We start from the raw sequence: 72,089 nt of genomic DNA on the forward strand, positions 1-72,089 counted from the left end.
AATGAGACCTAGAGAGAAGTAATTTACTTAGAATCACACAACAAATCAAGGGCTATAATCATTTCCCACCTTCAATCTCCTCTCTCCTCATCTAAGGTCACATTTACTTGTTAAACTGCATCCTGAGTCTCTCTCCCACTTTTGACAATCATGTCATAGAAAAGCCTAGCCATTTAATTTTTTCTTGTTGTTCTGAACTTAAAAAATACCTAAAATAAAATGGGCATTTTCATATACATAATAAAATAGGAAAAGGGGGGGATTGTAAATGAAACTGAATCTCTACTATATGCAGCTTTCTTGTCTTTCTTTTTAACTATATAACAAATTCAGTTAAATATATGACAAAAGGTCCCAGGTCAAAACTTTCAAAACCATCCTGCTTGTCAGAGATTCCTTGTAGCTTTTTTTCTGTTCTCTTTGGACTAAGCATTGTTCTTGATTGGTTCTTTCTCTCTGGCCACACCTATCCCCTTTGGGAGTACAGCACTTTTTCCTGGATTGTCCAACCCCTTACCCTAGTATAACCTCTGAAAGTCCACAACTCTTAGTTGTAGATTTCAGATTCCCTACACACACTCACTTAATAGTATTTTTAAATTAATAAATATAGTTTTAAACATTCATTTTTTGGTAAAATTTGGTTTCATTTTTTTTCTTCTTTCCTCACATATCTCTCCCCTCCCTAAGACAGGAGGCAAGCTGATATTGGTTATAGATATACATTCACATTAAACGTATTTCCAAATTATCTGTGTTTATGAAAGAAAAACCAAAGCACGAGGGGAAAACCATAGAAAAAAATGAAAATAATGTTTTGATCCACATTCAGTAGCCATAGATGTTTCTCTAGGTGTGGATGGCATTTCCATTACAAGTCTATTGGAATTGTCTTGGATTGATGCATTGTTGAGAAGATTCTATCATAGTTGATCACACAATCTTGCTGTTACTGTATGCAGTGTTCTCCAGTTCTCACTTCACTCAGCATCAATTCATGTAAGTCTTTTCAGGCTTTTCTGAATTAGCCTGCTCATCATTTCTTATAAAACAATAGCATTCCATTACATTTATATGCCATCCCTTATTCAGTCATTCCCCAACTGATGGGCATCCAATTTCCAATTCCTTACTACCACAAAAAAGAACTGCTACAAACATTTTCGCACATGTGGGTCCTTTCCCTCTTTTATATCTTTGGGATACAACTCCAGTAGTGGTATTGCTGGATCAAAAGATATGCACCATTTTGTAATCCTTTGGGCATAGTTACAAATTGCACTCCAGAATGGTTGGATTATTTCATAACTCTACCAACAATGCATTAGTATCCCAGTTTTCCCACATCCCCTTTTGAATAATTTCTTTAAGAAAGTCAGGAAATTCTCAACATGACAAGCTTCAAGGAATGTTTCCCCCCCCCAAAAAAAAAAAGATAAACAGATAGATCATAGATAGATAGAAAGAAGGAAAAATGGAACAAAAAAAATTAGATGGATAGATATCCAATCCAAAAAATATTTATTAAGTGTCTACTATGGGCCTAAAACTGTGTATCTGTATGTATATAGATATATGTATGTATATATGTGTGCATGTGTCCTTACATGCATATACATATGTGTGTAAATATATATGTGTACATATATATCATTACACACCCTAAACCCATTGACATCATCATTATTACATACATTAAATTTATTGTCATCAGTCCTTTGGATTCATGGTAATTGTACTGATCATAACTCTTACAGATTTCTAAATCGTTTGTTTTCACATAGCTTATTCAAGCAGGGGTCCTCAAACTATGGCCCGCGGATCAGATGCAGCAGCTGAGGACGATTATCCCCCTCACCCAGGGCTATGAAGTTTCTTTATTTAAAGACCCACAAAACAAAGGTTTTGTTTTTACTATAGTCAGGCCCTCCAACAGCCTGAGGGACAGTGAACTCCTATTTAAAAAGTTTGAGGACCCCTAGGCCTTAGGGAATCATTTTGAAATCAATTTTTATATGACTGATTTCTCAAAAATTAAAATCAATACTAAACTGTAAGATAGAATACAAATGAGAAAAGGACACTGTGTACTCTTATTTAGATTTATTCAAATAAACTGGTAGCATCCAAACAAGGTAAACAGATAAAAAAAGAGGCATCACCATAGATTATCACCCTTTTCAAAGGAGTTATAACTTTTGTAAAGCAACCATCAGAATGAGGAGACCAAAAGGGCCAAGAAATTCTATACTCAATAGTAAAGTCAGTTTCCTTGCCAAGTGGAAAAAAATATGCCAAGTATACCACCAAAGCCAAGATATCAAGATCAATTTAAAACATAAATCATTAAAATGTGATAAAAAATGTTATGGAAGATAGTGGAGGATTTAGAACAATATTACTTTGTAAAATGAGAAATAGTGGAGGGAAAAATAGGTTTACATAAAGTGTGATGATAAAACCAATTAAGCATTCCTTTCAAGACCATTTTAAAGATGTAACTAAGAGAAAAAGATATAGCCAAAACAACGGAAAAAGATCTGTCAAGAGTAATATAACTATTCTTTCAGATAATGAAAGAGGAATCATCAGTTTTAGCTCCAACATCAGAATATCTTATATATTACATGAGTAAAAAAAATGGCAGTAAAGAAGAGAAATACAATAGAGCATCAATTCCATATCAAAGTATATTAGATAAGGGGCATGATGGAGGTAACAAGATTTTATAAGACTGACTATGAACTATGACTTTCCCTTAGCAAGAGAGGTGATGGACTAGAAGTACAGAATTAGATATGTTTTCAGGTATTCCCAATGGATTCATTTGTTCTGTACAGTTAAATGCAAAAAAAGATTCTATTGGGGAAAGTGGGAATGAGCAGTAACAATATATGAAACAATGTATAAACTGAAACAATATGTAAAATACAATGTATAAAATAAATATATAAAAGTGATAATGATGTGGAAAAAAGAAAAGAACATCAATAAATATTTAATCATATGATAAATGATAATGAAGTTGTTAATGATGTTCCTTATTATGGTGATTATTCTTGTTTGTTTTTGCAAAGCAATTGGCTTTAAGTGACTAGCCCACAGCTAGCGTTGTGCTGAGACCAGATTTGAACTTAGGTCCTCCTAACTCTATGTCTGGTGTTCTATCCACAGTCTAGCTGACCCTATAATGATTATTCTTTTAAGGTAAATGGATATATTAATTGTGATGAGTATAATATTAAAATAGTGGTGATGATGATGCTGTTACTTACTATTATTGATGAGAGTATTTTCAGAAGATTTGGATAAAGCATCCCTGACTCTAATACCAGTGCTCTGTCCACTAGGCCACCTAGCCACCTCTAAAACTAGAAATAGCCTTATAGAGGATCTAGTCTAACACTCTAATTTCACAAATGAAGAAACTGAGGCTCAGACAGGTCAAAGTTATAGTGCTGATGAGTGAAAAAATCAAGACAAGAGAAAATTATCTGAAATTATACAGCAAACATCAGACTCAGATCTTCTAACTACAGGATAAGGGCTCTCTCAAAGACTCCATCCTACCTAGATAACCCAAATGAGACAAATTAACATCAAGTAAAATCAACATACAAGTAGTACAAACAAGTCCATAAGAAATCACCCCATACTAATTCATCAATTTAGCCCCAACCATTAAAAAATAATAATAATAACCATAAGTAATATTTATATAGAGCTTACTCTGTGCTAAGCATTGTGTTCAGAGCTTTACAATTATTATCTTATTTGAATCCTCTTAACAACCCTAGGAAGTTCTACCACTATTCTCATTTTACAGTTTAAAATAAAATGGAACAGAGTTAAATGACTTTTCAAGAGTCACATAGCTTATAAGTGTCTGAGGCTTGATTTGAACTCCAATCTTCCTTATTATAGACCTAGCACTCTATCCTTCTGTTAACTACCCATTCACCTATTTATTTTGTCTCTCTGAATACTAGTCTGTCTAGCATATTATCTAAGGAAATTCTAAAATTCTAATTCCTAATTAGAAACATTCCTCCTGACTCTCCAAATCCATGGGCCTTTCTCCAGAGTGATATGAAATTAAGCAGTACAGTAGGCAATAGGAAAGTACAAGCAAGTAAAGACTTAGACCTCAGATCAGTCAATGGCTCATCATCAGGTGACCTTGAAATCATTTCCCTTCCTTGAACCTCAGTTTCTTAATCTGTCAAATGTATAACCCCTGTCTGAACCTTCTTTTGGGGATGAGAGAAGATCAAACAGATATTATAACATACTATGTTCTGTGATGATGATGGTGGTGATGGTGGTGGTGGTGGTGGTGATGGGTACTCCTCAAAACTGGATTGTTGCTTTCCAGTCTACAAAGTGCTCTCCTTGCAGCCATCTTGGTCAATGGCCATCAGGGATAGAAACTCTAAGATAGTATTTACAAGCACTATTATCACCATATTATAGAGGAGAGAACTAAAGCTCAAAAAAGTGAAATCATTTACCTAGTTTCCTCAAATAGGTATAATTTATTAAGAGCTATAACTATTATCTCCCCCTTTTGTTCCTTGAAAATGTCTCCTGTCCATATCCTCTTTGAAGAAGATCTATCAAAATTGATTCACCAGAGGGATCTTAAATCTCCAAGGTGTTATCCAGATCTTAAATTCTACCATTCTTTTTAAATGCACCAAGGTGGCACCATCTGGTAGGTATTACTCTGTTCTCTTACATAAAAGTGAGCATATAGACTGCCAAAGTGAGAATCAACCCAGATTCCATCGCAATACAAATCACTGGGATTCCTGGAGCTTCTGATGGCCTCTGATAAGAACAAGCTTGGGTTTGGAGTTACTTCCTCCAGACTTCTGCTTAAGACGACTTTCCTGAAGATTAGCTTGGATAAAGGCGCCAGCCTATTCCAAGGACAGGCTCAATCAAGCCATTTAGGCTGCTGGAGATAGCAATCTGCAATCTCCAGCTTAGGTGACCTAGAATCAGAACAGCGCCTTTGTCCAAGCAATTCTTGCCAAATCAAATCTGGTTTTCAGCCTTTGAGAACCATGGAGGCTGCCTTACAACAGAAGTGACTGCAGAGTTCCCGCATGAATCCTCACATCTCTTCAGCATCATTTTTGCCTCTGGAGAAAATTTTAGGCTATCATTGTCTTCATCAGCATCATTGGGTGATATGGTATCGGGAAGAGAGAACCAGATTTAGTGTCAGGGAAAGTAACTTTAAGTCCAAACTCCACCATTGACTCCTTGTATAATCCTGGGCAAGTGAAAAAGTGACACAGGATTCTGGGAGAGACTTTAGAAGCTACTGAGCCCAACAGATGAAGAAGCTGAAGCCAGGAGAGTTTAAGTGACTTGGCTAAAGTCACACAGCCTAGGAAGAGTCAGAAACAAAATTTTCTATTTAAACTATCTGTAGCTTTTTTTTATATGTTTATTTACATGTTGCCCCTCTCTTAGACTGTAAGCTCCTTGAGGGCAAAGACTGTTTTTTGCTTCCTTTTGTAACCCCAGTGCTTAGGCCAGTGGCTGGCATATAGTAAGAACTTAATAAATGTTTATTGATTGATTGATGCTTGGAATTTCCTAGCTCCAAGCAGAGCACTCTACCCATCCTAATAGCACTCTACCCATCCTAACTGCTTCTGTGCCCAGTTTCTTCCTCTATAAAATGAGAGGATTGCATTAGGTTTCTAAAGTCTAAAGCTTAAAAATCATCATGATTATGGTGGAATTCAGGAAAGGAAAACTAGTTTGTGAGGAAAATCTCTGAAATCTAGAACCTTAGAATCAGAAAACATAACAAATATAAAAGATGGTTGTTGATGCATATATTTTTTTCATAGTAGATCTGACATAATGTGGATCTGTCATCCAAAGTACGTGCAATAGAGATTAAACCTTTCACATGTAATCCTCATTTTCTGTTCTATTTTGTGTGTGTCTCTCTTACTTTCTCATTTTCTTTCTCTCTCTCCTTTGTCCCTCTTATCTATAACAATGTTTGTGATCTATTTAATATTAAATATTACATAATGTGTGTAATGTTTAATTCTTTAGATTTAATATTGCACTCCTTATATTTACCAGATATTTATTTATTCATGCAAAATGTAATATGTGAACAAAAAGCTTCCTTCAAGTATCTTCACTTTAACAAACTGGTCTTGGAGTTTGCAAGATGTAGTACAAGTCTTCCCCTAGTACCAGCAAATGACTGTTAGTCTCTGGATTTTGATGTTCTCATCTTTAAAATGAAGACAATTCTGTCTAGAATCTGCTTCATGGCATTATCATGAGTCTTAAAGGAAATTGTGTAAAGCTCTTGGCAGTTCTTTAAATGGTAGATCAGTGCCAGCCCTTTATTAGAAATGCAAGTTTGTTACTCTCAGTCACGTGATCATTCCTGCTGCTAAAACCATCTTCTGATTTCTCCTCTTGGACGGTGTAAAGGAGATCCCCAAGATGGTAACAGTAAAACATAACCTTTAGCAGACCCCTCCAATCTGGAAAGGATCTGAGTATAGTTCTACTGGCCCACACCTTCAATTACATTCAGGGAGACTCATCACTACTGGCACTTTGGATGCACAATGATGATTTTATTTTGTGAGGGTTTTTGCTTTTTGTTTTGTTTTGTCTTGTCTTATTTTTTGACACAGCTTCTCATAAAGATCATCTACTAGGACATGGAAGATTTGTATCAACAGGAAACTGTGTCTATACTGATGAAATTATACTTTAAATAGTGAAAGACTGAAGTATGACTACCCAAGAGCTCTCAGTTACATTACAAGAGACCTCTAGTCTCCATGGTGAATACTTCTCTTTAAGAAAAGTAAGGCTATTGCCTTGTCCCCCAACACATACACACACGCAAGCACATACATACACACACACACACACACATACACACACACACCTGTCCAAAGTAAATATGAACGACTTGACAGAGATACTGGAGTGATTTGTCATTTCCTTTTCCATCTCATTTCCTCACATGAGGAAACTGAGGTAAACAGAATTAAGTGACTAGCCCAGTATATGAAGATAGATTTGAACTCAGGGAGATGAGTCTTCCTAATTCCAAGCCCAGTGCTCTATCTACTGTACCACCTAGCTGCCCCAAGCTAATGTTACTTTCCACCAAGAAATGACCATATCATCTGAGGCCTGGATATTTTCATCTCACGCTCCAAATCCGGTTGCTGGTTTACCAGGAAGGGAAGAAAAGAACCAAGAGAAATGGGTATGACTAGAGAGAAAAAATTAGCCAGAGAATGCAGAAATAGTAGAATCCTTTATTGAAATAAGAGCATTTACAGGGGTAAACCCTGAATACTCTCCCAGTTGTACCCCATGTCCTAAAAGATTTTCCTGGGGAAGAACTCATGTGAGTTGTCCTGGGCACCATTGTCAAGGGGTCACAGAAAACCACAAAAGGGCCAGCCCAGTATCCATGGGTTGATTTTTTTTATCTACCCTAAGACCCACAAGGGAATCAGAATAAGAGGAAACCAGAAAGGCTCGAGGGTTTTGCCCATATCTTCAGAAAGTAGCCCTGGGAATTCTTCCATCCCCTCAGCCTCGTGAAACCACAGTCAGCAAGACAGCATTCTGAAAGAACCAATTAAATATAGATCCATTAAATTTCCCTGACCTCCTCCTAGATACATTTCCATCAAACCCTCAACAAGACTATAACCTCAATGATAATAGGCACTATGATTTAGTCATTTCCAGGACCACTACTCTGTGCCCAATATTCCATCTTACCAAAAAGACACTCGGGAAATGTTTGTTAAGTGATCCTAGTAACTTAGTTCAGTAATATTTATTGATTCCCTTTTTGCTTTGTCTTTCTTAGGTCCCCTCACTGTCCATAGCACAGGACCAGAAGCATAGGAGGTGCTCAGAGGAGATGGGTCTTTCTGAGAGACTTGCGTTTAGGTCCCAACTCGGTTACTTAGCAGCTACATAACCCGAATATTGCAATTATTGTTGTATATTGTTTGTTGATTATCATCATTATTATTTAGAGCTGGGGAAAAGGTTTAAAGAGAATCTAATTCAACTTCCTCATTTATAAGTCAGGATATTAAGTAAATTGCCTGAAGTCATAAGATTATAGAAATATCAGAGCCAAGATTCTAAACCAAAGCCTCTGATGTCAAGCCAACTTTCTTTCCTATGCAAAAACTACAACAGTAATGAACAAAAAATGTTCCAGTGCTGTAATTTTTTTTTAAGATTTATGAAGTGCTTTCCCTTTCCTATTCCCATCTATAAATTGAGGACAATAATCCTTGCTTGTTCTGCCCACTTCAGAGCACCAATGCTTATGAAGATCAAACTAGAAAATGAAAGTAACTACTTTGTGTTCAAAAGAAATAGCTAATAAAAAAAGCTAGAATCTATATTGTGTAAGGTTTACAAAGTACTTTATATATGTGAACTGATTTGATCCTCCCAACAACCATAGAATAAGTATAATTATTCCCATTTTTCAAATGTGGAAACTGAGGCAGAGAGGTTAAGTAACTTGACTACGATGTCACATCTAGTAAGGGTCTGTTCTGATTCCAAGTCCTTTGATCTAAACTGCCTCAGGGAGTAAATTATGAGATACTGCCCTCTACTATAACATGAAAAGCCCATCCAAATAAAATCGATTCTCAAGGCCTTACTTACTTCAATGATCTCCAGAGCAGCATTTTTATAGTTCACATTGAGGATCTTAGGCAGAGGGATGCCTACTTCCAATTCCACTGTTATTAAGAATTAGGAAATGTGACATTAGCTGAGATGTGAGGCAAGTTAACTGCTAAATCTAATTGTCAGAGGCATGAACTAAAAGACAAATCCTTCTCCCAGCTCTCCACTGATTCTTTGAATGACTTCAAGCCAATAGATTTCCATCTATAGACCCTCAGTTTTCTTTCCTGTAAAATGGGGAGAAATCATACCACCCACCTTATTTCACAAGGAGGATAGTTGGGGTGATTGTTTGTTGATCAATCAATCTGAGTTGAAACTCAGAGCCACAGAACAATATAAGTAAGAGTTGTCATTAACATGATTCTGTGCCTGACTAGTCCAGTGGGTTAGAACTCTGTACAAAGATCATGTGTTTGGTCCCTATGGTGATAACCACTTAGCTTTGCTCTATCCAAAAGACACAATGTAGATGACTGTCTGTGACCTTGCACTGATATGCAATGAGAGTGGCTAACTCAACACTCATCCCTCTGTTGAAGATATCACTCAGAGATCATGCCATCCTAATGAGTCAGTGCCATTTTAAGGGGAATCTCTATTTTCTGTAGGAAATACACTTTAGTAAATCAGCCACTCAGTAAAGGGAGCTGTGTGAAACCTGGGGTCAACTTAAGACTCTGATAATATTGGAGCTGATTATGAGCACATAGACTCAAAAAGGAATATGTACCACCCCCCCAAAAAAAAAAAAAAAACTGGGATCAGCTACCAATAATTATCAAACCAGGCTATATATTTATGGTATAAATAAATGTATAGGCAATGTTTAAAACAAAATATCCAAAGTTCCCCTTTTCAGGTGACTCTGAAGCCAGACACATAGGACAGAATTGGTAGAAAGACCAAAATTATGCTGTTTAAGAATAGGAAGCAGGAACCGAGGCCCTGATCCAAGACTCAAATTTGTGATCAAAGCCCACAGTAATATTCAATCTGTTTTTCAATCATTCTTTTATGTGCAACTCTTCATGACCTCATATAGGACTTTCTTGGTAGATACTGGAATGGTTTTCAATTTTCTTCTCCAGTAGATTAAAGCAAACAGAAGTTAAGTTACTTAATATAGCTAGTGGATATTTGAGGCCAAATTCGAACTCAAGTTTTCCTCATTTTGAAATTAGCACTCAATCCATTGACCCACCCTTATTTCCCTTACATGTGATTTCTATGCTTTCCACTGGGTCTTGTTTATGGAATTGAAAAGATAGCCGTTCTATCTTACTCATTAACCTCATACACAAAGCTCTAATTCCTAACTTTATGTTTTACACTGAATGTCCAGTATTCCTACAATGTACCAGCTTTTCATATCTGCCTCAGCAATCCCTTGTTGCCTTAAGACTCAACTCAAGTTCCTTTCTACATGATGACTTTCCTGAACCTACTTCCCTCTCTCCACAAACTATCTTGCATTCATCATGCATATTTTCATATATAATGATACAGGTATAATTTTTTTAACTTCACTTTCACCTTTGTACCTTTTACATCTATCACAATTCCTGGCAGACAACACTTAATAAATGTGTGTTGATTGACCATTTGCCAGAAAGTAAATCCTGCCTGTGTGAGAAGACAGAGTTGGGACTCTCAGGAGAGATCCCACTGGTTTTATTCATCAATGGGTTGTAGGCCAAGTATTGAATTGGTTGCAGTTACTTAAGAAACTGCCTATAGAGATCAACCCCAGACAGTCATTAATGCATATAAAAGGTATCTGCTATAGGACCAGTGGTGGAGGAACCATGGATAGAACCTTAACTAGGAGCACCCAGCTAAAGGAAGGGATGGGAATACAGAGATGGAAATAAAAATGACAATGTCAAATGTTCCATACCATTGAGTTTTGGCAAGTAGGCTGCCCGCACGACATCACTGAGCCACTCCTCTATAGGTGAAACCTGAAATGGAATACACAAAGGGGTTGGCAAGTATGGCTAAAGTCCAGTTGTCTCCTTTCCTCCATTAATGTGTGACCTATAGTGTCCATTAGAAGCCCAGTACACTTGCCTCTAGTCCTGCCAGGAGCTGTTTCAGGGAGAGAAAGATCCTCGCTGCCTTCAGACAGCCATATGAGCTATCTGAAGAGAGCTTCGAACAGTACATATATAGCATGTTTGACCTTGTGTGAGTACCTGGATTCCAGTCTCAGCTCTGAGACTTCCTAGAAAAACACCATCTATCAGTGTGCCACCATGTGCACATGATTCCCCCTCTTTAAATCTTGGGTTCCTCTTCTATAAAATGAGAGCAACTGAAACTGAAACTACCAAACCCATGGGGTTATGGGGGGAGGGAGGGGAGGCTTTAGCAACCTTTCATATGACCTACAAACTATTCATGCTTCAAGGTCACCTCTTCATTATTCAACTCACTTTCATGTCCAGTCCTACCTGGAACACTTTTATATTTCTTTTTCCTTAAAACCTTCTCCTTTTCTCAACTTTCCTTATATTGAAGAACCATCATTCTTCCAGTCACCCATTATTTCAGTGTCATCCTCAAATCTTCCCTTTTATCCCACAATATCCAATCAGTTGCCAAATCTTGTTTCTTTCTCTTCATCACCTGCCTCCTCCCTAATTTTTCAATCTTCTTTCACATTACTTCCCTTCACAAATTCGACAGTTTAGTTATACTGACCCACTTGCTAGTTTTCAATACCCATTGGTTCTTTTCCTGCCTTTATACCAGGTGTTCCCCATGACTAATACATGATCCCTCCTCTCCTCCACTTCTTTTAGGATTCATTGATTTCTTGAAGCCTCAATTAAAATGATACTTTTTTGCAGAAGGCCTTTGTTGGTTATTCTCCCTACCCTAACTGTTTGGGCTTTCTCCTTTAAAATTACATTGTATCTACTTTCTACATAGCTTCTATTTATCTTCATAGATACATCTTATCTCACTGATTAGAATGTAAAGTCCTTGAGAACAGATAATGTTTTTGCTTTTTCTTTATATCTCCAGTGCTTATCACATAGCAAGCATTTAATGTTTGTCAAACGAATGAAACAGTCTCAAAAGGTAATATTTGTCCTCCATAACTATTGGTTCTAAGGGCACAAGTGTCTTCACAAACCTGACCATTCCTTTAAAAGTCACCAGAGATTGGGGCAGCTAGGGGGCACAGTGGATAGAGCACCAGCCTTGGTTCTAAAACTTCCTCTTTCAGGTTTCCAAGGATCACCTAATTCTGGCACTCAAGAATCCCAGTTAATCTCTACACCAAATAGTTGTGTTCTGTCCAGAGCATCAGCCTGATATTGTAGAAAAGACAAGTAATTAAGAGTTGTTAATTCTAGGTTTGAGTTGCTCAATCTCTATACCTCCCTGCAGCTTCTTTAAAAATGGATGTTAGTAGACATGCCTTATTGTGAGGGTCATCTGAGAGAATGGATGGGATTGTGGTGAGTTATCCATTGGCCCGCACTGGGCCACCAAAATTATCCTAGGAACTTCAAGTCACAGTATGCATCAGCAGTAAATTAGAAAGGGAAAAAGATACTCACCAAAGGGAGAAGATAGAGAGGGGATAGGAGCAGAAGAAAGTTTATCATGCATATCTTTGAGACACAGCATCAGTGGGCTGCAGCTGCCTCCTTGAATCTGCTGGATATCTGACTGCCTTCCCTATAGCATCTCAGACCCTCCAAGTGATTGTACTCTGATTCTTTGAACCCCAGGGACATGTTCTTTCTGGGATTGAGGTTAATGAAAACAGTGGGGATTGTGTAGCTAAGCCCATTCTTTTCACATAAGCAATCTATGGTGTTCTGGATGATCCAGGAGTAACCCACTCCCTTTTAACCCCAAGACCTTCCCCAAAAACTTACATCAAAGTTAGAAGAATAGGAAGAAACCAATTTGGTAGTGAGTCTGCAGAGATAAAGAGAAATATTGACAGGTTATATATTGTGTGTGTAGGTCTCCCAAAGAGAAAATAGAAGAGAGCTTACAAAACTTGAATGTAAGCCCCAGAGCTTCCTCCAAACTCATACATTTCTCTAAAACTTTATTCCTATTAGGAATAATTAGAGATCATGTGGTCCAAACCTTTCATTTTGTAGCTAAAAAAAACTCTGGTCCAGAGAAGAAAGAAAAGAAATAGTGCCTACAATGTTCCAGGCACCATGCTAGTTAGTCTCTCTACAAATATCACTTCATCTGATGCTCACAACAGCTCTGGGATGTGGGTTCCCTCATTTTCTCCATCTTACAGATGGTAAAACTGCGGCAGACAGAGATAAAATGACTTGCCTATCCAGGGTTACACAACTAACTAGTAAATGTTTGAAACCAGATTTGAACTCAGGATAGGGACTGTCTTTCTTTTTATTAATTGGATTTATTAACTGGATTCCCAACATTTAGCATAGTCCCTAGCTAAATTAAGTGCCACAGTAGGTACTTAATAAATGTTCATTGGACTGAGCTAGGTCTTCCTGACTCCAGGCCCAACAGACAGTAATCTACCTGATGTCACATGGCTAGGAAATGACAGAGCAAGAATTGAAGCCAAGTTTCCTGATTCCAAATCCACCATTATTTCCATTATACTAAGCTGACCTCCACAGCCCAAAGAAACAAGGAAGAGCCAGAAGAATGAAAAGAGAGGGGAGGGCAGCCTTAGACCACTAATCACAATGGCTAGTTTGGATTGCTGTGCTTTTGTTGGGGCCCAGAGAGAGACAAATCCTTTTGGTTCTGAGAACAAAGAGAGGAAAAAAAAAAGGAATGGGGAAAGGGAATTGTGGATAGTTCTGATATATATGGAGAGGCTGTGGTTTGAGGAGAGTTCTTTTAGAATATCTCCTATGTCCTTATCCCTGGAAGAGATTGTTCTGCCTTTAATTCACTGTGGCCTCTGAGCCACTGGCTTCTCCCCTGTTAAATGAAGAGAATAATACACTATGAGAGTTCTTAACTCTGTGTCTGTGTGTGTCTGTGTGTGTGTGTGTGTGTGCGCGCGCACGCGCGCGCTCGCATATATACATATATATATATGCAGTCCGGCCAAGCCTATAGAGTCTTTCACATAATAATGCTTTTAAATGCAAACAATTAAAATATATAGACTATAAAAGAAACCAATTATATTGAAATACAGTTATCAAAAAATATTTAAACAGATGCCCAAGTTCAAGGACCCCAGATTAAGAACTTCCAGACTAGATATTTTCTGAAGTCCTTGACTGAAAATAAATCTCTTACTTACTAAGGGTTAAGGTATTAAATGCCTTGGAAGGGAATAGCTGATTATCTGAGAACACATTGGATTAGCTTATCACTTAAACCATAACCTTGAGGCACAGGAGATTTGGGAAAGAGGCTGTGTCAACCAACAATTATAATTTTTTAACAGACAAGGAATTTAAAGAGAGGAAGCCTAACATCCATACACCATTGATTAGAGTTAAGATGTAAACAAAACTCTAAATCAAGAATAAGCCAATTGTTCTTTTCTGAAGCTTAACATTAATCTGTCTCTTTGCACTGCCTAGTCAGACAACCTGCTCAGCCACTGAAAAAGTCAAATGTGCCTGGGTGAGCCTGTCTCAGGCCAATCTAAGAAAAGAAATATGGCAAGGGGGATTTGAAAGTTAGCTGGTGAGAACAAAAGTTGGAGATGAGAGAGAGGGACCCTTAGCATTCAAAGGTCATTGTGTGGGCTCTGAGGAAAAAAGGAAGGAAAGAAGGAAGGAAGGAAGGAAGGAAGGAAGGAAGGAAGGAAGGAAGGAAGGAAGAAGGGAGGAAGGAAGAAGGGAGGAAGGAAGAAGGGAGGAAGGAAGGAAGGAAGGAAGGAAAGAAGGAAGGAAGGAAGAAAGGAAATCAGCATTTATTAAACACCTACTGATTGCTACAGTAATTACGAATGTCATCTTTTTTGATCCTCATAACAACCCTGGGAAATAGATGCTTTTATTATCTTCATTCCACAAAACAGGAAACTGAAGCAAACAGAAATTAAGTGGATTGACCAGAGTCACACAACCAGAAAGTATGTAAGACTAGATTTTAAATTTAATTCTAGGCCCAGCATGCCATCCACTGTCCCCATTTAGCTGCATCAAGGCTGGCTATCTAGTCAAGGTCCTAAAATGAAAAGTGTGAGGGGGTGCTCTCATCTAGTCAGATCCAGTCACAGCCAACTACTTCCTTTTATGAGACGACTTTAGCTTAAAAAGGCCAAGGTTTCTTCCTGCATGTCATGACATCACCTCCCTGATATCTTAATCATCTTTGAAAATGAAGGATAAACAATAACATATATGCATATATAATGTACATATTACTCTATATAAAGAGGGGACTAAACTTTCAGACTCAGATATAGGAAAATAGATAGCCCAGTGGACAGTACACTATACCTGGGGTCAGGAAGACATGAGTTCAAAAATCTGATCTCATAAACTTTTTAGCTGTTTGACCCTGGGTAAATCTGTATGCCTCAATTTCCACATCTGTAAAATGCTGATAATAATCACACTTATAGCCCAAGGATAAAAATAAGTAACATTTAGAGGGGGAGGGAAGAAGGCATAACCAACAATTATACTAACTTTGTTCAATTTGATCTACTGTCTTAGCAATCAACCTGCCACCAATTGAGAGATATTTAATAGACTATAGAAAAACCAATATTTTTACCCTGGTAAAAGGATAAAAAAAAATGTAAGCAATGACTGTGTAAAAGAGAAAATATACTCTCAATACCAACAGCAATAGAATGTAGATTGGTGGAATAAAAGGGGCAAATGATTTAAGGTCAAAAGACATGACTTCAAGTACTAACATTTCCCAGATGTAAGCATGAGCAAGTCACTTCCTTTCTTTGGGTATTAGTTTTCCAATCTGTAAAATAGGGATGATATTACCTACTTAAATAGAGAAGTTATTAATAATAACAAGTAAAAATGAACAAAGTATTATACAATAATAGACTCAGAAATGTATTTCTTTATGATTATCTCTGAAAAGTTTAATTCGGTTACAATAAGTTAACACCAGTTAAGTCTAGTATGAGGAAGTAGAATGAGCACTGGTGTCTCTAGCTCTGAAGAACTCCCCTTCAAGGATCCTCTCTTTGACCCACCCTCTTTCAGGTCTTTTGACCTGGTTTTCAATCCTGGCTCCATCACTTTCACTTCTGTGACTTTGGACAAGAGACTTAACCTCCCAGACTTTCAGTTTCTTCATCTGTAAAATAAAAGGATTAGACTAGATGATCTCTAAATTCCTTTTCGCTTCTATTCAAAAGGCACTGTGAAGTGGATAATGCAAGTCCTTCTATATTTAAAAGCACAAAAAAGAGGAAATAAAATCTTACCGTTCCAGGGAGAGTGATATGTGTAGTTTAGTTGCTGAGGTAGCTAGCTGAGCACTCATTGCCAGTACCTTGATGAAAAAAATAAACATATAAGCAACATTAATCTGATTTTCTGTCAGTTTTCAGGGCATTGAAATTGAATGAAAAAAATAAAATTGGCATGCCTCACTTTATGGAATATAAACATAAAAGTTGAATTTTATGCCAACTGTTTCTCTTTGAACAATGTTTTTATTCCTTATTTTTGTTGATAATTTTTGTTTACATCCAAGATTCATTTCTAAATATGTCTCTCTTATTTCCTTATCTATCATCCTTAATTTTTAAATTAATCATAATTTTTAAAGAGAAAGATGGTTGTTCAACAAAATCAATTAACACCACCGACTTTATGTAATAGTATGTGTCATATCCACACCCCTAGGCAGATCTTCACTTCTGCAAAGAAAGGTGGGAAAATGTACTTTATCTCTTGGACCAAATTTCATTTATTCAGCCTTTCTTTCTTCCTTCTTCTGTTCTTTCTTTTTTTTTCCTCTCCATTTACTCATTGTTGTCATCTAATAATTGTATTCCTGGTTCTACTTATCTTCCTCTGCGTCAATTCTTTGAACAATCTTAATTAAGTAAATCTTTCCATTATCTCAACAACCCCACCCCTCATGCCCCCTATGGAATCAGAGATAATTTCCCAGATGAAAAACAAAAAAATGTTTGCACATGAAAAAAAAAAATAGTACAGAAATTTAAATACTGAAGAGACTATAAATTCCAGGATTGTGAGTGGAAGAAGCACTGAGCTACAATAAGGAGACTTTATCCCTGATACTTACTGGAAAGTTATTGTTGTTGATTGCCTTTCATTCTTGAAGAGAATCATGACATTAGGCAGGCAATGCCATGACATGCAAGTGAATTGAATTTAAGTGAGGGAGAGCTGTACAAGGTCACCTGCCTCACTTTCCTCTCCAGAGCCTTCTAAGTCCAGTGGCCAGATATAGATCAAGACAAATGGAGATGATCCTGGATGCAGTGGGAGACCTTGGCCTTTTAAAGATAAGGTCTTCAACAGATCTCAGGGAGTTATTTGATTTCCTAGTAAGAAAGGCAGCCAAATGGCTCAGTGAATAGAACCTCAAGTTTGGACTGGATTCAAATATGACCTTAGACACTTCCTAGTGGTGAGACCTTGGGCAATAATTTAATCTCTGTCTTCCTCAGTTTCCTCATCTATAAAAGGGTAATAATAATAGCAATTATCTCTCAAAGTTGTTGTAAGAATTAAATGAGAATATTTGTAAAGTGCTTGGCAAACCTTAAAGTACCATACACATGGTAGCTGTTATGCCTTTTTGGATTATATATTCTCTAAGTTTACTTTCAGTTCTAACTTTGTACTAAGGTCTCTTTTAGTTCTGACATTATTTATTCTATTTTTCTATAGCCCTTTCCTGACCCTCTATTCATCTCTCTGCTCCTTCATTGTGCATTTCACCAGAAGGAGCTATCATCCAGTATGTATTCCTGCTCCAACAATCCTTAAATGTAAGGGGTTAGGCATTTCATCACAGAGCCCTGATTTTCCTGGGCATCTGTAGGTTGGCACCTGAAGGCCAAGAAGTTGTAAGAAGAAATCTAGACTCCTGAGGTAAATATAGTGTTTGACCTCTCAAGTGTAATATGCTGCTGTTATGTCTATCATTGTTGGTATTGTCATCATTATTATCAAGAATAACACATATTATATAGTATAATACATATATAGAGAAATTGAAGCTTTACAATAAATTTTATCACAAAAACCTAAGACAGAGGTAGTGCAATGAATATTGTCCTCTTGAGGAAATTGAGGCTCAAAGAAGTGAAATTATTTTCTCAAGTTCATGTAAACAATAAATGGTAATGATGAAGCTCAAACTGGAGTCCTCTGACTTCCAATCCAATGGTGGCAGTGGCAGTGGTAGTCGTAACCATACTAAGTAGGATAGTCAGGATTTGAATTCAAATCCTCACATTATGAATTCTATGACATTTCCACACTTTTCATTGTCACCTCAACTTAGATGTTTTCTGATCTGTGATCCCAGAAAAGCAGAAAGGCTAGATGCTCACCGAATTCAGTGAAAATAGGGATTGAGATGTCCCATGGGGGTGGTAAACAAACACTTCCATAGATGCAGTGAGGGACAAAGAGGCTTTCCCACTCTTGAGCACAAACGTTGGTACTTCCTTCACTCTCAATGAGATCAACAAAAATTGGTCTGGGGGTAGAGCTCCCAGGGCCTATGGGAGAAATGAGAGTCAGTTTCCACAGTAAAGGGTAAGGAACAAAACAGTCAAAAAACAACATAAATTTAAAATTAGAAAGTTTTAGAGCTCAAAAGAACAGTAGATTCTGAAGATTAAATAAGAGGAGCAAGGGAGAGAATCCCAGCCTCCTAGTGCTAGAAAAACAGCTGTCATTAGGATAAAACAATCAGGGATTTTCCCAAGGGCATCAAAATTGGGAACTGTGATAACAGTACTTGTATTCCTTTAGCAATTGATGCAGAAACAATCAAGCTTAACTCCTAGTTAGCAAAAATAATTAATTAATATAGAAAACCATTAGAGTTCCAACCCCTGCCCTCTGCTCCCCTCTTCCTCACCCATCAGGGGCCCTAAGGTAATTCAAGTATACTTGGGGTTTCTGTCTCCCTTACACCTCAGTGTCCCAGGGCCTTTATCACATCCAAGGGTCTTTTCTCAATATCCAAAATTCCCTCAAAAATCCCTGAATTTGTCTTTAAAAGTTGTTTGAGGCTATCTTTAGATTTCCTTGTCCCAGGTGACAAAATTGCTAGTCATAGCTCTTGGTGGTAGGGAATTTCAGAAATTCCTCTGGTTGGCACAGATCTGCACTGATGCTCTTTAGGAAAGGGAGATGCCTGTGCAAACTTTCAGGAACTTTCTAGTCTAACCCAAGCCCTACATCGCTATCTCCTGGCTGACTTCATACCAGATCACAGAGTACTTAACAACTTAACCCCTTTTCCATCTCTTGCTCTGGAAACCCTAATCAAAGCAGCACAATATCCAATAGTTCTGCATCCCCTCATAGTCTTTCCCTGTCCAAAATACTTTCTTCCTGATCACTATATTTAATATCTTCCTCTATTAAATTCATTGAGGAAAGGGACTAGCTTTTTATTTTTGTATCCACAGCTATTATCACAGTACCAGGAACAGAAAGTGATAAATGAATGCTTTTTCTTTCATTCATTATTCAAGTCCTAAATTTCCAAAACTTCACTTGGACATCCGAATCTATGTCACCTATCTTTTCTTCTAATCAGAAAGTTCTATCTACTATCTAACCAAAATTCCTTTAACACCCACTTTGTCTGCTCAGATGAACAAAAACATCCTTTCACTCACATACATAACACTAGTGTATGACACATAAGATTATTTTGCCCATCTCTCCCTCTATTACTGGAGGAAAAAATACGTGTTTTTTTAAATATCACACTTGATTAATCTAAATTTAGATTTATTTACCTTCAGATACTTTATATTCCAGCCAAACTGCACTATTCTGCCTATTTCTTTTTTTTTTCTTCTACCTCTCTACCTTTGCTCAAACATCCTCCCTGTTGGAAATGAACTTCTTCCTTTCTCTCAAAGGAGAAGTGACTACCTTTCTTCATGAAACTTTCCTTGTTCTCCACTGTTCCCAATCCATTTCCCAATCCAGCTAATTCTGTCCCCACAGCACCTCTTGCATCCATCCTCTTCTTTCCACTCCCATAGCAACCACACTAGTTAAAGACTTCACGTTTCATCTAGACTCCGCTACTCAAAAACTTCCATTGGCTCCCTATTTCTCCTAGAATCAAATACAAAAGCTTTACCCTGACAGTTCAGAGACCTGCATGTAACACCTTTCCAGACTTATAATAGTTTCCATTAATTGTAAACCTTTGAGGGTAAGGACCATAGTATCTTCAAGTGTTTGATAAATATGGTATCCTTGTTGACTTGACATAGTAAGTACCTACTAAATGCTTGATGACTGAATTAGATGACACTCCATCTCCAACTTATTTTGGCAGTCTTGTTTCACATTACTTACCCCCATATACACTATATTGCAGTCAAATTGGCAGTCTGTTGTTACCTAAATACAAATTTCCATGTCACCCCTCTATACAGACCATCCTTCATGTCTAGAATATAATATCTCCACAGTTCCACCTTTCAAGAATACTTATTTCATTCCAAGGTTTAACTCAGGGGCTAGGAAGCTGATCCCTCCAACTGAAACAGATCTCTGTCTCCTCAGGTTTTCTTATATCATTTTGTCAAATCTCCCCTTTTCAAGGTCCACTATCCAGGCAAACTGCTTTTTTGCTATTCACCTCACATAATATCCCATTTTTCTCTGTGTGTACTTTGGTACTAGCTGTACTGTATGTCTGACTTACCCTCTGTTCTTAAATTCAGCTTCTCAAAAACTCTAGTTTTCTTGAAAATTTAATTCAAACACTTCCTTCTATGTGAACCATTTCCTGATTCAACTACTAATGCTCTCCCTCCTAAATATATTTATTTTTTTTGTATTCTGTATAGATAGATAGACAGACAGACAGTCAGACAGACTAAAAGGTCCTTGAGAGCAAGCATCTTTTTATTATTTATCTTCAATTGCTAGCATATAGTTAGGGCAAGTAGAAAACTCAATGGATACTGTCAGGAAGTTGTTGTTCAGTCATTTTCAGTCCAACTCTTCATATCCCCATTTAGAGTTTTCTTGGCAGAAATACTACAATTGTCTGCCATTTTCTTCTCCAACTCATTTTACAGATGGAGAAACTGAGGCAAACAGGGTAAAAGGACTTGCCCAGGACCACAAGCTAATAAGCATCTGAAGTCAAATTATGAACTCAGGAAAATGAGTCTTCATGAACTGAGGAATATGATTACTATCTAGTTGTCTCTAGAGTCAGGAAGACCTGAGTTCAAATGCGGCCTCAGACACTTACAGCTGTGTTGCTGTAGGCAAGTACCTTTACTTCTGATTGCCACAGTTGCTCATCTAAAAAAATGATCTGGAAAAGAAAATACAAACAACTCTAGCATCTTTGCCAAGAAAACCCCATTGACAGTATTGGCGTGGTGTAGTCCATGGGGTCACAAGAAATTGGATAAAACTCAACAACAGTAGGGAATTAACAAATGTTTATTAATTTTATCCTTCTCTTCCCCAATTATACTCTTCCTTGTATTATACTTATCTGTATATGTGTTACCCAATGAATGCATCTGTTCCTTGAAGATACAGGATTTTTCCATGAGATCTCATAAGATGTCATATAAGGAATTTTACAAACTTTAATATTCTATGTAAATGTAGGCTGTCATTGTTGCTGCCCTTATTTCTGTATTCCCAAGGGTTTCTATCATTCTTTACAGCATTTAACACTTGTTGAAATTAAATTAATTGAATGCAATGGGCTCAAATATCGTCTCTTCCTCCTGAAAAATCTCAAAGCCCTTTGCCTGGACTTTCTTCCACTTTCTGTTTTGTATTTCACTCACACTTACTTGAAGCACACTTATTTCTATATTTATCTTCTCCCTCCCCCCACTCTCCCCACTTTTTTCCCCTCCCACCCATGTCATTAGTATATAAACTTCTGGGGAAGAGTCTCTTAAGTTTTTTCTGTTTTTGCATCCCTATCACCAAGGACAGGACTCTGCATACTAAAAATACTAAACCAGTTTGCTAAATGATTTAATCAATCTTTATAAAGTGCCCTCATTTTTCTCTAAGTCCTCTTTAAGCCAACTATAACTTCAAATTTTACTTCCATGAAAATTTGTTCTCAAGAAAAATTGTATCAGCCAGATATATCTGAACATGAATTTTTAATAACATCAATAAAGGGAGCTTTGGAGATGCTCCAATCCAATTCCCTTATTGTACAAAGGAAGAAATTGATGCCCAAAGATAGGAAATTACTCTTTCAAGATCACATAGTTAATTAATGGCAAAACCAGAACTACAAAGAACCAATGTCTGTGATCTTCTTTGTATCCTGGTCTCTCTTGAGGCAAATTCCCAGCATCCCAAGCAAATTCAAGTGAGGGAGAAGAACTGGACCAGTCAACACCCTCTTGCTATTGGGGAGAGGGAAGGGAATTGGACTCTGAGAGAGACAATCCAACCTGGGGTGCAATTGTGAAGAGAAAAAGGGACACCTTCCCATCCCTCTCCTCTGACCTACACTGGCCTCTAACTGTCCAACTTCATCCTCTCCCAGACTTGTCTTTCCCTCAATGCCTACAGATACAAAGTCCAAAGGGAAACACATTCTCCTGGATGTAGCATGGAGGAAATACCCCTCCCCTAAAGGTCTTGGCATCTGGACAAACCCCTCATATTCTGGGCTGTAATTACAGCTCTAATTCCTACAGTCAAATCAAATAGGGTGGACCCCATTCAGCCAAAAGTGTAGTCCAAGACTAATTAAACGTACCATTTTCTCTAATGATCCACTTAATATGTTTTGTTTTGTTTTTTGCAGGGAAGGAGGGCCCAGAGGGGAGGAGACAGGCCAGGAAGGAAGACAAGGTGACTACTTTACCTACCTTAGGAAGCAGTTCTGCCAAAGCTGTGCTTGTCATGGGAACACTGCTAGGAACCTATACCCAAATCAGACACACCCAATTAATGGAGGAGTCATATATGTAAGGCTTGAAATGGTGATTGGGAGGATGGGGCTTAAGGAGAAGAAACAAAAGCAGTGAGAAATGTCAATGATCTATGAGACCATTTCCCCACCTTTCCTTCTATCTGTACTAATTCTTCATAAACACACATTTGTATATGAAAATGATATATTATTTTATAGATTATATGTAACATGTATATATGTATATATATGAAATATACAGTGTATTTGTCACATGTATCATTTATATAGCAGTTTAAGATTTGCAAATATTTTACAAATATTGCCTCATTTGATCTTTACAACAATCCTGAGAGATTGGTGCTATGATTATTCCCATTTTGCAGATGAAGAAAATGAAGCAGAAGTAAATAACTTGTCCAAGATCATACATCTAGTAAGTATCTGAGGCTGGATTTTAATTCTTGTTTACTAGTCTAGGTCAAGCTCACCACTTCACTATTAACTGTCTTTATGGTTTTTCTAGGCACTTTTTTTCATCGTTTACCCTCTCAATAGAGACTGGCCTCATTATATTCCTTTTAATATATGAAGAAACTGAGTTTCAGGGAAATAACTCACACTGTCTATATTTAAAGTGTTTTTAAAAGGCTCACCAAACAGTTTCCTTAGCACAATTCTATGACTTCCAAGGATTTATTATGCTCGGTTTTTTTTAGTTGAGGAAGCTGAGATCTGGAGAGGTGGATTTGATTTGCCAAGATCATACAGCTAGTTACTGACAGAGATAAGGTTTAGACTATGCACCTTTTCTCTGAATCCAAGGCTTTTTATTTCAAACCTCACTACTTCCCATGTTCCCTTCAAGACAAATACCAGCCCAAACTCAAAGGAGAATATGAAAAGTGGTCCAATGATGGATTCAGGGTTGAAAAGAACCTTAAAGATTATCTGGTTCAATTCCTTCATTTACAGATAGGGAAATTAAGGTTAAGTTTAAATGACTTGATCAGGATCATAGAGATTAAGTAGCAGAGCTGGAACTTGAACCCAGGATCTCCAAACTGAATTCGTGTTTTTTTCCACTGAGCAGAGTTGGAGAAGTGCTCCAACCTCTTCACTGAAATGGCAGTAGAACAAGATGTCTGAGCCCAACAGAGAAGATCACCCCCTATGCAGGCATTACTATACCTGTAATAAGTCCTAGCCCTATGTCACTTACCAGTTCGGGTGTGATGTCAATGTCCAGAGCCCCATTGCTTTTCAGGAGTTCAAATACAGTGTTGAAGAGGTACAATGGCACTGTCACCTGGGAGGTGTGATCCTCCTTTGGAGGCACATTGATGGGCTTTGGAGGCTCAGGAAAGTCAATCACATCACCAGCCACACTCTTTACTATAGGCTGAAGGCAAAAGGATAGTGGGGCAAGATGGAGAAAGTAGGAAAGGATATTATTCTAACTATGTGTATTGGCTTCCAACCCCCATATGGACCCCAGCCTTGCCACCCATGACCATGCATGACAACAACGGACCCTGGGACTATGGGCATTGCTATCCTGAAGAACAACACTCTAAGAAAGATGTAAAAGTTGCTTTCAAACCTCCAAACAGCTGCCATAAGGAAAGAGGGATCAGACATGGTCTTTTGGCTCCCAGAAAGTAGGACTGGAGCCAATAGGTAGAAATTACAGTAGGGCAGACTTCAATTCAATATAAGGCAGAATTTTTTTTTTAAATCAGAACTATTCCACAATAAAATAAGCTGCTCAGGAGATAATGAGCTACCTACTGGAAAAGAAGAGGGAAACAGAAGTAGTATAAATAGAGATTGAATGACCACTTCCCAAGAAATAGAGAAGGGTTTCCTATTCAGGTATGGTTCGGGATTTTTCAGTTCTCTTTTTAAGTCTGAAAGCTATTCTTTCAATAAAAGCTGCCATGAACCCTATCCAGCTAAGCACCTACATCCAAGTTTTCTCTAAGAAGCATCTAGATGGCTGAAGAATGACCTGCAACAGTCCCAAGCCCCCCACCTTTACAGAAAGAAAAAGGTGAGTCATTCACAAATCTCATTTATGACACTTTAGATCTTTTTAAGCTGACTCACATTGATGTCCAACTGGATATACTGGTTGGAGATGAGGGGCAGGGTAGCCAATGTGAATTCCACAGTGCCCAGGGCACCAAGGGGAACAAGGGCTATAAGAAAAAAGAATGGAGTATCATTAAATTAGAGAATGAAGTATCATTAAACTAGAGACTACCCACTATACCTTTCCTATGCATCTGTATTCAAAATTTCACATTAACTTTTATAAATAGGTTCATGGAACTCAGTTTAATGTTTTCAAGCATCTAATATGTGTTTTAGTTGAAATAGTCTTAGAAGTGAGTTTTCTCATGAAGTTATGCTGAGTGAAGTGAATAGAACCAGGAAAACATTGTACATTGTACATAGTAACAGCAAGATAGTGTAATAATCAACTATAACAGACCTAATTCTTCTCAGCAATACTGGGATCCAAGATAATTCCAATAGACTCGGGATGGAAAATGCTATCCACATCCAGGGAAAGAACAATGGAAACTGAATACATTCTATTTTCCCTTTTTTGCTGTTTTTTTTCTTTCTCATGGGTTTTCCTTTTTGTTTTTATTTTTCTTTCACAACATGATAAATATGGAAATATGTTTGAAGTGATTGTACATGTATAACCTACATCAGATTGCTGCTATCTTGGGGAGAGGGGAAGTAAAGGAGAAAAAGGGAAATTTGGAACTCAAAATCTTAGAAAAATGGATATTGAAAACTATCTTTACATGTAATTAGAAAAAAATAAATGTATTAAGAATTTTTCTTCATTAAAAAAATTTAAGTGATGTTCTCACTGCATGAGAGGCAGAGTGATACAATGGAAAGAGAAGCCAAATTCAAATCCTGCCTCTGTGCTGACTACTTGTGTGACTTTGGACAGATCACTTGGGGTTTTATGGACCTGAGTTTTCGTCATCTGTAAAAAGCAGTAGTACTGTCTAAGTCAGAGGCTGCTGTAAGGATGCATTGATCCATATAACACTTTAGTAAACTGGAAGCTCTATAGAACTGTCAGTTCTAATTATTAATAGAGATATCACACATCTGTTCACATCTGCCCAATGAGGTCCAGAGCTTTTATTCATGTTCTCTAGATAGATTTGCCTAACAAAAAGCCTTGTAAAATATATAGGACAAGAATTATCAGTCCCATTTTTTATAGGAGGAAACTGAGTCTCCAAGAAGGAGAATAATCAGGCCAAGTTCACACAGACCTTAAGTCCTTATGTGACAATAGAGAGAGAAACAGAAGAAGCCAAGCAAAGAGAACGGTCCCCATGACTTACACAGCACAGAGCCCAGGAGTTCATTCACCACTTCAAGGACACTGTTCACAATAGGACACAGCTGCATGGAAGAGAAGGAAGACACAATTGGAAGAGTCTTGGGATTGTAGGATTTAGGGAAGGTTGGACTAGATGCTCCCTTTCCATTCTAGATCCCATGATCCCTCTCTGGGCTTCAATTGCTCTTTCCATAACATGGATTCTTTAGATAATAGTGATGATGATGATGATGATGATAATGATGATGATGATGATGATGATGATAAAAATAATAACATTTATATATAGCACTTTAAGGATTGCAAAATGTTATATATACATTCTTCATTGCTTACAACAATCCTAGAAAGATGGTACTATTATTATCGCCATTTTAGGTTAAAGATTCTGACATGGATTAATCATACAGAAATAAGTGTTTGTGTAGGTTTTAAATTCAGGTTTTCCTGATCTCAAATCTAGCAATTTACTATGTGTTTCCTGTCACAACCCCTCTGCTCCTTGATTTTTTCAATCACAAAATGTGGGGATTAAACAAAATGACCTTGAAAGTTCTTTCTAGCTTTAATTCTATGATAGTATGATCTGGAATAAATTTCTACCCAAGTCATTTAAGCTCTACCTCAGTTTCCAAATCTGTAATAGCACCCATCTTCAAGGGTTGTTGCAAGGATAAAATGAGATGGTAAGTATAAAACACTTTGCAAACCATAAATCACTGCATAAATTCTAGCTGTCATTATTATAATTATTAATATTATCAACATCCTTGTTTCCCTGCCTCTTCTGACAAAACTCCTAACTGTTATGGGAGCTGATAGGCTCAGATGAAATTACCTAAGAAGGTTTTCATGAGGGAATTTTAGATGCAGAGATTTAAGGGCTTAACTTGGGTGTCATTTTGTGGAGTTACATAAATTTCCCAGCAGGATCCAGACTTCCAGGGTCAGCTGGAGGGCAGCAACTTGGCAGTTTGGAGACTCACCAGTCTGGGCAGCACCCTGAAGACTGTCTGTTCCACCACACCAAAGAGTGGGGCTGGCAGCAGCCTAAGCCAAAGCAACAGAAGGGTTAATCCTAGAACGTGCAGGACCACATGTTCCCTAAGGGATGGGAGACCCTTATTTCCCTCCAGGGTTTTCATGGTTCTGAGGCCAGTCTAGGGCTTGTGAGAAGCACAAGATGTCTCTAGGAGGCAGAGTAGGTATGGCACATTCCAGCCTTTTTACATATATGACTCTCCTTAACATAATCAATGGTTCAATCACCATGACCTTCTTAATGTTCTCAATGCAGGCTTCTCCACATCTGTCTCCATGCCTTAGCACTGATTGCTCCCCATGCCTGTATCATCCTTCTCTCCCCAGCCTCCCCACATCAGCCTCTTAGTATTCCCTGATTTGCTTCAAAACTCAGCTCAAATACCACCTTAACCTTTCTGTGTCCTGGACCCCTTTGACAGTCTTATGAAACCTGTGGATAGACCCCATCTCTAAAGAATGAATGTTTTTAAATCCATAAAATAAAATACATTTTATTGCAAGGGGAATTAATTATATTGCTATAATTATCAAACAATATGCACATATATATTTGTGTGCATGTACATATATACATTTTTAAAAACCAATTTCATAGATCCTGAGTTAAGATTCTTTGTTTGACATGGTCTTTCCTGTTTCCCCTAGTTGCTAGCACACACAAACACATACTAATGTGTTTATATGTGTGTGTATATATATATATATATATATGTATATATGTGTATATTGTATAATATATACACCTATGTATTCATCTTCCTCATTAGAATGCAAGCTCTTTAAAGGACACTTTTGTTTTGTTTCACTTTTTTTAAACATCCCCAGCATTTAGCACAGTTCCGGCATATAACAAGCACTTACTAAATGCTTGTAGGACAGCTAGGTGGCACAATGGAAAGAGTGCTGAACCTGAAGTTAGGAAGATTAATCTTCCTGAGTTCAAATCTGTCTAATAAATGTTTGTAGATTGGTTAACTAGAGGACCCATGAATAAAGAGGCAGGTATGCTATTTGCTCCCCTAAATATTTATATCCCAGCAAAATCAGGCTATAGCAAAACCTCAGGGCTACCTTGAAAAGTAAAGATCTTAGAAAGGAAAGTCTGGAGGTAGAAAATAGAAGGCAGAGAGTTAGTTACAAGCTGACTCAATGTAGGGCTCTTACAGTCTCAGCTTCTTTTTTCTCCATTCCTTGCCTTCTTCAATTCCTATTCCAGAAGCTCCCATTACTGCCCCAACTCCCACCCAAACTGATCAGGTCTTATTTAAAAGATCTTAGCAATACCTCTGCCCAAGTGTGCCATCAGAAGCAATGCCAGGATTCTTCTTGTTTTCTTTACTAGGGAGTTCTAGCCTAAGATCCAAGGTTCTCTGAGAATACCTGTCCCTCACCTACTGGGGAGATGAAGAGGATGGGAGGAGAATAGAGCATACACTATCACAGCCCTATCTATTGGCTCAGAGCTTTGATATGAGAAATTGTTCACTTCAATCTCATTCTACCGACATCATCATTCCATAAGAATTTAAATGACATATGAATTTAAAGTGGGCTTAAGTCTAATGTTCCCTAGGAGAGTTCAGTCATTGGTAGATGACAGAGAAATACAAATTATCCAAACTGATTAACCCACAGAACAGAATCATAGATCATAAAATGTCAAAACTTTAGAAGATATATGTTATATAGACTGAAAAAGTTGAAAGAAACTCTGAAATGTGTATAGTTCAGCAATATCAGAAATATTTAACAACCAGCTTTTTAAAAAAGAAAATATAGATACCCTTTTAAATTTAATCTACATTATTAATGTGAAGAAGCTCATCTTTTAAACCCTAGGCAATCAACAAAATAATCAATCAAGCCCTGATGTGTAGTTTGCCAATTTCTGAGGTGTAAATTCTCATGCTGAAAATTTAACAATCCGCTCTCTTAAGCCAGTTTGGGCTGGTTCCAGCATATCTCTGATCTAGTCCAACTCCCTCATTTTATAAATGAGGAAACTGAAATCTAGAGAGGGAAAGTGACTTTCCCAAATTTACAAAGTCAGTAGCAGAACAAGAATCTAAGTCTGCTCATTCTCACCAGACAACTGTATGTATTTTCACCCAGGAAGATACAATTTTAAAAATTAAAAACAACCAGAGCCGTACTGCTAATAAGATGTGGCTCCAGCCAGGGAAGGCAGCTTTCTCGAAAACCTTCCTTCTGAGTCCACTAGGGGGCATTGTCTGACTTAGTGACCAAGTCAATGGTTCGGTCCTCTGGCAAAGATGAGGAATCCAAGTAATATTTTGCAACTTCTGCCCAATTGGCTTTTAGTTTTTATTGTCACACTTCCAGAACACAGCAAAAAGAAAGGCAGACTTGTCGTCAGAAGTTCTGGGTTCAAATCCTAGCACTGCCATCTACTACCATCTATGATTCATTCTATAAGTACTTTGAATTTGGTAGTCTTCCCTCTTCCTTTCTCTACATTCATATTGAAGAATGACTAAAGTTTGAGGCCATTTCCAGGCTCATTCTATACAGGGGGAAACTGAGACCCATAGAGATGAAATTACAACTAACTGGGGAGAAAATGGCAGAGCTCCGATGGGACTCCAGAGTGTTTTATTCCACTAGTTCTAGTGTTCTTGAACTATGCAAACCCACATGTCTCACAAGACTCAAAAACCATGGGAAAATCAGCCAAAGCCATCCCCAGAGCAAGTTCTTCCCTATCATCCTCTCTACCCCAGAAGGCACATTTACCAGTAGACATAATAGGGAGCTGCTTATGAGATAGAATTCCAGGCACTTAAGAATACGTGGAAAGCTCCTCTTTGCCCCTACGTGATTTCCTCCCCAATCTGATTGCTAAGACTTCATATCTATTAGATTGTTAACTTCTTGAAGGAAGAGATTGTCTTTTGCCTCTTTTTGTATCCCCAGCATTTAGCACAGTATCTGGGTCTACATAAATGATTAATAAATGTTTGTTGATTGCTTGAACTCATTACAAAGACAGAAATAGAGAGCAGAGCCCTTCACATAGAGTAGCAGTTGGCCAAAAATGGAACTAGTGCAAAAATGCAGTCTCCCTGTTAAAATAAACATTATGAGTGGAAGAGACTCCCTCTAAACTGAGTGGTCTTGGAACAGTGACATTGGGGAGGGGACATCACAAAGGGAAGAAGGACTAAATCCAACTTAGAATGCCAGAGCCAGCAGACACCTGGCATGTCATCAGGTCCCAGTCCCTTCTCTTACACATAGGGAAACAGGCCCAGGAGGGACAAAGGATTGTCCAGGGTCACAGAATTGAACCCATGTTGAATCCCAAACTAGGACTCTTCCCCATTCTATCTGGCTGGTAGTAACACCAACAATGCCATTCCCCTCTTTGTCCCTACACACACATGTAAACACTCCTCCCCAAATGGAATACATGAAATTCTACTGTTAGAGCACTTCATCTTAGTCTGCTTTGAGGATTTTCAAAAGCTCTCCATGAAGAACCATGGCAGCTAGATGGAGCAGTAGAAGTATTAGATTTAGAATCAGGAAGATTCATCTTCCTGAGTTCAAATCTAGCCTCAGACACTTACTAGCTGTATGGCTGGTCTCAACCCTTTTGCCTCACTTTCCTCATCTGTAAAATAAGCTGGAGAAGGAAATGACAAATCACTTTGCCAAGCAAAACTCCAAATGGGGTCACAGAATCAGACATAACTGAAATGAACAATTATGAAGAGCCAAGCCTTCTAAAGGATCACAGCTTTGACACAAGCATATGGGTTCCTCCTATGTCTAACCAGGAATCAGCTGGTCTGAATTGGTAAGTTTGTCCTGAGTCTAGTCTTCCTTTTTCTGAGCACTTTCCTGCTCCTAGGGTACCCTCTCTATCTTTCAGGTTCTATGATTTCAGTTATGAAGTACAGTCCAGATGTGAACTGACATGATCAACCTCTGTGCAAAGCTGGATGTTAATATAATAATAATATTAATAATAATAATAATAATGGCTATGTTTATGTATATACAATACTGTAAGATTTACAAATCGCTTTACATAGGTTATCTTATTTGAGCCTCATAACAACACAGTGAAGCAGGAGTTATTATTATCCTAATTTTACAGTTGAGAAAACTGAAGCTAAGAGTTTAAGTGATCTAATTGCCCAGTATCACACAGTTCCTAAGTACTTGCAGGATTCAACGCTTAAAAGTTTGCAAAGTGTTTTATAAATAGTATTTCATTTGATTTTCACAATAACCCTTGGAAGTAGGTACAATTATTATCTTCATTGTACATATGAGGAAACTGAGACAGATTTTTTTTGGTGACTTTCCCAGGGTCACATAGCTAAGATGTTTAAGACTGGATTTGAACTCAGGTCTTTCTGACTCCAAACTTAGCTCACTATTCACTTACACTGAGGCACTTAAAATTTGATTTGATAGGAATTGCCTGAATACATCATGTTATATTTCATAAATGGAAGGTGAAATTATGAGACCATCAGACCAAGAGAGGTCCAAATCCCAAGTCCCAAGAAGAAGTGATCAGAGATAGAGGATTCTCTTGGGTTCTAGGGTGCCTCAAGCCAATGGCTAATTCCAGTACCCACTAGTACCTACCCAGTATCCACCAGTACCTACCCAGATAGGAGGCTGATGTGACCCAAAAGGGTACTACAACTCTTCACGATCAGGATTGGTGTGCCCTTGGGACTTACCCCCAAGGCCACTCTGGATGACATATTAACTTCAGCTGCCACTTGCAACAGGCTCCCCAGGGGACTAGAAGAAAATTCAGAGTAGAACTGTTAAAGGCCCCCTTCCAAAAATGGGCTGAGAGACCAGCACCATGCCAGTAAAGGGATGGATATATGCCCAAGTGGTTACAACCAAATTTTTATATGTTATAGGTCTAAGTAAATCTATCTAAAGATCATAGACAATGGACCACCAAGACTGGAATAAACCTTAGAGTACAGAACACAATATTAGAGCTGGGTTAGAACAGATAATGTCAAGACTTAAAATGTAACAGCTGCAAGGAGTATAGAACATAGACTGTCAGAGTTAGGAAACCTTAGAATATAAAATTCAGAGCTGGGAAGGATTTTAGAACATGGAATGTCAGAGCTGGGAAGAACTTTAAAACAGAATATTTTTAAAAGACTCAAGAAACTACCTAAATAATTTGGTTGAGATTATACCATAAGTCAGTGGCAAAGCCCATATAAGTATCCCAGTCTCCCATCTTCAAGTTTGGAACCCCTTCCATGATACTGTCATATTTGTATATGTGAGCTATTTACCTCTTAGTATCTCTCTATTCTCTGAGATCAATTATTTCCTTTACTTATCCTTCATCCATTCACTGAATCCCCATCTTCTTAATAAACTTCCCTTCCTTTCAATGAGCCCCTGATACCCCCTGAGTCTGAGCCCATCCACCCATCTAACACCCAACCTGAAGCACAAAACTCAGTCCTACTAAGAAAGAACGGGATGACCACGAGCCTATTGAAATAGGTCCTTCCTGGGAATTCCATTTACCCTGATCCATGGATGCCAACTTTAGTCAACAGGTTTAACTGTACCCCAAATCCTGGCAATAGCTTCACAGCTACCTTGGGGAGTGTGATCTCTTCGATCTTCAATCTGCCAGTTAAGAAGGAAAACAAGTTAGAGAAGTTGAAGTCATAGAGCAAACATCCATCCTTTGGAAGGGAGGAGGGGGCACCACAAGTGAGACTTTCTCTAGAATGGACCTGCAATGGAAGGGGAAGTCCTTCATATACCTGAAAGCAGGGGGTGGAGGCCTTAATACTTTGGTATTTAGAGTTAAAAGAGGCCTTCAACACCATCTAGGCTAACACACTCAAGAGATTAAGTGATTTGTCCATGACCACCCAGAAAATTAGTGATTTAGTTGGAACTAGTACTCAGGTTTATTTATTACATGCTACCTTTCTGTCAGAAGTATTTACACTTAAAAAAAAAATTTGTCTTTGCTGTTGTTCTTATTCATTCCTATGAGTTTGTATATATAGGAAACCTCTACCCTGAGGAAACCCCCTCTGTCCCTGTAAATCTGCACCTCCTTTTTACCTTCTTATGACATGATCCCAGTCTGGAATTTTCCATGTCACATTAAATCAGGTCATATTGTAAAAAAATATGATATCAGAGAGGCTATCTAAAAACTGTCAGTTAAATGGTATTGGAGGTAGAAGGGTCTTAGACCAAAGAACACAGTGTGAGGAATAGAAAGGCTCTTAGCTGCCAAGAATATTAGAATATAGAATGTTAAACCTGGAAGGGACCTTTGAATCTAGAATGTTAGAGATAAAATGGGGCTTAGAATAGAATTTAGAGCTGGAAGGGAGTTTAGAAAATAGAATATTAATGCTAGAAGGGATTCTGGAACATATGATGTAAGGGCTGGAAAGAGCCATAGGCTATATAGAATTTTAGAGCTAAAAGGGATCTTAGAATCTAGAATGTTAACAAGAGAGGGAACTCAAAACACAGAATTCAGAACTAGAAGGGAGCTTAGAACATAGCATGTTAGAGCTGGAAGAGACTTTAGAATACAGAATGTTAGAATCAGAATGGTTGTTAGAACAGTGTGAAATGGTAGCACTGGAAAAGATCTTCACAAAATTACAGAATCCTCATTCCCCAATAGATGAATGATCAAAGATATGAACTGGCAGTTTTCAAAAGGAAAAAAGCAAACTAGCAGAGAGGTGCCTGGGGCACCTAGGGGCCAGTTTGTGTCTTAGGTCAAACTTGCTGCCTTAATTTTTTTTTTAACCTACCTAGTGAACCTGGTTGCCAAGCCCCAAAAGCTCTCAGAGAAGTCCTTGGGGAAAAGCTATCCCCACTCTCAATAAAAAGAAACATATTGAATTGAAAGTGACTCACCCAGAGACCTCTTTCACAACTCCAAATAAACCACCGTAACTGAGCAGGCCCCCTCCTCCAAGCAGCCCTCCAGACCCAAGTAGACCTTGATTCAAGGATGTGACAGTTCCCAGCACATTCTGTAGGATGGGACCACCCACTAGGGAATTCTGGATGGCTGGAATGAGTGACAGAAAGTTAGGCCCTTATGTGCCCCTCCAGGCTGAATAAATGCACCATATCCATCTCCTAAGAGACAGCCAACCTCATTAGTTTTGTAGGAGTTCAAGCCAAAACAGATCCTAGAGATCAGCTAGTGTAACTCTCTCATTTTACAAAGAAGAACCAAGGTCCAGAGAGTTTAATGAACTACTGAAGATCACACAACTAGGACATAGCAGAATAGAATTCAAACTCAGATCTTCTTCCAAATCCAATATTATTTTCAGCATACCACACTACCCACTTCAGGTCACTGGGCCTAAGCAAAAGTCACTTGGTGTCCAAGTCAGTCAGATTTGTTATTTGAAATAATGTGAAGTAATAAAAAAGAAAGTCCAAATTAAATCAGTATTTAATCCAAATGGACCCATCAGTTCCAGTCAGATCCCAGTTTTCTTCATTCCTCTCACAAGACATCCATATTCAGTTTCTCAGTGTCTGTGAGCCCTGAGCAAAAACTTTTTCCCAGTCCAGGAGAGTCTGTTGAATTTAAAGCAGGGGAGGAAACCAGGAAGTGGATCCAGCTAAATTCTCTTTCATTCAATCAGGAAGTGGTCAGAATTTCACAAAGAAGGTTCATCTCTCCAGACTCACTGTCTGAGGGAGCTCACATAGGTCTTCCTGAATCCAGCCTCCCCTTTCCTATCCACCAGATATATGTTGCCATGTTGATATGTTTCCTAACAAAGTGCTCTGATCATTTAGTACAAACCACCCCCTCAAAATCCTTCAGTGGCTCCCAATTGCCTTAAGAAGGGTAAAGGTAAACTCCTTAGCCTGAAATGCAAAGTCCTCCACAATCTGGTTCCAACCTGCCTCTCAAAAATTACTTTGTATTCCTCCCCTTAATGCTCTTCATGCCCTTCATGCCCTCTTCATTACAGCCATTGTACAGTAGTGATCCCCAAGGCTTCTTGATCTTTTAATATCATTGCTCTTTTAGGAATAGTCAAACATACAAAGACCTGGCTAGAATTAAGGCTGGGACCATGGTTGAAATCAGGGGAAAACTTTAGGAAAGAAACTCTAGAATTGTATACAATTACCACATTTATGTGAGGGACATCTAGGACATGGCCTTGAACCTATCAGGCTGGCACAGGTCAGCAAGGGATTCATCAGTGACTCAGAAATTGAAGTCTTCTTTTCTCTTAAGACTTCTGTATTTACTCTTCTAATACAAATACCTTTCCCTACTTCATATTTATTTCTACATCCTTCTGGCTCACTTTTTCCACACTATTTTTGAGAAGCCTTACATGGGTTCAAATGAGGGCTTTAAGTCTGGGGAACTGCTGAAAAGAACAGACAGATAAATAGAGACGAGTAGAAAATTACCCTCTGAAGAGAGTTACCCTACAATGAAACCACCTCCCACCTAGATTTTTCCATAGTTTATGTGATCTAGTTGTACAGTAAATAAATAAGGATTTAGAGAACCTAAATAGCTTAGATTCAAAAGAACCTTAAAGGAAAAATAGAACATAAAATGTTAGAGCTAGAAGAAATGCAACAACAAAGAATATATAGACTGTTAGAATTAGAATACACCTTCACACAATTACAGAATCCCATCTCTTAATAGATAAGGGGTCAAAGATAAAAACAGGCAGTTTTCCAAAAAGATGCATTGTACCACAAAATAAAACCACTCAGATTTTGCCTCATACAAGATCAGCAAAGATGATGCAAGTTGGAATTTTTTAAATGTTGGAAGTACTATGGGAAGAGAGGTGCTCCCTGTTGTAGGAGCTGTGAATTGGTCCAGCCATTCTACAAACATTTTTTGGAATTATTCAAAGAAATCCATTACATTGTATATGCCCTCTGATTCAACAATACCATTAAGAGGTATCTACTGAAAAAAGGTCAAAGATATAGGGGAAAGTTCCATATGAAAAAAAAAATTATAGCAACATTTTTGTGGTAGTAAAAAACTAAAAATTAAGTGGGTGTGTATCATCTGAGAAATGACTGAACAAACTGGTTTATGAATATAATGGAATATTACACTATATTGTCACCCTATAAGAAATTTATGTGAATTATTCAAAGAAATTTGAGGAGATGGTACAGAATGATGTAAAAAGATGTAAAGCAACAATCTTGATTTAGGCAGACTGATAGAGAAACAAACCTCCCTCATTTTGGTCTATTTAAATATATATCTGTTATAAGATATCCTCTTATTGAAAGGGCTGGCTTGGGGAAATGAGAAGTTTTTAAAGCAATAGTGAAACTTTTAAGGATTGTGAAATTACTGAGTTGAAAAGAATCTCTGTAGTCACTCAAGTCTAATCTTGACTGAATGAGAAATCTTCTTTTCAAAAATCTCTGACAATAATCATCCAGCGTCCTCTTTGACGAAGAATCCACCCTTCCTTGAAAAGTTAGTTCCATTGCACTTTTGGATAGTTCTGATTGTTGTGAAAAGTGTTTGGTCTTTGTGCCTTTGTGACCTCATTTGGTAAAAAATACTGGAGTAGTTTATATTTCCTTTTCCAGTGAAGGAAAATTGTGGTTAAATGCTTGCCCAAAATCACATAGCTGGTGAGTGTCTGAGGAAGGATTTGAACTCAGTTCTTCCTGACTCCAGGACCAATACTCAATTGACTGAGATACCTGGTTGCCTCCTTTCTTCCATCACTTCCCTTAAATTTCTATCAAGTGCTTCCAGTTCTGTCCTCTAGGGTCAATCAGAGAAAACCTAGTCTCTTTGCCTCATGACAACCCTTCATCTACTTGAAGGCAACCATCAGGTCAATCCCAGTCCTCTCTTCTCCAAACTAAACATGCTAAATTCTTTCAGCCAATAATTTTATAACATATCTTTATAGATATATCTTTTATATCTCTAGCATGTTTACCATTCTGGCCAATAGATGTACTCCAGTTTCTCGATGCCCTTTTTATTAAAGATGGCAAAACCTTTTTTTTTAATTTTTTAAAATATTTTTATATTAAATACAAAATGTGAAAAGAAAAATTGTTACATATACAGCAGGCCATAAGAGTGAATTCCAATGTAAAACAATAAATTTCCATTTGAAGAAAACCTATATAATAAACATTACATATTACATCAAAGCACTCAATGCCTTTCTTCAAATATGTAAGCTGTACCAGTCCAGGTGGAGTCTGACTAGGGCAGAGAACTACAGGGTTTCCATTGCCCTTATTTTCCAATTTCTTGGTTTAAAAAAAAAAACATCCCACATCAAGGCAGAAGCAGAACCAGAAATGAAAACCAGGTCTTCCGACTCTTGGTCCCATGCTTCAGATACAGATTGAGCTAAACACCTTCTGAGCTCCTTTTAAAGAGCTATTTTATTCTATTTATTTTCTTCTTCAAGATTTCTTTTGATACTCATTTAAAAAGGTCATTTCATGGCGTGGAAACACCAGAAGGAGAGCTGAGAGCCCTAGGTTCCAGTAATCACTCTGCTCCTCAATAGCTATGTAATCTTGGACAAGAAACTTTTCCTCTCTGAGTCTTAGTTTTCTGCTTTGTAAATGAATATAATGATATCAATGTTAATTACCTCAAAGTATTATTGTGAGAAAAACTCTCTGTAATCTACAAAGGGCTCTTTGCAATACCCGGATACCTAGTATGAATGTGAGGTTCATGAGCAAAACTCACCTGATGCCAGTTCATCTTTATCAATCCGTGCAACTGTTCCAATTGTTTCTAGCAGCCCTTGCGATGGAGTCAACAACCCAAAGAAAAGGACCATAGAGAGGATGGAGAACATCATCAATCCCAATACCTGGAAGAATTGGGAATAGGAATTCTCAATCTCCTACACGCACACACATACACACACACACACACACACACACATACACAAGCTTGACCCTGGCTCAGTCCCATCCCTAGAGAATGACCAGCTCCCACCTCTCTAGAGAAAAAAAATTTGGAATGGTAAGAAGTAACAAAGGGACAAATATGGGCATCGTGTCAGGAAAAACAGCTAATGGTTGGAGTCATTCAAAAATGGAATAGCTTCTATTGGAGATAGTAGGGGTCCTTCTTACTGAAGGTACAGTCAAAGACTGGGCTATCCCTTCTCAGAAAAGTTGGGGGGAAAATCTTTTTTCAGGTTGTACTAGACAGCTTCTGAGTTCTGTGTATGATTCTGTGATGCTATGTTTTTTTACGACACAGGAGTCTTCCTTATTCAAAGCCCCACTGCAAATTATTTACCTCTTCCAAGAAGCCTTCCCAGCTTAACTCACCACTCCCTCACCTTCCCACCCAATCTGGTGTGTGTGTGTGTGTGTGTGTGTGTGTGTGTGTGTGTGTTTTCATCCCAATAGCAATGCCATTCCTCCCAAGTCATGGGACCAAAGGATTTAAAACTAGAAGTGACCCTAGGCATCACCAAGTGTAGCATTCTAAGGTGAAAACATGTAAAGAAATGATAAGGATGATGATGATGATGATGATGATGATGATGATGACAACCAACATTTATATGATACTTTAAAATTTGAAAAACATTTTATAGATATCATCTCATGTTACTCTCACAACAACCCTGGGAGGTAGGTGCTATTATTATCCCATTTTACAGATGAGGGAACTGATATAGACAGAGGATCTGCTAGTATTGACCCAGCTAGTAGATATCTGAGGCTGGATTTCATTTTGGGTCTTCCTGAATGCACCAACTTGTTCAGTTATACAGGCAGGCTGAACTAAGATTTCAACCCTGGTCCTCTGACTCCAAATATGAGCCTCTTTTCAGGACATCCCTCTTGTCTTTGCTAGCTGAGGCAAATTTTTCTGCCTTTCTTACATTTGTCTCAAACTCACACATGGGATAGCGTAATCACCAACTCCACTTTGGACCTTAAGACCTAAGAGGGCAGGCACTGAATATTCTTCTCTTTGGTTCCAGAACTTAGTAGAAGACTGATAATATGAGAGATTATGTTTTAACTGAGGGATCAATTATCCATCACCACCAGAGAATAGAATTAGATTAGATAGATACAGAAATATATCCAAGGATCCTAATCATGCCAGCACAAGAAAAAGTCACTGTTTCTTTTACTCTTTACACATTCAAGCTCTTTGTAACATGAGATCACCAAGTGAGGAAGGATACTTTACGTGGCCATAAGCATCCTTATGCAGTGGGAAAAGCTCAAGATTGAGAACCTAAAGACCTGCATCTATTCCTAGATCTGTCACTGACTCTTCATAGTATTTCAGATGAGTCATTCTCATTGAGCCTCAGTTTCCTCCTCTATCAAATGAGAAATTTGAGGACGTTTCTGCAATCTAATCTAACAGACTCAGCAAGTGGATTATCCAAGAATGGTGAATGTTGAGTTTATCTTTGAAAAATTCTAGAACTGTTGAAGGCAGCTAATAATGCAATAATATATACTGATATAATTCTATTAGGTTCATAGAAAGGTTTCCTGACAATGACCTTATGAACAAATATCATTATACCCACTTTACAGAGGAGACTTAGTAAGAGTGAGGTGACTTGCATGGGGTCACATAATCATAATTGGGACTAGCATTTTGCTTGTTCACTCTTCATTATCGAAGACCATGAAATCAGGGAGGTGATGCCATGACATGAATTGGATTTATGTGAGGAAAGGGTGGCCAAGGTCACCTGTCTTACTTTCCCCTCTAGAACCATCTGGGTTCTAGATAGATAGAGATAGAGATAGAGAGCAAAACGAATGGAGATGGCCCTGGATGCAGTGGGAGACCTCGGCCTTTTTAAGCTAAGGTCTTCCACAGATCTCAGTTCTACTGAGGCTGTACCCATTCGGTGATTAAGGATGGGTATCCTTACCCTCACTGAGACATCTTATAGGGGAGATATGTTATAGTCTAAATTTCTTTCATGTACTGACATACTAGGTTCTTTAAAAAAATTCCTTCCAGCTCTGACATTCTGTGTTTTTAAGGTCCCCTTCAACTCTGATATTCTATGATTTAAGGTCCTTCTAGTTGTAACATTCTATATTTTTCTAAGATTCCCCCTGCAGCACTAATATTCTACATTCAATGTTCTAAGATCCCATTCAGCTCTGACACCACGCTCTATGTTCCAAAATCTTACTCCATGAATTTCTGCAAGAAAAATCCAGCATTTAGCACTTTTGGTTAAATCCTATGCTGGGCCTCTTAAATTAGATGACAAAAGTGGCTACGCTCCTATTATAAAAATGAGAAAACTGAGGACCCAGGTTGTGACTTCTTGTAAAATTAAAAGAAGGAAAAGTAGAACCTGAAGATCTTAGCACTAGATTTCTTATCCAGAAATCAACCTAATCCTCCACTGATACAAGATAGAAAGTAGAAAGTAGAAAAAAAATAGAAAGCTCATGAAAGTAGAGATACTAGCTTATAAATAATGGTAAAGGCTACAGTAGCAGTAGTAAGGGAAAGGGGAATAATTTCATTCTAACTCATGGACCATTCAGAATACAACATAAGATAAGTCTCTAAACCACAGAGACAGTTAAGTCAATCTAATAGCATTTCCATCACATACTTGTGGAAAGTCCCTCCCTCTCTCTGGACTATATTTTCTTCATATCTAAAATGTTAACAATGGTTCCCTTCCATTATCACGTGAAATCTACAGGGATATAATGAAGTATGATAATCTCACTTTTCTTACACCTCTCAAAAAGTTCTTCTTTAGAGCTAACTATTCAAACTGTATAACATAAAGATTACTAGGTTTAGATTCAGAAGACCTGAGTTACAGATAAGACCTCAGTTTCTTTATCTATAAAATGATTGTAGATTCTAAGGTCCCTTTATACCTCTGTACCTATCATCTATTTTCATTCTTGTTTTACAGAAGAATGAGAAATTCGGAAGGATGGCATAGTCAGAAAAAGATTCCACCTTAAGTTTCCAATGGGAATAGGAAGCAGGGGAGAGAGATAACATGTCATAGAAGAAAAAGCATTGGATTTAAAGTTAGAAGACCTGGGTTCAAATTCTGAATCTCATATTTTACTATTTGGATGACCTTAGGAAAGTCACTTCCCCCTGTCTGGGTCTCTCCTTCTATATAATACAAAAGTGGTGAATTAGATTATCAGAGATTTAGAGCTGAGAGGGACTCTAGAAGTTATCCAATCTGACTCCTTCATTCAATAGATGAGGAAACTGAAGTCAAGAAAGATTAATTTTCCCAAATTCACAAAGGTAATAAACAACAAATAGGATTTAAACCTAGGTCCTCTAAATCCACAGTCTATTTTGTTTCCACTGTACCAAATGCCACTCCTTTCTTATCTCTTCCAGTTCCACTGAATGTGATCCCTGATTTTCATTTTTGAGGGAACGCTAAAAGATGGACTTTGCTGTCTTACCCGCTACCTGTCCTGGGTGAATCGAGAGGCCTTTCTGGATGCCTGCTTGCTCAGCTCCGCCTGGGGTACCAACATGCCAGGCTTTTTATATGGACTAAAAGCTCTGGGAATGGGGAAGACACAAAAGGATGGGGATAGCCAAGAAACCCATCAAGGTGTCAACGGTAACTTGTGGTTTTCCTATCGACCCAGGCTAAGCCTTCCTTCTGGGGGAGAAAAAGTCAGCCAACAATTGAGTAACTCAAAGGGGATTGGTTGCCCTGTGGGTCTGAGCCAAATGCTATGAGATTCTGGTAAGAGGTAATGGCTCTTGGAGGGGATGTTGGGACAATGAGCCCCTGGATCTAGGAATCAGCTCTAGAAAAGTTGGTGCTTTGCCACTGGTAGAACATATTGCCACTCTATGACTGGCCCCACTTCAATTCCAAAGCAGGGTGGTGTAATTGGACTTGGAATTCGGAGACCTGAGTTTGCATCTCAGCTCTGACACTTTATAGCTATGTGACCATAGGGAAGTCATTTTTCCTCTCTTGGACTCAATTCTCATCTATATAATGTTTATGCTACTCCTGACCCAGGATTGTATAGAGAAAGGATCTCTATAAACCTTAAGGGAACTTAAGGAAGTAGTTCTTGTTATTATCAGGGAAAGACTTTGCAGAAGAGAGCAGAAAAAAGGAGCAGGCCTAAGGGAAGGGACTAGCAGGGGAGACAGGGGAGAGAACCCTCTGAGTGACCACTGAGGAGCCTGGCTGATGAACAGAGACATGCCATGCAGTGGAATAGAAAGACCAGGTAGAGATTCTGAAATCCTAGGTTCTGAGTCCTGCTCTACCACTCACTATGCAACTTGGGGAAAATTACTTCCCCCTCTCCAAACATTGGTCTCTTTCCCCTACTGAGTAGGGGGTACAGTAGAAAAGGTGCTAATCTTGGAATCAGAAGGCCTGAATTTTGAATCCTTGCTCTTAGACTAAAGGAGCTATCTGTGTCAGGTTAGTAATTTTCTCTTTTGGGTCTCAGTCTTCTTATCTATAAAATGGGAACATTAATAATTTTACTAACTAGGTACCTCACAGGACTGTCATAAGTTCATTGTTTTACAAATCATAAAGTATTATAGAAATTTGTTATTTTGTAAATCCCCATCTATACCAGAATATTTATAGCAGCATTTTTTGGAGGAGAAAAGAACTGGAAAGAAGGTAAATAAATATGCATCACTTGAGGAATGACCAAACAAATTCCATAACCTGAATGTGACTATGGGACATACAGTAAATCATAGGAAGATATATGAATTGGTGTAAAGTAGCATCTAGGGGATTTAGTGGATAGAGTGTTAAACCTGACGTCTGGAAGATCTGAATTCAAATTAGACATTAGATATTTACTAGCTGTGTGATCCTGAGCAAATCACTTAAACTCTATCTACCTCAGTTTTTGCAACGGCAAAATAGGATAATAATAGCAATTTCCAGAGTTGTTTTGAGGATCAAATGAGATGATATTTGTAAAAGAGTGTCTGGCACATAAAAAGTACTTAATAAATATTTCCCCCACCCCCATCCATCCAAGTCAGAAGAATCAGGAAAACAATTGTGACAATGAAAATGAAAATAATATCAGTAACAAAACAATGAAACTTGAATGCCAGCAAATCGTAATAGCCAAGATTGTCCCCAAAGAAGATATCTGAGGATGCATTTTCTTCCCTTCTTGGCAGAGGGGGGAACCACAAGTATATGACACCATATATAAAGGCAGACATTTTCTTTTTTTTTTTTTCATTTAATCACTGACCAACTTTATCTTTTTTTTAAATAATTATAACTTTTTATTGACAGAACCCATGCCTGGGTAATTTTTTACATTATCCCTTGCACACACTTCTGTTCCGACTTTTCCCCTTCCTCTCACCACCCCCTCCCCCAGATGGCAAGCAGTCCTATACATGTTAAATATGTCACAGTATATCCTAGATACAATATATGTGTGCAGAACTGAACAGTTCTCTTGTTGCACAGAAAAAAATTGGATTCAGAAGGTAAAAATAAACCCAGGAAGAAAAACAAAAATGCAAACAGTTTACATTCATTTCCCAGTGTTCTTTCTTTGGGTGTAGCTGCTTTTGTCCATCATTGATCAATTGAAACTGAGTTAGATCTTCTTTTTGTCGAAGAAATCCACTTCCATCAGAATACATCCTCATACAGTATCATTGTTGAAGTGTATAATGATGTCCTGGTTCCACTCATTTTACTCAACATCAGTTCATGTAAGTCTCTCCAAACCTCTCTGAAGTCATCCGACTGGTCATTTCTTACAGAACAATAATATTCCATAATATTCATATATCACAATTTACCCAATCATTCTCCAATTGATGGGCATCCATTCATTTTCCAGTTTCTAGCCACTACAAACAGGGCTGCCACAAACATTTTGGCACATACAGGTCCCTTTCCCTTCTTTAGTATCTCTTTGGGTTATAAGCCCAGTAGTAGCACTGCTGGATCAAAGGGTATGCACAGTTTGATAACTTTTGGGGCATAATTCCAGATTGCTCTCCAGAATGGTTGGATTCATTCACAAATCCACCAACAATGCATCAGTGTCCCAGTTTTCCCGCATCCCCTCCAACATTCATCATTATCTTTTCCTGTCATCTTAGCCAATCTGACAGGTGTGTAGTAGTATCTCAAAGTTGTCTTAATTTACATTTATCTGATCAATAGTGATTTGGAACACTCTTTCATATGAGTGGAAATAGTTTCAATTTCGTCATCTGAAAATTGTCTGTTTGTATCTTTTGACCATTTATCAATTAGAGAATGGCTTGATTTCTTGTAAATTAGAGTCAATTTTCTATATATTTTGGAAATGAGGCTTTTATCAGAACCTTTAACTGTGAAAATGTTTTCCCAGTTTTTTGCTTCCCTTCTAATCTTGTTTGCATTAGTTTTGTTTGTACAAAGATTTTTAATTTGATGTAATCAAAATTTTCTATTTTGTGATCAATAATGACCTCTAGTTCATCTTTGGTCACAAATTCCTTCCTCCTCCATAAGTCTGAGAGGTAAACTATCTTATGTTCCTCTAATTTATTTATAATCTCGTTCTTTATGTCTAAATCATGGACCCATTTTGATCTTATCTTGGTGTATGGTGTTAAGTGTGGGTCCATGCCTAATTTCTGAAAGGCAGACATTTTCAATGTGTTTATTTTGCTGAACTGCTTCTTTATTCTTTGTTTAAAAGATTTGGATCTCTGTGAGAAGAAGAGGAAATATAGATGATGGAAAAGTAAAATTTATCCATAATGATGTATTTTAGATGTAATCTATTGATATTATCCATTCATCAAACAGTTATTAAGCCTTTATTATCAAGGTTAGATAAACAAAACTCGCTCTTTGCCCTCAAGAAACATGAAGTCTAACTATGGGGATATAAACAAATACACTTGGAAATTTTATTGAATCAGTGACCTCACTGACATAGTCATTCCATTCACAAGAACAAATAATAACCCATTTTCTCATCCTGTGTGAGGCTTTCCCATATCTTTCACAAAATCTTATGCACTTCCAGTGCTTTGAGGCAAATATGATACAGAGTGGATTCATAATAAGTATGTTAGATGCATATATAGTGCTAAGAAAGAAAGGATCTGCATCTATCTGGGGAAATTGCAAAAGACCTAGTGGATGAAACATCACTAGAAATGAGATTTGATGGATAGTTAAGATGTCACAAGGAAAAGGGGAGGGAGAACAATTCAGAGGGAACAGCATGATAAATGGTGCTTAGATAGGGAGAGGTACAATCTGTCTGGCAATGAACAAGGGAATGGTGAAAAATAATGGTCTGAATAGGAAGATTGGTGTAAGACTGTGAGGAACCTTGAATAGCAAAATGAAAAGGCACAGAATGCCATCAAATGTGGCAGCACTACTAAATAGACAAGAGGGAACTATAGATGTGTGACTATGTACTTGTCCATTAGCACTTGTCCTTAGCCCCATATGCCTCGGTTTGCTCATCTGTAAAATCAAAGAAGAAAACAACAAATCACTCCAGTGTCTTTGCCAAGAAGATCCCAAATGGGGTTACAAAGAGTTGAATACAATGGAGACAACTCAATAACAACAACAACCACCACAAAATGAGGGGATAAGTATATATGTTGTGTAAAGTTCCTCCTAGCTCTGAGAATCTAGGAGTTCTGCCCCATCAATCTTCCATCCTCAGTATTATGTTTTGTTCTGGAAACCACATTATAGAAGGCCCTATGTAAATGTACTAGACTACTAGGTGGCACCATGGATAGAGCTCTGTATCTTGAGTCAAGAAGAGGAGTTCAAAATCTACTCAATAACTATGTAACCCCAGCCAAAACACTTAAATTCTGTCTGTCTTGACTTCCTCGTCTGGAAAAAAAAGAGGTAATAATAGCATTTTTCTTCCCAGGATTCTTGTAAAGTGCTTTGCAAACCTTAAAGCACTACATAATTGCTAGGTATTATTGTTGTTGTTGCTGCTGTTGTTAAATATTTGCTATGGCCAAATAGAGTGATCAGAATAGTGAGGGGACAAAAGAGTGAAGATATGAATGTAAGCTCCTTGAGGGGAGGGTCTATTTCATTTCTATCTTTATATCCCTAACATCTAGCATAGTGCCTGGCACAGAGAAGGCACTTGATAAATGCCTGTGGATTGATAAACTGAATTATAATGCAAGTCAATTACCCTGTTGCTTTGTGTTGCCTAAAATTGTTGAGGTTAGGAACCGAATGTTGAGGTGTAGACCACATGTTGAGGTCTACATTTGGGGTACCTAAATGAAATTAGGGTTTAGTTAAGGTCTAGTGCCAGGTTTGGGGTACAGGGAGTCAAATAGAGTTCTCCTGCAACCCCCTTGGATTCGGCGCAAGGATACGGCGGTATATGAGGTCTAGTAGCGGGGCAGATTCCCAATAAAAGCATTTATTGGCCCAGAGAGCTAGATTAATAAAAGAGGTTTATTACTGAGTTTAGAAGTAGGAGATAGGTGAAGGTAGAGATAAGGAGGGCAGTGGACAGAGGGTCCAGTGGACAGAGGGTCTTCACATGGCTGCCATGTTTGGAATCTCTGCAAAGAGGGGTTCCCAGTGTGGTCCTTTTAAGTCGGAGACTTAGCTCGAGGGGCTTTGGGGTGTAGCCCCAAAGTTGGCTCAGATCCGGGTGGGGCTGGGACAGGTCCTGACCTTCTATTGGAATTCAAAGGGACCAGGATTTGTGAGTCAAAGGGTAATTTACATTAGCTAGGGGGGTTGGGAATCAAAGATTGGAATCTTTCCCGCATCAAAATTACAAACCTAACATACCACACAAGAATTAATTGACTGATGTGAAAATGTTTTGCATGTTTCATTGTAAAAGAGGTATTGCATTTCTCTTATCAGTGGGTGAGAAGTAAAGGAAGGAAGTATGGAGCTAAAAATAAAAATAATTATTTTTTATATTATATATATATATATATTTAAAATTACATTTTAAAAGAATTAATGGAAGAAATTGAGACTATTTACCCTGGGAAAGAGAAAACTTAGAGAGGTCTTTCTTTAATAGCTGTCTTTAAGGGTTTAAAGAGCTTTCTTGGGGAGCTGATCAATCAATAAGCATTTATTAAGCACCTGCTATATACTGGTCCTGTGAAAGTGCTAGCGACAAAGATAAAAAATAAAACAATTCCTACTCTCAAAGAGCTTACATTCTATAAGAAGATAAATAAATATATACATATATGTACATATATGTTTATTTATAAGGCTATACAGAATAAATATATAGAGATTAAAGACAATTTAGTTATATACAAGTAGTTTAAAAAAAGAACTTAATGTAGAAAGAGAATTAAGATATGTTTTGTCTTTCCCCAGGCAATAGAAATAAGAGCACTGGGATAGATGTTAAAAGAAAATCAATTTTGCTCAATACAAGAAGCATCTTCCTAACAATTAGAGAGTTGTGCAGAAGCGATGTTAGTTACCCTGGAAGTAGAGGCTGTTCCATTCCTGGAAGTCTTCAAGAAAGGGCTAATAGATCACTTGTCAAGTCTATTTTAGAATGGATGAATTTATAAGTTTTAGCCAAATTATCTCCAAGGTCTCTTCCAACTTAAAGATTCTGTGATTTTCTATTCCTTTTGCTACCTCAACTTATTTCTCTTTTGTCATATAAACACCCTACCAAGCCTTACTTCCTCCCTAAAACTTTCGTTTACATACTGAAAGGGAAACAGATGACAACTTCCTACACAATTCAACGTCTTATATTTACTGTGTGACTGGCTGAGCCATCTAATCTCTCTGTTCCTGTTTCCTGATCTGTCCTCTAAAGTCTCTCCCAACTCTTAAGTCTATGATCCCTCCTGTTTTAAAGATTGTGAAGAGCTTTCATAATTAATTCAGAGAAACACATATCCTTTTCTTTCACCTCACTCACAGAATAATTAGCTCAGTTCTCTGTCCACAGACCGCCATCATCACCTCATAACATTGCTTTCCCATAGCACCTAGCTCTGTTCCTGGGGATGAGCTTAAGAATAAGTCTTAGCCATCTTTTTCTACACAATGTTCTTCCTGGTCTCCAATGCTAGTTCTCTCCCTTCCTAACTACCTATTCTTTAAGCACCTTGTATTTATTTTATATTTATTCTCTACATAATTATCCTGTCAAGGTTAGCTGATGAACCAAACACATCACTTCTTTCTGCAGATTTTCAAAGATCAAACTGGAAAAGTCCATGGAGATCCTTGACTTACTTTCCAAAGTTTTCAAGTGGCTTGAATATTTGATCATGTGTTCATATGAGGAAATCAATAAAAGGAAGTGACTCATACTTTGCTTCTATTTTCCCTACCAAAAAGAATGATTTGAGGAATAAAAGGGATAGAACAAAAATGGCCAATAGGGAGTTAATATTTAAAGCAAGTAAGGAAATATTCAGAGCATATGATGAAAAGACATCCAAAGACTTAAGAAGGGCAAATGTCTTGATGAATTATTCATTCATCCTTTGTTTTTAAAGGACCAATAACATCACAGGTGATGTCTTGACTTGCTCATGAATTGGATATGAGTGAGAAAGTGTTGCACAAAATCATCAGCCTCTCTCTCTCTTCAAAGGCAATCAAAGTCCAGTGGCAAGGCAAAAGTCAGAAAGACTGCAAAGGGACCAGCAGGCAGTGGATTGTTAAGGACCATGCCTAAGTAAAGGAGCAGGTCAATTCTCCAAGATCCTCCACAGCTGTGAATCATAACATTTAAAGGAGTTACAAAGCAGCCTTCACAGATGTTCCTTGTGGATTGGGAAGGGAACACAATTGCCCTTAGTAGAAAAGTCAGAGAACACAACTGCCTCTCAGTCTCCTTGTATCATCATCATCATCATCCTTAAACATGAAGAAATCCATTCTACAGGTCTGAGTTAAATCTCCAGCAGCCACTAGCAGGTGATTGCCATATAACAATGATAACCTTGGCATATTCTATGTCTGACCAATCATGCTTTCATGGCTATTAGAACAAATTGTTCTCATCCATCCATTCTGCCAGGAGAAAATCATGTTTAGAGCAGGTTTGCTGTGATATAATCACTCCAAATGTTACAGCTTCTTGGAGCCATAGATGAGAGTTAGATAAATCAGGTGAATACCAAAGGGAGACAGGTAACCCTGAGAAGGACTCAGCAAGCCCTCATACCAGTCCTCTTGAACATCCCATATACTCCACTATGTGCTAGGTACCATATCAAGTGTTTTTCAGGTATTAATATATTTGATTCTTATAACAATCCTGTTTGGAAGGTGTTATTATCCTCATTTTTCACTTGAGGAAACTGAAGCAGAGAGATGTTTAGTGACTTGCTGAAGATCAATGAGCTAATAAGTGACTGAAGCAGGATTTGAACTCGGGTTTTTCTGACTCCAGACCCAGTGCTCTATCCACAACATCACTTTTTTTTAAATGCATATTTGTTATCTGATGGTTGTTATTCATCCTTCATTTTTGTTGAGGACCAATAACATCACAGGATGATGTCAACTTAAATGTGAATTGGATTTTAAGTGAGGCAGAATTACAAAGCCATCAGCCTTACTATTTCTTCCAGAAACATCAAAGTTCAATTACAAGACAGAAGTCAAGATGACTGGAGATGACTTTAGTGTCTTCAATATCTGGCCAAGTTCTAAGTTCTCCATGGCACCTGCTTCAACCACTTCATGGCCATTAAAACAAATTGTTCTCATCCATCCATTTTGCCAGGGGAAGTTTTCACATGCTTGGGCTAGACACTCCTCTAACTCAGTGATAGATTTAAGACCCACTGATTACTCTCAACCTGGTTTAGCCCATCTGCCAAGAAGATTTGTCAGGATGTAATCACTCTGTATGGCATAGCTTTTTGGACCCACAAGTGAGAATTGGATGCCAGGTGAATGCCAAAGGTAGATGAGCAGCTCTGAAAAGGGCTAAACAAGCCCTACACCAGGGTTGTTAGTCCTGCCTGAACATCCCATATACCCTAACTGTTATGATACTCAGAAAAGGAAAGAGAATTTAGTTTGAAACTTATAGGTTAAGGCATTGACTTCAATATCTGAGAAAATTCTGAAACTTGTGATTAATGAGATGACTAGTGAATATCTAGAAAAGGACGCAGTGCCTTTGTAGAGGTGGAGGTCCATAGTTACAGAGCACTGCAAAGACCAAGATTTTTTTTGTTTATTGTGTTTATTGATTTTGCACTTTCTTCTTCCTCTTTTCCCTTTAAAAAAAAAGATTGTTGTAAGAGATAGATGTCTAAGAGATGGGGGAAGAAAAGGATATAGAGAAAAATCTAGGCAATGTGTAAAAATAAAAGATACCAAAAAAAAAATTTTAAAGGAAGCAGAAATAACAATGAGCTAGCCTGGTTACATTAAGAACAAGTCATGCCAGATTAACCTCATTTCCTTTTTTGACAGGGTTACTTGATTCAAAGATTAGGTTAATTAGGTAGGTATAGCTTACTCAGATCTGAGCAAAGTATTTGACAAATCACATATTATTCTTAAGGGAAAAGTGAAGAGACAGGATAATAGAGTCATGTGGATTTGGAGCTGCTTAAACATTTGGATCTAAAGAGTAATCATTAATGGTTCAGTGTCAATTTAGAATACAATCTCCATTAGAGGGCTTCAGGGATTGGTCCTTGGCCAAGTGCTATTTAACATTTCAGTCAATCATTGAAATAAAATCATAGGTGTTGTGCTTGTAAAATTTGCAGACACAAATCTAAGACAGTTAACATATTGGATGATAGATTCAGGGCCCAAAAATATCTTGGCACTCTAGAATATTGGACCAAATCAAATAAGATGAAATTTAATGGAGATACTTGTAGTCTAACACTTGTGATCAAAAAAATCACCTTCCTTTGTACAAGATGGAGAAGATTTGGCTAGAAAGCAGTCCTTCTGGGTATTTTAATAGATTTTCAGGCATTGTTGTTATTGTTGCCATTGTTGTTATAATTGTTACTATTAAATGGGAGAAAATATTATTGTTGCTGTTTTTATTATAATGTCATATTTTTATTATATAGAAGCGGATAAGTTAATGTAAGCCTAGGGCTGCATTAAGAGATGCCTAGAGCAAAGAATGTATCATGGGATCCTAATATTTAAAGCTACAAAGGATCTTAGAAACTACCTAATCAAACTTGCTTATTTTCTAGATGAGGAAACTGAAGCACAGAAAAGTTTAGTGAATTGTCCAAGATCTCATAAACAAGCAGCAAAGCCATTTTACAAATAAGAAAATTGAAGCTTAGAGAGAGTAAATGACTTGGCCATAATCACACAACTAGTAAATGTTGGAGCTGGGAAACAAACCTCAATATCCTGGCTGTAAATATAAAGATGTACATCCATGTCTGTGCATGAATATAAGTATTTCCCTCCTTCCTCTAGCATTTAAGACATTTATATGTCTTGTACATGTTGATATACATATAAGCATGGGTGCATATCTATGCAAATGTATGAAAATGTTTACAAATGGATGCATGTGTGTCTACATGTATGGATATCTACATATGAATATGTTTTATGCCTGTATTTAAATCTCTTAATATGTATTCCTAGAGACAAATGATTCTGTCTATATGTGTATTGTGCTACACATGTACATGTTAATGTGTGTACAGATATGCATTTGCATGTGTATTTTTTCACTGTTAAGTCTGAATCTTCATATACTTAAAGGGGTGGGAGCGGGGGGTGGGCGAAGTGTTGGGCTCGGGGGTACGGGTAAGTGTGGACACATGACAAGACCCAATGAATAGCTGGCCAAAGTAGATGACATCTTTGGGTTTGGGATGAGCACTATGGGAAAAGCTGGCCCCTCACACATGGACCCCTCAACCATATACACAACTACATTCCCCTTCTTTACCTGCCTACCCTGAAATAACCACCTAAGGAAGATCAGGGTCTCTTGGGTCACAGTTTGGGACCAAAAACCAATCTAGCAAAAGCAATGGAGAAGGAGAGGGAAATGGTTCCAAACCTCTTTAGGACCACGGCTTCCATCATCCCCATTTGGGTGAAGGAGACAAAACTCAACCTTTGTTGAGTTTAATCTTATCCCCTGCAATCCCACTCTGGTGTCTGTCCCCACAGGAAAATCCAGGCTTTAAAAAGATATAATGGTACCATTATAAGAGGCTGGGCATTTGGCCCAGCAGAAAACAAATCTCCTTGATAAAGCTGGAGCCAGAATTGGGAAAATGCACCAGAGTTAATCCCAAGGAAGCAACTGGATGAATGAAGCCCTAGAGCCAAGAAGGCAGAGCCAAAATAAACTCAGGCCTGCCAGAACCAATGATCTCTCACTTGGGTGACTTAGCAAGAGCACACTTGAGTGCTGGGCTGAGAAGATGAATGTGATGGCTTCACAGACAGCAACAGCAATAGCACAATGATTTAAAGAGAGCCCTGAGCCTTGGTAATCTAAAGATGGGTTTTGAATTCCTACTCAAATGCTATCTCAGTGTGGTATAAAGCAAGTCACTATCCACCCCTGAGCCTTATTTTTCTCTTCTGTTAAATGGGAATGACCTTTGCACTTTCTCACAGAACTAATGGAAAGAGTACACTTTCAAATTCTCAAAGGACTATAGAAATATGATGTTGATGATGATGGTGTTCATGATTTTATTGTTGTTATTATTATTACTTGCAAAGAAACTTGGCTTGGATGTCAAGTAGTAGGTCTACCACTTAAATCTCTTTGCCTCTCTGGACCTCAGTTTCCCCATTTGTAAAGTGAGCCTCTTTAGTTCTGATATCTTATTTTGAAGTTCCTTTAGCTCTGATAACTTCTGTTCTAAATCCTTTTCAGATCAGAGATCCTATGCTCATTCAAGCAGGGGCATATACAAAGGTAGAGAGAAAGGAAAATAGAAACTTATTAGAAGCAAGAGCAGGATCCCATTCTACTTGGAGCTGAAAGCTCTCGGAATCTTCCCCATTTTCTCTCTCACCTAAAGCTGGGTTTTTCCTAAGCTACCAAGAGAGCAAAACAAAGACAAAACAGCCAGTGTTCTCTCCTTCATGTCCTGCCAGCTCTGTGAAGCATCAGGGCCCTCTTCCGTGACAAGTTTAATAAATCCTGCCTGTAGAGTCATAGGTCCTTAGCAATCTCCTACTACACAGGGTTCATAACCTTTCATGTATTATGGACAATTTGGTGAAGTTTATTGACCCTTTCTTAGAATTATGTGGATTTTAAAATTCATACTTGAAGAAAATACTAAATTTCAGTTAAAGTTTAGTGTAAGTACTAAAAATGCGGGTTTTTTCAGATCTAAATTCACAGATCCATGAAAATCTAGCCATTGATGAAGAAGAGATTAAATTGGATCCCAATTTAATTTAATCTAGTCTAACATTTTCATTTCACAGCAAAACAGAAGGAAATTATCCAATGTTCAAAGTCAGAATGCAAATCTAAGTTTCCTAATTCCAATCCCAAGGTTTTTTCCATCATTCCTCATACATGAGTTTTATGAGGATGAAATAAAATTATGGATATAAAACAGCACTATTTAACTCCTGGGGCTAATATTCAAAGTTCTCCACAATCTAGATCCATGATACCTTTCCAGCCTTATCGCATACTTTTCCCCTTCACATGTTCTGCATTCTAATCAGAATGAACCAATCTTCAGCCTTATCCTATTCCTGTCTACTTCCATCTCCTATTGTTCCATCTCTATTGTGAAAGCCCCTCCCTCCCTTCCTTCAAGGTCTAAATTAGGAGCCAGAGCCCCATGCTGATTCATTCTCTCCTTTCTCACCTTGGGCTGAGGTAAAAAGTGATCCCTTTCTCTTTGACTATACCAGGGATCTCTGTCTGAACCTTTTCTTTGCATTTATCTCTATTTTGTATCATGATATCTATAGTGTAAATCTGCCCTTCCTCCATTATACTGTAAGTCCCTCCCCCATAGAATCTATGTAGTACATTGATGTTACAGGGGTCAGTCTTGGGGCCATACACATAATACGTACTTAGTCACTGTTCAATGAATGAATGAAAGAACAAATGAATGAATGAACACAAATGTCAGCTATTTTCATTGTTATTATTTCTAATGATGATTGAAGATGGACAATTGGACAGAAAAAAAAGTGGTCAATGAGGAACCATTGTAGAAAATTCTCCCTTGTGGTAACCGATGGGCAATGGGGTTGGACTAAACACCCTCTGAGGTTCCTTCCCACTGAGAATCACTATAGGTCTGCTTGCTTTTAACCACATCCAGCTGCAGACTAGAGGGGAAGTGGGGGATGCCATTGACTTTTGCTTTCTATCATCTCTGTCTCTCTCTCTCTCTCTCTCTTAATATTTCTCTTACCCTGCTTCATTCATACATCTACCATCACCCTCAATACAAGTATTAGCAATCACCCACTGCCAACCGCTACTGCCCAGTATCTCTCCTTCCAGGGCCACAAGCTACATCCCCAGAGTAGGGGAGTGTATTGGCCTAGGGGCTTAAGTTTCAGGTCACATGTGCAATGTGATTTATCAAGGGTCAAACAATGAAGGAGTGGCAGAACCAGACCTAAAACCAGGTCTCTAAAGTGATCATGTGGAGAGAAGGAGAGATGCTCATGAGGGTAGATATGCTGCAAGCAAAGATGTCAGTCATATTCCAGTGAAGCCATTTATCCTGTTAGTAGGATGGGCCATAGGCAAAGCCTTTTCCCTCTCTTTATCTGAGGAAAAACATTTATAAGCAAAATGGAGAAGACTGGAGTCTGGAAAGGGGATGGACTCTTGGCTCTCTGGACCTGAAGCAGGTATCCTGGGCAATGAGCAGCTCCTCCTCTCCCCTAGGGTTTCCGCAGGTCCACCACCAGGGTATTCTGAAAGAAAATTTGAGAAATGGAACCTCAAGTAAAAAGGACCTCTTTGACTAAATTCCTGTGAAAATAAGTGTTTGGGATTGGACTCCATTCCATCCACTATGGGACTTATACTCAGGAAAACAGTGTGATCTTGCCTTGGGGGATCCTGGGGAGAGGGTTGGAGGGAGGGAATAAGAAGACCTGGACTCCACAAACTGTTCAAGAGTATCTTGGAATGAATAGAAGAGCAGTTGAGTCTCTCTTTCTCTCTGTCTCTGTGTCCCTGTGTCTCTCTGTCTCTCTGTCTCTGTCTCTCTTCTCTGTATCTCTGTCTCTGTCTTTCTGTCTCTGTGTCTCTCTGGTCTCTGTCTCTCTGTCTCTGTGTCTCTGTGTCTCTTATCTGTCTTTCTGTCTGTCTGTCTGTCTCTCTCTCTCATACACACACACACACACACACACACACACAAATGCACGCATACAAACTTATTTATACACAAACACATGTACACCTCTCTGCCCTAGCCTCTGAGAATGATCTGCTTGATTTGATAGAAGGTGTCCAAATTGGACACTATAATCCACTAGGAAGAGAGGAAAGATGTGCAAAGAGAAAGATTCCTGTTAACTTATACCGAGTCTATTTCTAGAGCAACCAACCCACACTCTTTTCTTGACCTCTTAGAATTTCATTCAGACCTAGTCCCTGCAGAATGAAAAGAACAAGGACCTAGGATCTCAGAGCTTCATGCTAAAAGAGGCTCTGTGAGCCTCCTTTAAAGGCTGCTTCCAGATTTCTTCTCCTAGCTCTGACTTTAACCTACTGTGTGACTTTAAGCAAGCCATTTCCTTTCTATGAAGCATCAATATAATCTCTGGAAATAAATGGGAATAATAATACCTGACCTGATTCCCTTACATAAAATAATGTGTAAACTAGAAGCACAGAAAGGGGGACCACTGATATTTCTGGAGTCCATGATGCTTTTAATCAGTATCCTAGGCAATCATAGATATCACCTCCATTCTGGCCACTTCCACTCTGGTTCAGGGAGACAGTGTGGAATTGTGGGAAGGCTTTGGACCTTTGACCATCACAGAGGGGCATCAAAAAGGAAGGCAATTCCCCCAAAATCAAACAACCAAAACTAAGACTTCAAACCAAGTCAACTCCTAGGTGAAGTTTCATTCCCTGGGCAGGAGTTTGCTTTTTATTCAGGGTAGGGATTATAATGGGCTGGGGAGAGGAAGATATTTGAAACCTGCCTTTCTTTTATGTTAGTCTGAGACTCTGAGCTCCATCCTTCCCAACTTTAAAGATAAGGAAGGCAGGAAGCAGAGAGAGCCCTGACCCATACCTCTGCAATGGCCAACTCTGATTGACCATACGTCATGTCCAAGAATTCTGGAAGAGGGAACCCAACTTCAAGTGCACCTGAAAAAGATAAAAGGACACATCAGCATGGGAAAGAACTAGGAATGGGGTAGGGAGAAAGGGGGAATGACCTTAAAGGATAGGATAAAGTCAAAGAGTTTCAACATTTCTCTAAAAGTTAAGGTTCATAAAATTACAAAATTTTTAGCTAGACGGAAACTCAATCATCCAATCCTTCATTTTACAGAAAAGGAAACTGAGGCCCAAACAGTTTAAGTAATTTGATCAAAATCATGCCATTCAAGAGTTTGAGATAGGATTTGAATTCGTGTCTTCCTCATTCCAGCTCTAATATTCTACCTACTATACCACAGCACCTTGGAAGGCATTTTTCCGGTGATAACCCTGTGAGTGGTATCAGTTTCATTATCCCCAATTTGTGGATAGGGAAACTGGCGCTTTAAGAAATTTAGGTTACATCAATGTCGCACAATCGTATTATATACCCCAGGGACAAATACAGCTCCTGAATTCCAGTTCAAACTTCTTCCTGTTAATGTCATTCTTTCTGTGTGCGATGTTCAGTATATCAAGAAAGGCCTGGTTTCCCCAGGAGTGTGTCATTGCTACCACTCCTACTTATCTGATCATATTCAAAGATGATGAATAGGCAAGATCTTTGACCATGATCATATGTCCACTGCCCAGAATTCCTCCCTGCCATCTCCACACTATCATTAATCAGTTGCTCCATGGTAAAAGCAAAATGCCCTTTGGCCCTCACCATTGATGATGGGTACATAAGCCTCTTGGATTAAACTAGTTAAAAATTCTTTCAGCTTTTTCACCTGCAAGAAACAGATATAACAAAATAAAACAGATAAAATAAAATTCCAGAGCAACAAGGGATCTTAGGAATCATTTTTTCATACTCACTCATTTTATATATAGGGAACCTGGGGGATAGAGGTATAATCTGGCTCCCATTCTAGACACCCAATCCAAAAGTTACCAGAACAGAGACCCTGATTGGATCAGGGAAGGCAGAAGGTGAAGGCTCTCTGAATACTACAGGATCTGAGAGCTTTTGAAGAACTGATGACTAGGGCAAGGACTGACTTGGGTGAGGTATCCTCACAGGAAGTCCCACTCTCACCAATCAGGGCTTACCCTTGTTTGTCTGAGTTTCCATGAGGTTCATAAAAACAACTATCATAGGTTCACACAAAAAGAATCCTTTAGAGGTCATTTTATTCAAATCTCTTGTTTTATAAGTCCAAAAGAATAGCAGTTACCTGCCCATAGATGGCATGTGCCAGAGCCAGCATTCACATCCAAATTTGCTCAGTGGATGCCAATGTTTTGTCCATTGCACCAAGAGAAGTCACTACTTTGGATACTGTCATGGCTAAGTATGCTAATGTAAGAAGAATGTCTCATACTCCTCAACCCCAATTAACATAACTAACAAGATAATTGCTTTCTTTGTAATCCTAAATTTTTTTTTTAAATCCTGTGTATTTTGTTAATATAAAACTATTATTGTGAGAAGAGAACCAAATATTTCATGAGGCTGCCAAAGGGGCCATGAAATAAAACATGTTAAGAATCCCTGATTCACACCCTGTTTGAAACAGTATGAGATAATGCCTCTTTGGCTGAGCATTTTGTTAGTTCTATTCATTGGGGTTGAAGAATGGGAAATATCTTCCTTATTCTAGCAAGCACAAATTTGGATCTTCCACTCCTGGAAGAGCCAATTCTGCCATCTATGCTGAAGGCAGCATCTCCTATGAACTAGTAGATATATATATATATATATATATATATATATATATATATATATATATATGTATGTATTTCTGAAAAAGCCAGCAAGAAGTAAGAGAATCACAAATATTTTTGGTTGTTACTCACTGTCTCAGTTTGCTAAGCTTCTCATAAGATCCCACTATCTTAGGGAAGAAATTGATATTTGTATGGTGACTTGAAACTACTAAGGCTGAAAGAGAGAAAAGGAAAGGAAGTGATTGGGAGAGCCTATTCCTTTTTCCCTGGTAAAATAAGAACTTAGTGACTGGTTTGGGATAGGATCATCCAGTCCTGGACAGTAAGTCCTAATATGAAGTTCTGTTTGCATGCCCAGAATGTTCTCCCTTCTCTGCTCTGACTACTGATGTCCCTGGATTCCTTTAAGTCCCAACTAAAATATTATCTTTTACTGCAAAGTTTCCTCAATCCATTGATTTCTAGTGACTTTTTTCTGCTAATTAATTCCTATTGTTCCTGTATACGCAGCTTGTTTTATATATATATATATATTTGTTTGCATATTGTCTCACTCATTGGAATGTAAGGTCCTTGTAGGGACGGGGATTGTTTTTTGCCTCTTTTTGTATTCTCAGCTCTTAGCACAATGCATGGCACATAGAAGGTGCTTAATAAATGTTTATTAGTTGATTGGTTAAAAGTTAGAAGTCCCTAAAAATAGTTCTGGATGGATAAAGCCACCAGCAGGTCAGTTGTTGAGATAAGAATAGGTTGTGGATTTCTGCCTTGCCCACAAGGAGAGAGCATTATCCACGATAACAAAAACTGGTCACTAATGTCATTAGTTCATGAAGCCCAGGTACTCAGTGCTTATAAATTACAGCTCCTTCATCTCCCCGCTCGCCACTACTTCCTTCCACCAAAGAGAGAAAGAAAAATAACCTCAAGATGTTGAACACAGAGAAAAATGGAAACTAATGTTGTCATGCAACTGATTTACAACCCAACCTACAGTTCCCCTCCTCATGACATCAAGGAGCCAATAGAATTCACCAACATCTGGTCAGACCTGATCCTAGTGGTCTAATCCGACGACTTGTCTTTTTTGGCACAGTGGGTTATTGTTCTATCAAGCATGCTGGTATAAACCAATGCAAAATGAAATGAGCCAAAGTAGGAAAACAATGACTACAACAAAGTAAATGGAAAGAAAAAATTAAAACCACATGCTATATAATAATAATGAACAAATTTGACCCTGAAAAGAGATACAAGACTATAATTCTTTTCTTTTAAAAAGTGAGCAACTAGGGGCAGCTAGGTGGCCCAGTGGATAGCGCACCAGCCCTGAAGTCAGGAGGATCTGAGTTCAAATTTGATCCCAGACACTTAACACTAATTGCTTCAGCAAAAAAAAAAAAAGAAAAAAAGTGAGCAACAATAGGGTGCAGGATGCCACACATATAGTGGTGAATCAAGTCAACAAGCATTAAGTACCTTCTATATACCAAAAACCATACTAGGCACTCAGTTGATTCATTGATTAATTTTGAAGAATTGATCTCTCTTCTCTTTCTTTTTTAGTCTGTTATAAGGAATGACTGGTTGGAAGAGGAAAAGTAAAATGATGAGGAAAGCTATATTAAGGAAATGAAATTACAGTGATATGTAAACAAAAGACAATAAGAATTTCAAAATAAAAAATTGTTAGATTTTTTTCCATAGTCTGGATATTCCCAGGTCTAAAGAATATGGGAAATTCAGCACTGGGACACTATCCATTATTGAACATTTATACAATGCTTTCTGTCTCCTCAGAACCAGCCCATTTGAGTCTGAGTCCAGAGAACTAAGACTCAGATTTGTACCACAAGGAAAATGGGGACATCTCCTAAGGAGACTTACGCATCCATGCAGAAGAGGGAACTAGAGAACTGTTTACAAAGTACTCAGATTAATTGAGTGAATTCAACACTGTTGAAATCCAACTCTAGACTATGCCAAGTTATCTCTTGTCTAAAAGTCACTGTCACCTCCTATTTTTTACTACCTACAGGTAATAAACCAGGAAGGATTAAGATCCCCAAAAGATGCAATTCCCAGGCAACTTCTAAACATGTACCATTGTTTATAAGGGACAAGGTATGCATGTGGTATTGGGTAGGGGGAAGAGAAGGAAGAATATAGATATCTTCATGAAAACCTATCCCCCAACTATATGGTTATTGTTTCTAACTTCAGGACACTTCTTTTCATTAACCACATTAGAAAAAAACTAATAAAACTAATTAGTTTATTGGTTTACTTATGGCTACATGGTATTCAATAATAATAAAAGCTAACTTTGTTGAAACACTTTATCATTTGCAAAATGCTTTAAGTACATTATATCACTTGGAGCCTCACAAGAACACCACAAATTAGATGCTACTGTCAGGATTATTCTCAGTGAAGAGGGAAATTAAGTAATTTATTCATAGCCACCTAAGCTGGTAATAGCAGCAATATTTGAACATTTGAACTCCAAATTCAATATGCTCTCCATCACATGTCACTTCATCTTACCCATATAAAGTAAAATAAAATAGAAGTCCTGTGCATTTACCTTAAAAGATCCAATGGAAGAAGATGCCACAGAAAGATCCAGCAATCTGCAGGAAATAAAGAAGTAGGGAAGGGAGATGTGGGCAGTCTGGGAGGCAGAGCTATCTGTTTTAAGGAAAAAAAACTAAAACATGGCAAGAAGTTGTGAAGAGCAATTCCAGGACCTACAAAAGGGTCTAGTTTCAGGCTGAGGAGGGCTCCTGCTAATGAGAAGTTTGAGCTAGAGGCTGAGAGCTTTCTATTTCAAGTGCTCCTACAACCACACACTATAGCTATGGACATGTGGCCATTTTCCCTTTAGGGACAAAAGATTGTGTCTTTTTTTTTCCTAAGTGTGTCTCCCCACTCCACACACCCCACATCTAACTAGAGTTGGGTAGCTTTAACCTACCCAGGATTCTCAGTACCAATTCTTTTTGTTAAGGTCTCATTTTCTTTCCTCTTTGAAAAAACACATCTGCATTGTGTATGTATTATATCTGAGTGTGACATATGTGATCATGAGCTATCATTCACCTCAGATATATTGTGTATATTTCATGTATATGTTGGGTGAGCATATAATATGTTCTATCTCCAAGGTATCATGTAAGTGTGTTCATTTAACATGTGTGTCATACAACATGTGAGGCTGACATATATCTATATGCCTATTATGTCAGATCATACTACATTCCTTGAGTGAGTGCATATTATACATTTCCCAGACAAATGAGTTCTGTGCTTACGTCATGGGTGAGTGTCATGTAACTACTTGTTACATTTATCTATGTGTATATTTGGCAAAGAGGATGCTCTTACCCAGAGGGAGTGATCTCCACTTACTTGTCCATGGATGTGACCATGTGCACTTTGTCTTCACTCAATGAATACTGAATATCCAAGCTTAAGTGCTGCCGGTGGCAAAGAACAAGAAGTCAGTCCAAGAGCATGGCACTTTTCAAACATAAACTTTTGAGATATGTGTTCAAGCATGCCATCCTCCAGATTCTCAACTCCAATAGACAGAACCAGCCCTCATGTAGGGAAAAGGGCTTCAGGGTCTACCCCTTCTCAATCTCCAGCAGGAGGAAAGATATGGGGAGGCAACAAGTGGCTAACAAAGACCCAAGGCCCATATGTACCCAATTTGTTCATTTTGTCACACCTTTTTCATAAGTCTCCAATGAACTTACTACCCATTTTTACTACTTCCCATTTTTACTAAGTCACTCTTCTCTAACTACTCGTTCCCTACAAGAGAGTCCAAAGTGTTCATTTTATTCAATGAAACAAGGATAAAAATGTTTGAGAGAAGGATGGAAAACATACAGTGTAGTTTGCCTTGGTTCAGTCAATAAAGATGAATTTAAAACATAAATTTATAGAACATCACAGTTAGAAGCGACTTTGAAAACCATCTAACCCATTCAGTTTCTGCTTTTGTCTGTTCAAGTCCAAGATCTAATTAAATCATTATCAGTTTCCTCAATCATCGTACCCTCAGCTCTGTGATCTCACCAATCAAGAATTTAATCTTATTCCAGTTCTAAGTAGTCCCTAAATATTTTTCAAATGTTATAATGGACTTTATCTCTCCTGAACTCTGTGTCTATATCATAACCAACTTAATCTGGTTGCCCACTTATCAAATCTCCAATACCCTTGGATAGGGGCCTCTGAGGACATCTCATCCAATCATCAATATCCCTTTTTATGTTTTCTCTACAATTTTCCCTGACAAGGGATCACCCAGACTCTCCATAAAAACCTCCAATGATAGGGAAGTGGTCACTGCTTCCCAAAGGAACCCTTTCTATTGTTTGACAGACTGAATTTTTAGGAAGTTCTTCCTAATGTCAGGTTAAAATCTGTGTCCTTTGTTTTTCTTCCCAGGTTATTTTTAACTTCTGAATCCAATTCTTCCTGTGCAACAAGAGAACTGTTTGGTTCTGCACACATATATTGTATCTAGGATATACTGTGACATATTTAACATGTATAGGACTGCTTGCCATCTGGGGGAGGGGGTGAAGGGAGGGAGGGGAAAAATCAGAACAGGAGTGCAAGGGATAATGTTGAAAAGAAAATTACCCAGGCATGGGCTCTGTCAATAAAAAGTTATAAAATTTAAATAAAAAAAAATCTGTGTCCTTATAACTTCCACTAACTAAGCCTAGTTCTGCCAAATAGAACAAAGTTGACCAAGTCTAATCCCTCCCCTCTAGGAGAGTCTTTTACATGTCTGAAGGTGCCAATCATGTTATCTCAGATGGAGTCATTAAGACAATAGATCAGATCATATGAGCAGTTGCCCAATAATTGGCCTCTAGTAAGCTGATCAATTGCAAAGATAGTCAGGGCCTGTTAATGAGTGGAAAATGGATTTGAATACTCACAGTTTCTAGAACAAACATGGAGGAGGGACCTGACTTGGGAGAAACAGCAAACATCTCTATTGTGCCATGGAGGTGCAACTGGCTCTTGTCTGGTTTCATGCTGACTTTGGGGGGCTTATTGATTCTGATTTGGGTCATCAAAGGCACTGATTTGCGATAGGCCTTACGAACCTGCAGGAATCCAAGATACTCTATTCAGGACAAGCCCTAGAGCTGTTGACCTCAGTAGAAATAGAAGAAAATTCTTCATCACTGTTTTTATATTGGACAAGGTAAGTGTACCATTCAAAGGCATCAGGAAATGAAGAAAATGTTTCCTTAACTTTCTCACAGTCACATTCTATATGACCCCCTCCAGCCTTTTTTCCCCCATATAAGACATAGAGAGTAAGTTGCTAATATGACAGTCTGTTCATTTCTGATGACTTCAGAATCCTTGCCTTCTCTTGGACAACAGAGACAACAGAGAATGTCATTGATCTGTTGGTCTAACACCATCAATAGTTTGGTGGTAGAATTCGTGGTGTGACTGAATTTGATAAAAATTCAATGCGCTGGGATGGTATTACTGTTAAATTTTACCTGATTTTTAAAAAATCACCCTCCATTACATATCCCAGAAATTTAAAAGAACTCATATATTAATATGTTATCAAAAGAATTTTCATCCCACTTCATTTGATTCTATATTGTAGCTACTCTCCTGGCACTTGACTCTAAATATGTCCTTATAGCATTTCAAGTCTAATCCCAGGCATAAAATGTTCTCACTCCCCTTCCCATCTCCTCCATAAGGTTGAGGGGCAAAGGAAGGCACAAAGAAGATAGTGTAGCATGATGGAAGGATGGTTTTTAAGCCAGAAAAGTCAGCTTCAGATCTTAGCTCTGATGTTTATTATGTATAAATCATTTAACCTCTCCGAGTGTCAATTTCCTTATCTATAAAATGAGAGTTCTGGGGGAGATGTTCCCCTAAAATTCCTTGAAGTTCTCAGTCTATGATTCACTGGCTTCTCTAAGTCTCTGTTTCCTCATTTATAGAAATGGAATGCTAATAATGCCTATACTACTTAGCGCATAGAATTGTAATCAGAAAAACACTTTGGAAAACCTGGAGAAAAGCAAACTATGAAAACCTCCCTCATCCAGTTTTGTGGGAAATGGTCTAACATAAGGGGTCAGAACCAGGTAAAATAACTCACCCGAGGCACAAAGCGAGCCACTGTTTTGGTTGTATGTGGAGGGAGCTTGCCAATCTATAAAACAAAAACAAAATCTCAATTTGAGAAATCTTTAGGACACACTATTATTTACTGCACTCAGAACTGAGGGATAAAAAGATAAAGTTCCAGCCCTCAGTGAACTCAGTCAACCAGGAGAAGAAATTACTGTCACTAAAAGTGGAGGGAACTCCATTAGGCATGGACCCCAAGATCCAAGACCTGTTAGACTAGAAGGAAAGTACCCTCCCACATATAGGGAAAGAATAGTGACCAGTAAGTTGAAAGTGACTCACAGTTTTGCCTTTGATGTCCACATCAAAAGATTTCTGTAAAAGGGTGAACTCAGCAGCAAAAAATGCTGCTGAGAGCACTAACTGGGATGAACCATCTGGATAATCTTCCAGGACTGTGATGGCAGCTCCATCTTCAGGCAGATCAATGGTATCACCATCCTCTCTCTGGACTACAGGCTATACAATTGGGGATGGAAGAGATGGACATTCATTCACCCTCAAGAATAATTAACTCTTATTTCTCAGCTATACCCACAAATGCTAAGGTAAGCTAGGGAGTTCAGTGGATAGAGTACCTGGCCTAGAATTAGGAAGACTCATCTTCCTAAATTCATATCTGACTTCAGACAAGACTTTTAACCCTGCTTGCCTCAGAGAAAAAGGCAAACTATTTCAGTATTTTTGCCAAGAAAACTCCAAAATGGCATCATAAAGTGACAGACACAACTGAAATAACTGAACTTATGCTAAACAGAAAATCCTTAGGAAGTCTATGAATTCTAAAATGTTAACATTCAAGAAATCTTAGTTTTGGAGAGAGAAGGACCTTTGAGATCTTCTTGCCCAGTCCCCCCATTTCAGTCAAAGAAACCTAAGACCAAGTAGGCTAAGTGATCTATCCAAGATCATATGAATAATAAAACAGTTATAAGTTGTAACAGGAAGAGTCATGATTTAAACACAAGCCCTGAGACTCTGTACCACTGCTATCTCTATATCATCTCATTCATCCCATTCAAACTTGTTTCATTGTCCCAAGTTGAGTCAGTGTGACCCAGTCAAGTACATGAGTTCTAGTCCTGGCTATACCACTGATTTACTGGGCAAATCACTTTCTTTCCTTTTCCATTGGTGAAATAAAGAAGTTCACTTAGATGATCTGTGTCTCTCAGTTCTAACATTCTATGTTCTATGATGCCTTTCAGATCCAATGTTATCATTTCATAAATATTCCCCAGATCACATGTCTAATGACTAGAAAGAACAAAACATTAATATTAATAGACTTTGGTGTGTTTTTTCTTTCTTTCTCTTTTTGAATTGAAGTTGTGATTTCACTTACATGGGGAACTTCCATGAGGAGATACTCTCTGCAGATACATATCAGCATCTGCTCTGTAACTTATGGTTTTAGAGAGGTGCCTAAAACTCTAAACTTAGATGACTTTCCCAGGATCACACAGCTAGTATGTATCAACAGTAGTACTTAAAATCTGGTCTTCTTGACTCCATAGGATTATAGAATCACAAATTATAGGAGAATAGATCAAGGGCTAAAAGAAGCCATCAGGTTTAGCCCAGTAAGATAAGGAAACAGAGACCTAGGAAATATCTGGCCCAGACTGACCTAGTGTCATACAGATAACAAGGTGGGATTCTAACCCAGCTCTTATTTCCAAGTTTGAACTCAATCCTTTCTTAGTCAGCTCCAGGGACAACTGCCACAAAAGTGATTGTTATAAAACATAACCTTTCAATCTGTAATCCATAACCTTTTTAAATATTTTGAGAGCCACAATTTCAATATAATTGGTTTCCTTTGTGTTTCTATTTTATTTTATGCATTTAAAAACATCATTCTAAGAAAGGTTCTGTGGGTATCACCAGACTTCCCTGAAGGCCAAAACAGGAAAAAAGAAAAGATTAAGAATCCTAGTTCTAAAAGGGACCCTGATCATCTCTTTCCTTCCCTCTGCAATTCTCATATCATTTCTGAGTCTCACTAAAGTTGGTAAATGACAGGTAGAAGATGTGATCTCATAAAATCAAAAGGTACCAAGCCTGGCTGTGGTTGTGGCTACAGACCACTTACACTGAAATCCACTTCTATGTACTTTTCTGTGGTGATTGGGGTGCCTGAAAGAACATACTTGATGCTTCCAGCTTCACCCACCGGTCTGGGATCTGTAAAGGAGACACAGAGAACACACAATCAGAGATTCCAGCATAAGTAATGTAGGGATTGACTAGGTTTAAGAGAACTAGCCTTAAGTATGTCTAAATTTCACCAGCTGGTTCAAGGATGGAACCATCATGGGGAAAGAGTCCACCTGTCCTCAAAAATGGAAACACTTTTTTTCAGGAAACAACCCAGCACAGGGTAAAAACCCATAGGTTAGCCATCTACAAAACCTGGCTTCTTCTCTTGACTCTCTTGCTATATGATCTTAAACAAATCATTTTTGTTCTTCAGATCTCATCATCTTCCCCTGTAAAACTTTAATTTGAATCAATGACCCCAAAGTCTTTTCCAACTCTAACATTCATAATAACTTCAATTCCCAGCTGGAGAAATATTTACAATTATAACAATATACCCATGAGGTGAGTCCACTTGTGGTTCACAAACTCCAGGACAGTATCAATTGCAGGACACATCTAGGAAAGAGAAAGGAGCTAAAGTGAAAGAACAATCAGAACCCCCTGTCTTGGGCCAAAGGTACTAGACAGAAAGTCACAGATAAGAGTTCAGTCCCAGAAGTCCTGGAATCTGATGCTCTGTCTGGCTCTATTATTAACATCCTCTGGGATTTGGAACAAATTTTCATTCTTTGGCTTTAAGTTTTCTTCTCTATAAGATGAAGGAATTGTAATAGATCAATGCTAAGACTCCTTCCAGTTCTGCACCTGTTTTCTACCTCTAGAATAAAAATAAAATTAATATTAACATTGTTCCTGAAAAGAGCACGATAACATACTATCTTTTGGCTTCACTCACAATTTGAATGACTCCCTAAATCAAAATTCCCTTTCCTGGCCAACACTCCCCTCACAGAAATATTTTATTATACTCTTAGAATGCAAACTTCTGTAGGTACAATGAGTGTTTCACTTTTAAACATGGAATATAATAGTTCCTGGCACATAGTAGGTGCTTCATAAAAGCTGATTAGTTGATTGACTGATTGTTCAGATCCAAGAAAACCCAATGTAATAAGAACTTAAACTTACCATGCCAGGGAGAACCTTCTGGAGTGTGCTGTCCAGGAACTTGTTGACCACTTTAGGAAGCATGCTGAATGGAGCAACAAGGATATCAAAGACGAGAAAAATGGTCAGAAAGGAAGGAAGATGGAAGAGAAGGAAAACCGGAATGAGCAAAAGAATGAGTGAATAATGAGTGTGAGCAAAAGAATGAATGGATAAATAAGAGGAAATTAATGGAAAATGTAAATCAAGAAAGTGAGTGAGTAAATAAATGGATGTAGTGAATAGGTGACTGAAATTAGGAATGTCTAGGTGAGTGATCCACCATTTTGAAGGAATGAAAAAAAAAATGAACAGAAAATAAAAATTAAAAAAAGGAGTTTTAGTCTACCATTTCCAATGTGGGGGGGAGGGGGAATATAGAAATGAGACTTTTGTTTATGTTTGTCAGCATATTTTGTCATGCTTTCATTCATATTTTCTATGAAAAGAATTAGAAGTAGAATGGTTTGGTGCTAATCTTAGGCCTCTAGGCAAAGGCAGAAAGTGAGAAGGATGATTTCAGGTTCTTCTGTAAAACCCTTACAGGAGGCCCTGGAGAGGACCAATACCCAAGCTTAAAGTCAACACAGCAGACCTTGCTGGACTAAAAAGAGTTCAGGGCTCCTGCTAATGCCTATTTTTTTGAGCATACAGGCAGCACACCAGGGGCTTCTGCACCCAAATCTCTGAACAAGCCCCCACTTACTTGCTCAATACTCACTTGCTGGGCAGGTTGGTTTTGACGTTGACCAAAATGATCTGACATCCTTCACTGTTGAATGCAGGCAGCCCTGTTGCCTCATCCAGTGACAGACGGTTGGTGGCCGTAATGTTCACGACTACAATGATTTCCATTGTCCCACCTATAAAGCTGAGAAGGGAAAGGATAGATTTCCTAGAACCATCTGCAAAGACACTGAATCTACACTCAAACAACCAAAATAACAGAAAATCAAATGTGTAAAGGGCCTCCATCTGGTCCAACCTCTTCATGTTATAAAGGAGGAAACTGAGGTACAAGGGATTTGCCCAGAGTCATACAGTATGTCAAAACAAAGCCAAGATTAAAATCCACGTGGGATTCCCAATACAGAGTTGTTGTTCAGTCTTTTTCAACCATCTGACTCATGTCCCCATTTGGGGTTTTCTTGGCGAAGATACTAAAGTGATTAACCATTTTCTTCTCTGCTCATTTTACAGATGAGGAAACTGAGGCAAACAGAATAAAGTGACTTGCCCAGGATCACACAGCTAGTGTCTGAGATTATATTTGAATTCATGAATATGGATCTTCCAGACTTCAAGTCCAGCATTCTAGCTGGCCTTCCAACTCAGGGTACTAGTTACTAAATGTAGGAATACTTTTGATTGGCCTATTTCTTTTTACAATAGTTTTAAAGGTCTCTTTGAATAATCCAGATACCTCTGGAAGAACATAAAGTTTAGGTAGGTAAATTTCTAATGCCCATAAATGTGATGGAAACTACAGAATTGAGGGGAAGGGATGGGATGTAGTAAACATATGGTGTTTTTAGAATCTTGCTCTAAGGTTTTGACTCAGTTCTACCACCCATTTCTTACATGGTTGAGAGAAAATCAACTATAAAATCAGGGTATAAAAATAGAGTCCCTATTGAAGAACCTCTAGAAAAAATCTAGTAAACCCCTTCATTTGACAAGTGAAGTTCATAAAGGGAAAGTGATTTGCTCAGAGGCTACACATTCAATGACCATATAACAAAGCCAAGATGCAAACACAGGCCCTTGGGCCCCAACTCTGGGAGACAACATCGTCTAGTGGATATGGCAACGGACTTGAAATCCAGCATACAAATTCACCCCTAACATTCACTAGCCATGTGACCCTGCATACATCACTTAACTTGTATATGCCTCAATCTCCTTATCTGTAAAATAGAATTGCTGCACTCCTAAAGTCACTTCTAGCTCTAACTCTATGAGCCTATGTTTCATTGTACCATATTATACAACCATTATATAGTTACAATTTATATATGGGCGCGCGCGCGCACACACATACACACACACACACACACACACACACACACACACAGGTTCTGGTTTAATTCCTTCCCTAAGACTAAGTCTCTCTCTTATCTTCTGCTTATGTTCCATCCTGTAGATCATCCATTCTTGTCTAATGCTTCCATTTCTGCATACAGGGCTTGCCTCCCACCTCTAAGTGACAGATTCCATAAGACCAATGCAGTTTGAGGGTCTCCAGCCCCTGAGGGAAAGGCCAGTCTATCAAGGAATGTATTCCAACTCCCACCACTCACCTCTTCCCTGTGATGGTGATCTGAGTTGACACACACTGGAAAATTCCCACCTCTGGAAGAAACTCCAGTGTGATGATGGGAGGCCGGACATCTTTCACCTTTATGCTAGGAAGATGAATGAGATAAGCATCAACATATAAGAAAGAAAACAAGATTGAGACTGAGAAGACCCACATTCTAGTTCAAGTTCTAACACTGATTTACTGTGTGACATTGAACAGGTCACTACCCTCTGAATCCATTTCTAGCTCTGTGTAAATGAAGGGAGTATGTGATATCTAAGGTCTTCTTCAGCTCTGACATTCTGTGTTCGATGTTCTAAAGTTCTATCTAGCTTTAAATTTCTATCTTCTATGTCTAAAGTCCTTTCCAGCTCTGACATTCTATATTTTCAGCTCCCCCTGAACATTTTTGACTCTTTCAGGACACTGGGAAATGGCCACAGGTCATTTTGATAGACCTCATCCTGCCCCCAAGCTCCTTCCCATTTCTCAGGACATCTCCACCCAAATCCCACCCTCCTTCCCATTACTGTACCTTTGTCCTAACACTTACCCTGTCATGCCCTTAATCGGTTTGACCCCAGAATTTTTCTGGCCAGCCATGGCTGCCATTTTTTCCAATATCTGGCTCTCATCCATGGCATCCTTCACAGCTAGAAGAAGCCCCAAAGAGATAACATTTGGTTAGATCATCTTTTTTCCAACCTTGCACCTCCAATCACCTCAGAATGTCCTTCCCCATGATTTGTACATAAAATCCTCTTTCTCCAAGGAAGCAAAAGCCATGTTCAACATAAGCAAAAAGTCATGCTTTTCCTGATCACTATACATCAGGCTTAAGGGAATGTCCAGTATTTAGTACCTGCCCGAATCACCAGGGGACTTCTCTGTTTGTTAAAGGTATGAGTCTTTCTCTATCAGAATATATGAGTTGTCCCCAGGGTAGAATACCAGGCATCTGTAGTGGAATAGATAGCATGACTTAGAATCAGGCTGATTCAAAATCCTGTTTCAAACAATTATCAGCTATGTAAACATGGATAAATCAATCAACTTCCCTAACTCTCCAATGGCTTGTTGCAAGGATCAAAGGAGATCAATTTTATGTGAAGCACTTTGCAAAATCAACATGAATATAGGTTATTCTCATTCTTTTCTCTTCTTAATATCACCACAGGGCAACCACAAGATATAATATCCCTCAGTGTAGACCTATAGCTTCATTAAGTGATTGATGCATAAAGAAGAGAAGTGACTATTTGGGGGATCATCAGTGAATAAACTCCACCTATCTATCATCTCCTATGCACAGGAGAGCTTAGTTGGCTCTGCTGTCTTTCACATTCTTCCCATTTATCTCCCTTATTCTTCCCCTATTGCAAAAATACTGCAAATGAGGTCAAGGTCAATACAAAAAAGTTCTCTGACTACTGACTACCTGATCCCTACCAAGACAGACCTCTAAACCTGATCACAAGTCTTGCCTCATAATCCCAGTCTTAGTACTAAATTTAGCCTTTTTCCTAGTGGCATCCCAAGTCGTAGCTACATACTGAACCCTGACCTCAGACCCAGAATATTTGAGCCTAATTGGACTCTCACCTTGGCACTAATCTGAGCCCTAATGTTGAGCCCTGACTAAGCCCCTAACCATAGTTCCAGCCCCAGACTGATCTCAGCTCTTGCCCCTGACTGAGACCTGATCTTGAGCCCAGCCTGAGCCTGGCCCCAACTCTAATCACAAATCTGTTACTGACTGAATCCTGATTCCAGACCCAAACTAACTAGTAACCTTGGTGACAAACTGGAAAAAAGGCCCAAGAATAAATAAAACAAGAATCTAATGATCTAAAGCTATAGCCAAGGCCGTGCTTTATGTAGATAGAGTGGATGGTTGCCCATTTGGGAGAATATGAGACATACAAAAAAGGCTCTCCACTCATCCCCATTTCATATGTCTCATCCTGACACTTGCCAAAGGTACAAGAAGAAATGACATTATAG

At 38.3% G+C, this 72,089-nt stretch overlaps 2 protein-coding genes across 2 annotated transcripts in view; both read right to left on the minus strand.

Annotated features, from left to right (window-relative positions):
• Positions 1–7,389: 7,389 nt before the first annotated feature.
• On the minus strand, positions 7,390–38,121 carry BPIFB3 (BPI fold containing family B member 3). The gene is made up of 15 exons (XM_003758941.3): positions 38,004–38,121; positions 34,160–34,316; positions 32,786–32,890; positions 31,880–32,020; positions 27,178–27,241; positions 26,193–26,253; positions 24,919–25,010; positions 24,032–24,211; positions 22,766–22,819; positions 18,245–18,415; positions 16,133–16,200; positions 12,639–12,681; positions 10,640–10,703; positions 8,716–8,792; positions 7,390–7,641 (listed from the first exon to the last, which is right to left on the minus strand). Exons 1-15 carry the CDS (start codon positions 38,116–38,118, stop codon positions 7,606–7,608), a joined length of 1,428 nt encoding a protein of 475 aa, XP_003758989.1. The 5' UTR covers positions 38,119–38,121; the 3' UTR covers positions 7,390–7,605.
• A 16,282-nt stretch (positions 38,122–54,403) lies between these two features.
• The window catches only part of BPIFB6 (BPI fold containing family B member 6), a 17,976-nt gene continuing 290 nt past the window's right edge, over positions 54,404–72,089 (minus strand). Inside the window, exons 2-15 of the mRNA XM_031949520.1 lie at positions 70,639–70,738; positions 70,084–70,188; positions 68,505–68,654; positions 67,766–67,829; positions 67,132–67,192; positions 66,627–66,718; positions 64,814–64,990; positions 64,500–64,553; positions 63,298–63,468; positions 61,745–61,812; positions 60,921–60,966; positions 57,330–57,393; positions 56,529–56,605; positions 54,404–55,191 (exon numbers count right to left, since the gene is read on the minus strand). Coding sequence (XP_031805380.1) covers positions 55,159–55,191; positions 56,529–56,605; positions 57,330–57,393; positions 60,921–60,966; positions 61,745–61,812; positions 63,298–63,468; positions 64,500–64,553; positions 64,814–64,990; positions 66,627–66,718; positions 67,132–67,192; positions 67,766–67,829; positions 68,505–68,654; positions 70,084–70,188; positions 70,639–70,738 — 1,262 coding nt within the window. The 3' untranslated portion in view covers positions 54,404–55,158. The remainder of the gene's footprint in view (positions 55,192–56,528; positions 56,606–57,329; positions 57,394–60,920; positions 60,967–61,744; positions 61,813–63,297; positions 63,469–64,499; positions 64,554–64,813; positions 64,991–66,626; positions 66,719–67,131; positions 67,193–67,765; positions 67,830–68,504; positions 68,655–70,083; positions 70,189–70,638; positions 70,739–72,089) is intronic.

This window comes from Sarcophilus harrisii, chromosome 2 (assembly GCF_902635505.1).
Source record: "Sarcophilus harrisii chromosome 2, mSarHar1.11, whole genome shotgun sequence".
Classification (NCBI taxonomy): domain Eukaryota; kingdom Metazoa; phylum Chordata; class Mammalia; order Dasyuromorphia; family Dasyuridae; genus Sarcophilus; species Sarcophilus harrisii.

Excerpts from the sequence above, each read along its gene's own strand:
- BPIFB3 (XM_003758941.3), bottom strand. The coding sequence starts at position 38,118 with ATGATGTTCTCCATCCTCTCTATGGTCCTTTTCTTTGGGTTGTTGACT. Across the intron at positions 10,704-12,638 it reads CCTATTCTTCTAACTTTGAT|GTTTCACCTATAGAGGAGTG; the intron begins GTAAGTTTTTGG and ends ATTCCATTTCAG. Across the intron at positions 8,793-10,639 it reads CTACTTGCCAAAACTCAATG|TGGAATTGGAAGTAGGCATC; the intron begins GTATGGAACATT and ends TCTTAATAACAG.